This window comes from Mobula hypostoma, chromosome 26 (genome assembly GCF_963921235.1).
Source record: "Mobula hypostoma chromosome 26, sMobHyp1.1, whole genome shotgun sequence".
Classification (NCBI taxonomy): Eukaryota; Metazoa; Chordata; class Chondrichthyes; order Myliobatiformes; family Myliobatidae; genus Mobula; species Mobula hypostoma.
In genome coordinates this window covers 13,205,274-13,277,362 of record NC_086122.1, presented here as the reverse complement: position 1 = coordinate 13,277,362, position 72,089 = coordinate 13,205,274, and the positions used below count along the sequence as shown (strand labels likewise).

Here is a 72,089-nt window from a genome sequence, read left to right as displayed (position 1 = left end):
TCCAGATTATTTAAACTTTGTGAGTCCAAAGGGAGTTCAAACCCACTCATACGACCCCATGGGGTTATGAAGGCTGTTAGTGGCCTGCTTTCCTTCACCATGAACCCTTGAAGGTATGCTTTCTCCTGGTCAAGTAATGAGAACCAAGCATTACCCCCTAAGCTGACAATAATGTCTTGCATTCATGGAATGAGCTGATGGTCAGGAATAGTTTTCCTATTCAGTTCTCTATCGTTAATACAGAGACAGAGACATTTTTCTTTCTGACACACATGACTGGCGAGGCATAAGATGAATTAGGTTTCTCGATCCACCCTTGGACAACTAAGTCATACAAGTAGCCCTTCATTTCTTTCTAAAGGGATTTTGGAACTTAATTATAAGAGCCGACAACCTGTTCATCATCTTTGAGAGAAATGCTCAGCTGCAAACCTCTGATACTTCCAATGTCATTGTCTGATTTTGAAAAGGAATGACATTCTTCTCATGGATTCTGATTCAGAAGATCTGCTGCTGTTATATATTTAGGTGGCTCACATTGACTGGGAGATTCCATAAATCCAAGATGAGTTCACCCTTATTTGGAGTTGAGTAACTGGGTTGAATATGGCACCTTCTTGCACAGTGACAGGGGACACGGACTTAACTGGTTGCAATGTCCCAAACACTGTCTTCTCAGCAAGCATGATGCCATGGTCTGTTCACATGTGCAAATCAGTAACAATGCTTGGACATGCACCCCTCCAGGGCATTATGAGTGTTTTGCACAGTTCAAGGCCTTCTGCCCACTGTAGATTCACTTCTGGTTCAAAGAACATTTTTTTGTCTTCTCTCACAAATAGAGACTGAACATAACATTGTTCTAATGCATCGTTGTATGTTCTGGTATGTTAACTTCCTCCTTTGTTGTCTTTACTTGATATTCACAGGGATTTTCAATGCTAATCAGATTGATGAATGCCTTGATTTTACTTCTCTTAATGCTAGGGAAGATCTTATTGTTTCATACAAAGGTCCTCCCCGCCTGTACTTAAGTCTTCTTTTGTCTCTCTCCTTTACAATCTCTTCAATCATGTTGAATCCACTGATGGGATGGGTTAGAGTTCTGCCTTTCAGAACCAGAGCCAGTGTGATCAACTCTTTTGCACCAGGTGAAGCGAACCCATCCTGCGTGTGGCATGCTTGTGCCATTGGCTGCCATCAGCTGTAATGCCTTGGGTGACTCTACCATCTCCAAAACATCCCTCAGTTTAACTCCAGGTAAGTGCCTAGTTTTCCACTGCTTCTCTATAATGCATATCTGTGAACCTGTGTTCCATGTTGTTTCATTTCGATGTCCCTGTAAGTCACATTCTACGAGGCGCTATCCTCCCACCAGTGAAGTTATAGATGAATGTTGATTGACTTGGCGTGGTGCAACTAAAACACTGGTGGATGGCTGTCCCTTGATATTTGTTCTTGATCCTGCATGGATTCCAATGGTCTGCCTGACATTTTTTAATCAGTACTGTACATCTGGAGCACCTTGTATTTGCCCCCTGTCTATCACAGCTGCCACTTTGGTGGGATGCTTCTGGAATACTTGTTACTTCTGGTCCTGCTGAAGCAACCCAGCTTGGTTTAGGGTCTCTCTGGACTGTCTTATTCCTCGTGCTTTACATCCCACTAAGTAGTGCTTGCTGCTACCACAGTTGTATCAGTGGGTGCAAAGTTCCTCATATCCTCTCTATTGACAGTGGAAATACTTTCTAGTTGATGGTGACTGAAGCTACTGAGGCAGGCCAGGTTATGGACATATTGGGACTGGATACTATGGTGCAATTCCATGCTGCTGTGGTAAAAATGAATAAATGCGTGGAGCATGACTGCAAAGCTTCAGACAGCAATACATATGACATGGTTGCATACTGTAGAAATGGGGGAGTATGTCGTTGTGGGGCTGGGTATGATTGAGGTAGAGTCAATTCAACTAACTGGTTTTGCTTTCTGTTTGTGTTCAATACTTGGCCCTTTCTGGAGTTCAGACCTGACAATACTTTGCCCCATGGACTGCTCAGGCCTCTTTGTACGCTACTCTGGTGGCTTCTGGTAACTTGGTGCTAGGTTCTGCACTAAGAAGTTGCGCTCATCTCCTGTTTTTTTATTTAAAAATGAAAAGTATTGTTGATGCACGGGTATGGGCTGTTGAAGCTGTCCCTTGACCTGTGCAATGTCTTCTCTTAAGTGTTTTCAATTGTTACACTAGGTCTATATGAGTCCTTTCCATCTGACGTTTTTAATCAACAGGATGTTCCTCTAACTTTGCAAAGTTAACAGCTGACTCAGCTGGCTTCCATTTATTCTTTTTCTCTGCTTCATTTGCACATGCTATGATTAGCTTCTCTCATAGTACCTCATCTGAGGTTTTGGAATCTAAAAGGTATGGCTGAAGGTCCTTTTGAATACAATCACTTTGTATACCAGTGAGTACAGTATGTAAAAACTTACCCCGCACTCAGGCTGGATCACATTTCAGACCAGGCTCTGCTTCTTGTGAGGCAAACAGTACTTTCTGCTTCAGATCAAGAACATGTATTAAGAAACTTTGTGGTATCTCTGCACAGACCATAGTTTGTGCAGCTTCAGAGCTGTGTGTTAGACATGGTTATAAGCAGTAATGAGATTGTATTGGCTCCCTTCCTGTTTACCCTGTATACTTCGGACTTCTGACATAGCAATAAGTCATGTCATCTTCAAAAATTCTCTGATGACTCAGGATTAGTTGGGTGTATAAAAGGAGGACGGGAGGATGAATATAGACCATTGGTGGAGGACTTTGTCAAATGGTGCAAGCTGAATCATCTGCAGCTCAATATCAGTAAGACAAAGGAGATGGTGATGGACTTTAGGGAGACTAAGCCTATACTGTTCCCTGCTACTATTGATGGTGAGGATGTGGATGTGGTGAGGACCTACAAGTCCCTGGGGGTTGCACCCGGATGACAGACTTGAGTGGAGTACAAATGCAGAGGCTGTGTACAAGAAGGGCCAGAGTCACCTTTACTTCCTAAGGAGACTGGCATCCTTTGGAGTATGCAGGCCTCTCCTTCACAATTTCTACCAGTCTGTTGTCACCAGTACAATCTTCTATGTGGTGGTGTGCTGGGGCAATGGCATCAACACGGGTGATGCCAACAGGCTCAATAAACTAACTAAAGAGGCTGGTTCTGTTATAGGAGTGAAACTGGACATACTGGAGGCTGTAGTAGAACAAAGGACCCCCCCGGAAAAGCCTGGAAATTCTGGACAACGTTTCTCACCCTCGGCATGCCACTTTGGCTGAACAGAGAAGCACTTTTAGTAACAGACTAAGACAGCTGCATTACTCAAAGAGCATCATTTGAGGTCATTCTTACCCTCAGCCGTTAGGTTCTATAAAGAGTCAACCTATGACAGGGGAAGTGATGACCTCCTCCTGTTTGATTGTTTCAGGTAACATTTCTGTTGTCTTACTTACTTCTCTTCTAATATTTGTATGTCTGTGTACTTGTAATACACTTGTAATTTTCTTTGGGATCAATAAAGTATCTATCTATCTAATGCACTGGACTTCTGCTATCAACTGCTTATACAGTTCAGTTGCCCCATTTTCCTGTTAATGTGAGTGGAGGATCTGTCTAAGGGTGGGTAAGTTCCAGTCTGATTTATTCTCAAGATAACTGTGCAACCGGAGCCCAGCCATAATTGCCTTGATCACTGCATCAGATTTCTTCTCCTCGGGATAGCCTTTAGTTAGGGCATCTTCTACCTGGCAAACAACATTAGAAAGCAACAACTTGTCATTTTGACTGGGCTCACCAAACTGACCAGATATTCTAAAGTCTTGCACCATCGCTGGTGGCACAATTTCCTTCTGAACTAATCGCTGTGGATCGCCGGAATTCACCCTGTTAGGAGCTGACCTTTGTATTGAACTGTGGATTACTGTCGTTCTCCTGTCTTCTTCCTGTGTTTCATCAGCCACAGCAGTTGAAGCAACCATCAACTTGTTTAACTTGTCTCACATCTGTAGAAGTTCAGACATGCCAGTATCCGCCAGATTTCCCAGCTCCTCTCTTTCCAGATGGTCACTTATTAGGAATATGAGAGACAAACGCGTTTTCTTAGCTATGTCCTCTCCTGAGAGCTGAAGGCAGCTACTGAGTTATACCAGCTTGTCTTTAGGTAATTCATACACTTTCTCACTAATTTCTTCTTGGAGATTCCTAAGCACATCCATTTTCTTTTCTCCTTGGCGATAGTGGTGACCGTACACTTACCTGCTGCTGACTGGATTCTGCAGCCGCGAGCGTTCACTGTGTCTCAAGTGTACACACTGCTCCATCAGCTCTCTGCCTCACCCTCACCTCAGTCAACTGCCTCACTCTGCTGCTGCTCTAGACAATTAAGAAAAGGCTGGGTGTGGCCTGGATAAACTCAATCTGGCAAGGATCTGGTCCATCTACACACACCAATCCTAGAGGTATCTCCAAAATTCTGTGGTACCCAATGCAAAGAGTAGATGTCAAATGAAATGTACTGTTTACACCTCAGTAACTTTATGGTGAGTGAGGAATGCGGTGTGTATCCCCATCCCACAGGCATGAGCAATCAATCACATGCTGAAGATTGAACGCAAGCCTTTACAAATCAGTGGCAGATTCAGTGCTCAATACTACAGAAGAATACCTTGCACACAGATTCTTAGAATATTCAACTAAACACATTTACATGTTTTTAAAGTAATATCCTTTTTTTCTCAACATGAAATGATATTGACATTAAATACATTATTTTAACCCATTGTAAATGTATTTAAACAATTATTTATTAACTAGATTGATTAGATTTCAACCGTGTCATACCATTGCAAGCAACAAACCTAAGGAGGTGTTTTGGTAAGTTATCGCAAGGGCTAGAACCCTGAGAGATCATGTGACCTGACTGTGCACACAGGACCATGGGACACATGGGTCAGGCTGATGGGGTCAAGGGTGATTTTGAGCAGAATCTTTGGTTTACAGTTCTAATCCAGTTACGTGTGGGAAGAACAGGTAATATGAGTGGGGAATGTGTGTGTGGAGATGCTTGCAAATTGTGCGATCCCCACTCAACAAAATCCAGGTTAACGATCTCAGCAATTTTTTTCCTACACAGAGAAGCAATATTTTTTGAGGGGCTGTTGAAATATGATAGAGTGGTGAAATTATTCTGATGGATATCTCAAGGAATCAAAAATAGACTGATCTACCAACTCCTGTGACGTTAAGTCCTAGTTTGACTATAGTACATGAAAGCCACATTTGAAATTTGTCTTGGAGAAGGAGGGTGAATCAAAGTCACTCTTCTGTCATTACAAATCTGGTAAATGTTTTGCCGCGCTCCTCTAAGATAGGACAGAATGCACCACCTTTGCAACCTGAGCTCACGTTCTTGCCCCACGGATCAATCTTATCAATGACATGAGTGATGAAGGTTTTACCACTTCACTGAAATTGCTTTGCTGACTGCCACAAATCCAGCACAGCAGCTGTCACAGTGGCTTGTCATAAGGAGCTTTTATCTTTATGATCACTGCATTCGATAAAGCTTCAAGTGAAGTATTTAAAATTAATCCATCTCTGCAATTAAGAAATGGCTCCCACATTCATTAGTGAGAGGGGTTTGGGTAGGAGGAGACTATTCGGCCCATTGAACGTATTTTACTCTTCGATTACATTGTGTCAGATCTGTACTATTTACTAGCCTTCGATCCATATTCCTGATACTGTTAGTTTTAAAACTCTGTCAATCTCAATTCAAGTGAGTTCAGCTAAGCATGCCAAGTCTGAGGATTGGACCTCAACCCATCTAGTTCTGTAGAGCTTCACAGCAATGAACTCATTTCTAAGCCACTGGGCAGCTCACATTGTCATCGTTTAAGTGACACTTTTTTTTTCAGATAATTCAGGTCATACTCTACCCAGGTGAGGATAGATATGGCTGTTGTACTGATGCAGAATGTCACATCTTCCATTTTACACAGATTGGAGAATCTTACATTCACTGGCTGGACAAGCGGACACAACTGATCTGTGCTGAAACAGCTAAGCTCTTGCAAATGTCAATGCCTGCTTCCAAATATTTCTCTGACAGCCGCTAGGGGGCACTGTGCTTACCAAACCCAGGCAACAGGTCATAGGTAACCTCTCCGTGTGCCCAGCTGTCAGGGTTAACTGATTGTAAGTCTTCCCACAATGGGACTCAGTCTCCGAGCTCTTGCTTCGCGGCTTGTTGCAAAATTCTCTGAACTGGAACCCGATTCTTGTGATGGTGGTGTTGGAATGAGATGGTGGGGAGATGCTTGAAAGGGAATTTGGGGCAGTGTGAATAAAAAGAACTGCTGAAGACACAGTAGAAGTATATTGCTGAAAGCCTTTTGTATGTTACCAATTTCGCCGCACCAGAGGGAATCCAGGTTAAAAAATGTTTGTGATGTATAGTATGTACTGTGTAATGAGAATAGAACAAATGGTGAATAACAATGAGATTCCAAGTTACTGGTAGCAATTAATGTGTGTTAAGACATTTAATCACATGAATTGAACAGGCCAGCTACACTATCTAGCCTATTCCAACTTTGATTTTATTTATTATAAATTGTATCCGGCTATCCATGCTTAAAATTACCTCGGTGCCATTCTAATGCTAGTTATTGGCATATTCATTTACAATAACCTGCAGAACTGATACCTTATTTCCACAAACATACAAATTTCAAATCATATAATTTGCCCTGTTCTGGGTTGAGCAGAGGAATACAGAGGTTTCATTCATTTATATTATCGCTTTAGAATAGCACAACAGATATAAGAATCTTATTCAAAAGGCAGAACAGTTATTAGTTACACAAAGAGCCTTAAACTGGACATACTGAAAGTTCCTGACTATTTATGTGAATGTTACCCTGTTCAAATAGCAGATTCATCATGTGACTTTGCTGTCCAATGAGATAGGAGCACAAAAATACTTTGATACTGAGAAGATAGTATGATTCATGCTTTACCACACAACAGGAGTAAATTGCTTGCATCTAATAGACACATTTATTGAACAGATATTAACTTAATTCAGTAGCCACTTTTCAGAATCTTCGTAAATCTCTTGCAGATTTCAATGTGAAATTAACATGCAGTTTGATACCGGACTTGAGTTCAAAGAAAGTTTTGTTTCGTTGTCGGATTTAATCAAAACTAACATATGAGGAAATGATAACCAACTGAAAAGATTATGAGATAGCTTCAGTTTCTCATCTGCAGTTTAGTCAAATTCTGTCCATAATTTTGCTGATATTGTTCTTGTCTTTCCTCAACGTTGTGCCTTGTTTCAGCTTACAATCACTGTAAATTGATACTGCATTTATTTCCCACACTCAGAGTTCTCCTGCAGTAGCTACTGCAGATCATTTACTGTGATGTTCTGCTTGGAATTACACTACATTGTACAGATGTACCATAACAGGAAGACTGCCCCATTTTGTATCGTTAGTGTAGCCCTTGTAGGAATCACCAATTTAGGATACATATCATTAATAATGGCTTATAACCTGCTTCTCGCAAAAAAAAAAGATCTGCCTACTAAAAAACAATGAGATTTTGTGGCCAAACAACACTCCAGTTGCTTACTTCATCCTTTGTGGCCAGCTATGCTTGGCCTTGCGAGAGTGTGAGAAATGAAATTAATGGATCTCCTTGCCCATCATCTATCATGTATTTTATTTTTTCCATCTACGCCATTACTTGACACATCACATGCCAACTGCAAATCAAGCATGACTCTGTAATGAATGACGAGGTCTTCAGTTGCTAATAGTTTAATGCATTTATCATATGCACTTTGCTCTCCCTTGCTGCATTTGCATTTACATCCTTTGTCAACAAGTGAAGCAATTGTCCGTGTGCAGATGCAAGATGGGGAAGATTCAAGATCATTTATCGTCATTCTTCAATATATGACTGTGAAAGAGAACAAAATGATTGTTGCTCTGGATTCGTTGCAGCATAAAAACACAATAAGCATAAGGAACACAATAAATATAAATATAAAAGTTAATCATATAAAACACAATGTAGAAGTATTGTTAGTTACATAGACTGATTGTACATAAAGTGACTCTAGGTGATGTGTATGTAGTGGTCGTGGGAGGTGGTGGAGTGGGTTAATGGGTGAAAGTGTTGATCAGCCTGACGGCTTGGGGAAAGTAACTATTTTTGAGCCTAGATCTCCTTGCATGAATTTTACATAAATTGCACAATAGCCCGAACATCCTCAGCTCTCTCCATGGTCAGGAACATACATAAACACCTCTACTTTTGCCTCCAATGGCTGTTGGCCACTGAAATCATCTTCAATCTATGGTACACTGATTGGAGTGCAAGAAATCATTTCTTATTGCATTTCTGTTACATCCTGAATATTTAAGATAAAATTTGATTAGATTGGTGTTACTCGTCACATGTACATTGAAACATGAGTGAAATGGGTCATTTGTGTCAAATCAAATCAATGAAGATTATGATGAAGGATCACGGCCTGAAACATTGATTATTTACTCTTCCCCATAGATGCTGCCTGGCCTGCTGAGTTCCCCCAGCATTTTGTGTGTGGTACAATGAAGATTATGCTGGTCAGCCTGCCAGTAATCCCACACTTCTGGCACCAAAACAGCATGCCCACAAATCACTTACCATACTCGCATGTGTTTGGACTGTGGAAGGAAACTGATCCACCCAGAGAAAACCTTCATGGTCATGAGGAAAATGTATGAACTCCTTACAGACAGTGGAGGAAAATGAATCTTGATCTTACATCTGGCATTGTAATAGCATTCAATGGTTCTATTTAATATCACAGAATGTATACAGAACACAACCTGAAATTCTTACTCTTCACAGACAACCATGAAACAGAAAAAAACCCCAAAGAATAAATGACAGTGTCAGAATCCCAAAAGCCCCCCATGGCCTTGCCCACGTATAAATAGCAGCAAAAGCATCAACCCTTCTCCCCACTTGCTCCAGCGACAACGCCAACCTCCTCCCCCACCGTGGAAGCCCCCAAAGAGACCTCTGGTGCCATCTTTTCTAGCTCCTAGAAAACAGCAAGACAAAAAGCAATCAAAATGGTCAGAGTGTTGCTATACCGAGGTTGTGATTAGGGTTGTGCCAGAGGTTCAAGAAACAAACGGTGAGGAAAAGTAGCTGTTCATGAACTCAGTGATGAGGGACTTCAGTCTCCTGTACATCCCACTTGATTATAGCTGCAAGAAGATGGCATGGCCAAGCAGGTGGGGATCTTTAATAAAGATGTTGACTTCTTGAGACAGTACCTTATGCAGAGTCTATTGATGTTGGGGTGGGATGTGCTCATGATTTATTGGGCTGAGACCACTATTCTTTGTAACATCTTAAGTTTCTGCACGGTCGAATTACAGTGCCAAGCTATAATGCAACCCGCCAGGATGCTTTCAACGTCTGAAGCAGTTTGTTAGAATGTTCAGTGACAAGCTGAACTTCCATTAAACTTCTAATAAAGTAAAGATGCTGGTGTGGCTTCCCTGTGGCTGCATCTACGTGCTGGACCCAGGACGTGTCATCCAATAAGTTAGCAGCTAGGAATTTAAAGCTGCTGTCCCTCTCTACTGCTGATTCCCCAATGTAGCCTGGTTCATGTTCACCCTCCTTCTCCTCCACAAAGTCTACAATCAGTTTGATAGCTTTACAGACATTCTGGGAGACGACTCAGTTGCAGCACCATTCGACCAAGACCTCAACAGTGCTCCAAGTGGTGCCTGGGTCAGAAGCATATAACATGTTGAGGAATTTTATCGTGCCAAACTAGGCCAAAGACAACGGGCTTGATGAAAATGAAATATAATCTGTTTTGAATCTGTTAGAAATAGGAAAGAAATTCAAAGACAGTGTGAAACTATTTGTAAGCACATCGATTCATTAAGTTGAATTAAATTTATTATCGAAGTTGGCATTCATTTTCTTACAGATATTTACAGGAAAAATAAGAAATACAATAGAATCCATTAAAAATATACGTAATAGTTGACAGCTAATGTGCAAAAGAGGGCAAACTGTGTAAATAAAAAAAATACTAAGAATAATAGTTATAAGAGTCCTTGAAGTGAGTCTGTTGGTCTTAGAATCAGTTCAGTGTTGTTGTAGTTAATGTCGGATCAGGAGCCTGATATTTGTAGGGTAGTAATAAACTGTTTCTGAAGCTGGTGATGGGGACCTAAAGTTTCTGCACCTTCTGCGTGATGGTAGTAGTGAGAAGACAGCATGGCCTAAATGGTGGGGGAATTTGATGATGGATGACCCAGCACTCCATGTAAAAGTAATCAATGGTGGGGAGGACTTTTGCCTGTGATGACCAGGACTATATCCACCACCTTCTGTAACAGCTTCATCTCTCATATGACTATTTCAATATGCATCATTTTTAATGCATCACTTGCATGTAATCAAGTCAGCGAGGACTGTGCTAGGCAGCACACAGCTGAATGTGCCATTGCAGAGCAACTCCATTGAAAGAGAAGGGTGTAATGCAAGCATTCGGTTGTCAGTCCAGATCAGCCCAGAAGACTTTGAAGAGTCAAGTTGAGAAACAATTGGACGGTTGGAGTGGTAGAGTGTACTTGTGAACTGGCCACACAAATATCAATTTTGTCTCAGACAAACTACACTCTACCACATTTATTATAAAAACACATTAAATCAGGTTATGGATTATCATTATCTACTACCCATCTTGCAGTCTTATCTGGGGATTTAGCAGAAAAAAGAATGACACATAATTGAACGCTGACACAAGTAACAGTATCTGACCATCAGTATGCAATAGGAGCTCTACACATCACTCAGTTACCCTTCGGAGTAAAATTTTCACCTAAGGATTGCTAGGCCATGACAAATAAAATCTTGTATGTGGTGGATTTTTGCATCACAGGCTCAGTAGCAGAAGGCTTCTGACTTCAGAGCAAATGCTCAAAAAGTTAGCGCCAGGGGTTTCTGCAGACCCAGTTCATCCAAGAAACAGTTTATTCTTCTTTTCTCACGTCTCTCTTTTATTTTCAAGGTTGTTAGGGACCTGTCGGAGTTTGCGAACTACAGCTGCAACTCAAACTATGTTTCTCCATGAGCAGTTAGTCCTCAGACTTGCCATTATGGCTTGTGTTTTTTGTTATCTCCCCGAGCGGCCTGGAAGATGTGCGCCTTCGGGGTGCAGTCTTGTGGAGGACCCAGTTCCTCGCTGATGAGATGGGAGAGTGAATCATTGAGACAGCAGGCGGTATGCGCTGCTCTCAGGAGAATGCGCCTGCATTCTCACGATCAGCGCTCTCTTTTTGATGGCGAGTGGGAGCCTGTGAGTCCTCAAGTTGGGGGACTCGGAGAAGCATCAGAACAACGAGCTGGCTGGTCTCCCGCTCTCGTTGTTTCAGGAGAGATCTCTCTCTCTCTTCCTCGCTGGTGAGAGAGAGCCTGTCTGAGATACCCAAGTGTTGGGTTATGGACTGTAGTTTTTGATGTACTCTAGATTATGAACTCTTTGTGGGCTTTGCTATTGCTTGCATGGTGGGGGGGGGTGTCAGGGCTTTTGTGGGTGTAAATAGGGGGAAGGGGAGGGGGAGGGTCGATGCTTTTACTGCTGCTTGTCCGTGGAGAGGCTTTGGGGTTCAGATATTTCTATCATTCATTCTTTGTTTTTTTTGTTGTTTTGTGGACGTCTGCATCAGTTAGAATTTCAGGTTTCAGGTTATATACTGCACACATTTTCTGATATTAAAATAAGCCTTTGAACTAATGAACAATGAGCTCTTTTGATTGAATTGTATTCTTCCTTGTAAAAATAGTGTATAATTTCTGTTAATGTTATGTTTATCTGATGCTATGTGTTTGCGATGCTGCTGCAAGTAAGTTTTTCATTGCACCTGTTCACACATGTGCTTGTACAGATGACAATAAACTTACTTTTACTTAGGCATTGTACCTACCACGATATTTTGAGTCTGCGTAATGTGGCCTTCTTCTTCAACCTCCAGCATTCTGAGGACTTTTAAGGATGTGTCCGTCATCTGCTATGAGACTGACTGGCTCTCAAACTCAATCATGCAATTACTGTACTACAGGCATCCCAGCACCACATGTGGCTCTCTTCTTTTCAAATGAGTCACTTGTGGCCAGTGATAATTTGCCCCCACATCAATTTTCCTCTCGTATAATGGACTCTTATCAGTATCAACAGAAGACTTTGACAAATGTAATTTTATTTGAGGGATTACAAGAAAAAGAAGAGAGCAACACAAACAAAAAGAAAATCAATTTTGATTTTAAATTACTTGGAGAATCTTAATGGTATTTCCTGTAGTTGTTTATTGGCTAGGGATTGGCTAGTGTAATGGGTTAGCAGATTGGAATTAATAACTATTTCACCTTCCATAGAGCATCTGTTCTTAAGCTGGTATAAGCTACAATTTGATGGGAATTACTTTACTTCAATTATTTTTAAGAGCAAACGATCTTGTCCTCCCAAGGAACATCACTTGAACATTAGGTTGAATGAAGCAAGTTCCTAAATATATTTTATAACATTATTTCTGATAATAAATCTTTAATGTAAGACAGCAGAAACCAAATATAAATTGCACTGAGGGAAAGTGCCAGGTAATAAAATGATATCAGTTCAAGTAGAATTTTTAGGCTCCAAAATCTTACATAAATTATGTATACACCTTCTAAATTTATAATGATGATTTTCCAAGGAATAATTTGATAAAATAGTGGTATATATTAATCTACTTCAGTAGGATGCCCTGCTGAAAATGAAAATATATCACCCAATAAAGAAAAGAAATCACATTGCAGCTGATAATGGCCGGCTTCACTTAATCTGTTACTCAGAATATGAAGAACACCAATTTTTTAATTTTAACGATGAGTAATGTGAATCTTCTTTTTGCTTAAAACATCTTGATCACATGAAAGTTTACTACTTTTGAGCTTTTCCTCAGATGGGTATATTTTGGATGGGTACAAGGGGATGTAATTTTCAATGGAAGTACATGTTTCAGTCATTTAGGAAAGAGTTTTCCGCTTTTCAAAGAACTGTTTTGAAATATGATCAGGAGAGAATGCCCAGATGAAAATCTTCTCAATCTAATGACAACTAATCTGAACTATGTTTGTGACAGCATATGGGAATGGGAGGAGGAGTGTATCAATGTGCACTGGCAATCTAAGTGCCGAGGAAAGACAGACTCTGATGTAGAGAGGGTGACCAGAGTTTATTTTTCTGATTTCCAGCAGAACGTCAACATCACGGGACATAACATTCTCAAAACTAGGGCTCCACAATCAGGAGTAACCGGGTGTCTGCTTAAATAATACAGGTAACTTGGACTTCCCGAATCTATCAAAATAAATTGAACAAGTTTAAATAGGAGACCACATTACAAAGAGCCGGTTATTCAGGAAAAACACAAGGAACTCCTAACAATTAACGACTCTCATTAAACAACAATTAACCAATTCATGTGTTCTAAAACCCTCAAAGGCTAACACCCTCTGACTCCCCTCAAAGTCCCAAAGAGCTCATTACACAGGAGTGGGCCATTCGGCCCCCTCAAGTCAGACCTGTGATTTAATATTATCATGATTGATCTGCTCCTATTCCTGCTTCTTGTAGCTCTCAATTCTCTCACCTTCCTAAAAGCTTTCTGCCTCTTTTTCATGAGAAGTTCCAATTCATCTCAGCTTTAAACGTCGAGCTCCTTACCTTACACAGTAACTAAATGTGGTAAATTGGTAAAATGTTTTTTATTGTTACAAGTACCGAGGTACAATAAAAATTCTGTCTTTCATACTGTCCATACAGAGCAATTCATTAAAACAATGCATTGAACTAGTACGGATAAAACAATAATTGAGTGGAGAATAAAGTGTAACATACAGGGAAGGTGCAATGCAGGTAGACAGCAAGGTGAAGATCACAACAAAGTAGATTGTAAGGTCAAAAGTTCAGCTTATTGTTCTGGGGAATATCTTTTAACAGCGTGATTAAAACTGCTTTTCAACCCAATGGTACCTGATTTCAGGCTTTCAAATCTTCTGCCTATGTTCCCATGATCCAGTTTCACTCACTACCCTCAACTCTACCCTATCAAGCCCCATGAGGAAGTTAGAGCCTTTAATAGGATCACCCTTCATTCTTCTAAAGCCCAAAGATCATAGAATGACTTTCTTTCACCCCTTGTGAAACAAGCCATACCCCATACCAAACATCGGATTGATTGCCTTTGGAGCACTGTGTACTCTTTTGTACTCCACACTGCAGGAAGGCTGTGGTAGCCAAAGAGAGAGTGAAGAAGAGATTCACCAGGATATTATCTGTAATGGAGGACATAGTTATTAGAAGGGATTGGTTATGTTGCATTTAATCTCATGTGAGTATAGTAGCCTAGTGGGTTGGTAGATATGCTTATAGTGGTTTATAAGATACAGAGATAGGATAGATAGTCTTATTTACTGAGGCAGAAGAGTCTAAAAATAGAAGGGATTAGATTTCATGTGAGAGCAGAGGAAGTTAAAGGAAATCGGGGATCTGGTTTTCACACATATTTAGTGAATGTCAGGAATGAGTTGTCAAAAGAGGTGGTAGATGTGAATACAATGATTACATTTAAAAGGCATGCAGATGGAACTGAAAGGAAAGATGCAGAAAGATAAGGCATGCAGATGGAATTCATGTGGGAAGATGGGACTGGCATAGATAGGTATCATGGTCAACGCAGACATGGTAGGCCAAAAGGGCCCAGTTTCATGAGGTAGCTGAGCTACTGTGATTTTGATACATTTGTTATTTAATCGGAGGTGCCGTAGCAAAAAAATCTTCTCTGTCTCCCTCTCAGCTAGTGAGCAAGAGAGATGTGGAAGCAAGGACTATGGATAATGACTAAGTGGGATGTCGATTAAGTACATTTGAGGAGTAGGGAAAGAGACAATGGAAAATTGACATCAAAATGAAGAACGACAGGAATGAGTGACAGGTAGGCTGAAAGCTCTGCTCAGAAAAGAGGAAGGAATGCCTAATAGGGCAGGGTTGGATGAGTAGAGTGTGAAGGCTGGAATATATGACACAGTATTAGTGCATGGGCAATGAGGAGCATAGAATTGAATGATTTAAAACAAAAGATAAAAAGTATATGTACTGATGGAATTGACATGTCCTTGAGGGAAGACGTGTCCAGCTAGTAGTAGTAAGACTGATGCAGTTCTGCAGAAGATGGAGTTTGTGTGAAACAATCTCAGGTAGACAGCAGTAAGAATAATCAAAGAATTCAACCTTGACAAAGGGACTCAGGCAGGTACATTGCTGAGGCTGTAGCACATCAACTCAGCGACAGATTTACCTCAGAAATGAGCATAATATGGAAGCTGCAGACCATCGGGCCTAGTCTGATGATGTAATGGGTGAGTAATTCAGACACAGCTCTATTCACTCCACGTCTCTCCACTACTAATATCAAACACACTAGGGTTGTAACATTTTACTGGAACTGTAAAATGATCAAGTAAAGTGGTGAGGTAGAGAAGGAAGACAAAATATGTATACTCACATGTAAATATGAAAGGAAATATGGGTAAAATTACTCAGAATTTGGTGATGGGAAGTAAAGCAGGTCTCCTGTCCCATGATCCTCTCATATCCCTTTTGCCAATCACCTGTCCAGCTCTTGGCTCCATCCCTCCCCTCCTGTCGTCTCCTATCATTTCGGATCTTCTCCCCCCCCCACCCCACTTTCAAATCTCTTACTAGCTCTTCTTTCAGTTAGTCCTGACGAAGGGTCTCGGCCCGAAACGTCGACTGTACCTCTTCCTAGAGATGCTGCCTGGTCTGCTGCATTCACCAGCAACTTTGGTGTGGGTTGCTAAAATGAATTAAATCTCAAAAGAACACTAAAAATATTACAGAATATGTGAAAAATAGAGCTGTTCTGTACTTTTTTTTGCTTTTAATAATTTCGGATATTGAATGTAACCTCACTTCCTTTGCAGCTGGAAGTGCAGATAATGTCAGGTGAATCTCTTCCATCTGAACTACATTATGAAAAGCACATGCGGCTGAGCTGGTGGCTGTATGTATCCAATCAAGTGCCTTAGCAACCAGGTCTAGGTGGGAATATTTTATTTATATTTCTTTATTTCGCGATACAGTGCAGAACAAGCCTTCTGGCCCAATGAGCTGAACCACCCAGCAAGCCACCGTTTTAACACTAGTCTAATCACGGGACAATTTACAATGACTAGTTAACCTACTGATCAGTACGTCTTTAGACTGTGGGAGGACACATGCACGAACACGGGGAGCATGTAAAAACTCCTTACAGATGGCACTGGAATTGAACTCTGATCTCTGGAACGCCCCAACCGGTAATAATGCTGTACTAACTGCTACACTACCATGGGCACAATGATAGTGGGTAGATGAAGAACAGGGAAGATTTAGATGGCCCTCGGGCACCCTATCAATCATAATAAATTGTGAGGGCAATGGAATATGAAAGGATGTGCAGAGAGTCTTTGTTAATGATCTCTGCCCCACTATTGACCTTGTTCTTCATGCTTTGCAAAACATAATTGTCAACGATTTCTCCTCCACGCATTGAGCTGATGGGCGGGGGATTGACTCCTGCCACTTACTACTGCCAGGGGTGATTAGGTGTCGGCAGAACAGGGAAGGATATCAGTGAGTTGCAGTACGTCTGGTAATGAGGCTGCCAAAACTGAACAGCTGTGTATGAAAAACTTTTAAAAAGCTACAGATACCGTAACTTTGCAATTAAAAAAAAACAGAAAAGTGCTCGAAAAACTTAAGGCAGGCACTAAAGTGAAGATGACACAGCTGAGGGGCATGTTTATTCAAAGCTCTGCTCTCAGAGACTTTGAGGGAAAAGAGAATGTAAGACCTCACAATTCGGAGCTGGACGAGTAGAGTTTGAACACTGGAATGTGAAGATATCGAGGGTGTCCTTTCAAGTCCCAAACTTAAGTTGTGAAATTTGTCGACGAATGGTCTTTAAGGTGAAATGTTAGCCCCACAGATACCCCCTGAAGGGCTGTGCACATTGTTTGAACTGAGAGGGTTGTTTATGAATGGTGATTCGCCAGGAATATCTGAGTGGTGTGGTGGAGTATATGGATGTTGAAAAGGAGGGATTATTAGAGGAGCGTATGATGGGAGAGATAGAGGAATAATAGCATAACACGGACTGATCTCCAGTCTCAGATCTATGCAAACAGCATCTCTCTCTCTCTCTTCAGAGGTATGGATATGTATTTGCTGTTTTCATATTACGTTTCAAACATCCGAAGTACATTTATTTATCAATGTGTGCAATATACAACCCTGAGCTTCGTCTTTCCCACAGGCAGCCACGAAAGAAGGAGAACCATGGAACCCATTCAAAGAAAATCAGCAAATTCCACATCCCACACACATAACAAAAAACAAATCACGCAAATGGCAAAGAAAAAAAAATGAGCGAGAAACACTGAATATAAGACACACCAACGCACAAGGTCATTGAAAGAGTCGAGGCGTATTCAGTTCAGCTCAATCTAGCGCAGTGTTGTTCGTTAGCTCCAGGCCACTCTGATCAAAATTGCACAAAATAGCAACAAAAATAGGAGCAGCCAGAAACCAGAGACACATCATAACGTGAACTACAGAGTCTAATCCACAAACCGCGTCAATTAAACCTTGCCCAAGAACCAGGACTCCTGCACCATCCTCTGACAGCATCGAGGGAGAAAGAGAGACCATTCCAATGTAGGGTCCTCCCTTCGGGAGCAGCAAGCAAGAGGGAGAGAGAGACCATCACATGCAGACACCTACCTCCGGGAGCAGCCAGTGAGGTGCTGGTAGACAGCGCTGAACACCTGCTTGCCTTCCAACTCTCCATTAGAATATGTCAACCATTCGTGATATTACACCTCTTGCATTGGCTCTGGTGACAATAAGAGAGGGTGCACTTTGAATAATGCAGACATTAACAGGTTAAGAACACAAATTTTATGTTTTACTTGCTTGAGATTAAACTGCTATGAGATAAACACACATTGCAAGTGCATTACGTGAATTTTGACCCCTAGAATCCTTTGCACATAGAAATCCACGAATGTTTATAAGCCTGCAAATGTTCGAGACGAGCAGGATCAAAGCTGGGAATTTTTATCGATATGACATTCTCAATATAAGTCTTTGAGCATGGAGATGGGCACTTGATCGGGAAATATCCAATCAATTTGAAGAACTTGAATAGACATATTTAAATACTTCAAAATTCTAACACATACTTCTAATATGTGTTCACTTCTGAGTACACTGGAAATATTAAATAGTTTAAAGCAGTTATTACTTTTATCGGGGTTTCTTCAGCTTGCCCAGTGATGAAGTGGAAGAAGCCCTGGTTCTTCCCAACCTCATGACAAAAGTCAGTCAGGCAGCACAGCCTGGAGCTGTCTGGGCTGTGCCTTGTTTGGAGCTGCTGCATCGTAGATTCATTCCTGATCTTAGGGCAGCACGGTCGCATACTGTCTCTCTCCCTCTCGCTTGCTGCTTCCAGAAGAAGGTCCCTGCATTGGGATGATCTCTCTTTCTCGCTCTCTCCCACCAGGAGTTTCCCCAGTGTGCTTCAGCTTCCTCCCATTTCTCAAAGATGCGCTGGTGTATTAGTTTGTTGCCATTAAAAATACAGTTCTCCTGAGGTGAGGTTGGGAGAGTTGATGGCCGTGTGAGGTGGAACATAGCAGGAGAATGGAACTGATGGAAGCGTTCGGAGGGCCATATCTGACTCAACAGACGAAACGGCCTGCTTCCAGGCCATAAGGAACAAAGACAGCAGAGAAGCAGATCTAGATGCTCTCAAAGTATTTGAGAACGTTGAATCCATCCATAAGAATTCCCCTGAAAGGCAGAGATGAGAGTGCATAACAAGAAACTATTCTGGGAGATGCAAACTTTTGTTTGCATGCAATCCTTCTTCCTTGCCTCATTAGTACAGGACATTTTCACTAGCTATTATTTGGATGAAGTATTTACAATATAATAGCATTAGCTTTCTTCCTCAAATGCCTTAAGTTTTTCTCAAAGTTAAAAGTTGAAGATTGGTTCTATTTGCACATCAGACCATCAAAGCATACAGTGAAATGCGTAATTTGCACCAATCGACTCTCCACATTATGAGGACTGTGACAAGTGTTCCATGTTTCCAGTGGCCAGCATAGCTTGCTCCCAATGTATTACTCCTACATGTCTATGGAATGTGGGAGGAAATCCGCATGGTCATGGAAAGAAAGGAGAAACTCCTTCTCACAGATAGTGACAAGTATGGAATCCCCGATAACTGATCACTGGCATTGTCAAGTGCTGTGTTAACTGCAAGGCTGCCACATCTTGCCTGTGAAAAGTCCTCGACAAGGTAGATTGCCAGATCAAGAGTTCATCTTTCATATATGAGAAGCCCTGTCAAGAGTCTAATAACAGCAGGACAGAAGCTGTCCTTTATCCTAGTGAATTAATTAGTTCACCAAATGAGTAATGAACTACGATGAATGGCAACATAGAAACATAGAAAATAGGTGCAGGAGTAGGCCATTCAGCCCTTTGAGCCTGCACCGCCATTCAGTATGTTCATGGCTGATTATCCAACTCAGAACCCTGTACCTGCCTTCTCTCCATACCCCCTGATCCCTTTAGCCACAAGGGCCATATCTAACTCCCTCTTAAATATAGCCAATGAACTGGCCTCAACTGTTTCCTGTGGCAGAGAATTCCACAGATTCACCACTCTCTGTGTGAAGAAGTTTTTCCTCATCTCGGTCCTAAAAGGCTTCCCCTTTATCCTCAAACTGTGACCCCTCGTTCTGGACTTCCCCAACATCGGAAACAATCTTCCTGTATCTAGCCTGTCCATTCCCTTTAGAATTTTATACGTTTCAATAAGATCCCCCCTCAATCTTCTAAATTCAAGCGAGTGGGATTCCAGCACATGATTGGGTTGCATACACAAATAATATTATTTTCTCTGGAACGATCACACACACACACACACACACCCACCCAGAAGGCATTTGAACAAGAACTGGGTGAGAGTTGAGTTCAATCAAGCTATGACCTCGGTTATCGATGAATGAAAATTTCACAATGATGTAATTTCATAAGCGTGGCGCAGTGATATTGTGGTTAACACAACTCTATACAGTGCCAGGGATCAACGACTGGAGTTCCACTCCCGATGCTGCCTGTAAGGAGTTTCTAAGTTTTCTCGGTGAGCATGTAGATTTCCTCTGGATACTCAGTTTCCTCCCAAATTCCAAAGACGTAGGGGTTAGGGTTAGTAAGTGTGGGAAAGCTACATTGGCACCAGAAACATAGGACACTTGTGGGCTTCCCTCAACACATCCGCAGACTGTGTTGTTTATTGACGCAAATGATGTATTTCCCTGTATGCTTCATTGTTCTGACATGCCTGTGACAAATAAAACCAATCTTTCACTTCCAATCTTGAGAAAGTGTCAAGGCATATGGGGAAGAAAGCTAATGCTGTTTGTTACGTACCCCGTAACTGGGTTGCCAAACCAGCAGAAATGGATCACTCAGTTGGAGTCTGGAGTACTAGAACTAAGAAAGTTTTATTAAAGAAACAAGCAACACAGTAATCGAAAGGATAATAAACGCAACAGTTCAGCGATGATAAAAACACGTGCACAGAATTAAGATAACAGCATCAATCAAGCTCTATCGTTCTCTAGGGGTAAATGACCAAATTTCAAAGTGACTCAAAGTTCAGTCCAGTTTAGTAGTTCAGTTCGCAGTAATCATTGCCATGGCGATGGACAACGTGCGGGGAGAGAGAGAGAGAACAGGAACAACTATTCATACATGGCTTCACTCACAGACCGGCGATTTTGGGCGGGTCCTTGGTGATGTCACCTGAGGTCACCGACTGTGACCCCTCCTCCAGATGCGGTCAATCCTCTGCAGTGAACCCGGCACCCAGGCAAGGGCGGACACACACCGGGTTCCCGCTGATCGTACCTTTCCACCCTGGCCGTTGTCTGATACTTCTCACCGACTCGTGAGAGGCGTACCGCTTCCAGGGTCTCGTTACCTCGGGTGTCGTGTGTGTGTCGCCTTAGCAAACCGGTCCCTTTTTATCCCCCTGCTGGGGTATCGCCTGTCCATCACTTCAAACAGTTCAGGGTTCAAAGGGGGAGCCGCTCCAGACAGCTCTCTCTCTCCCACGTCCCTTCATTACACATCTCCAGACGCTGCTCCATTGCTCCTTGTCTCTCTTTCCCCTGAGGGCAGGTGGCAGACCACTTGCTGATGTCACTGATACTAACCCAGGCCAGCAAACATCTTAATTTTATGTGTATTCTCGTCACATGTTATATTATAAGTTCTTCATCCAAATAATAACTAGTAAAAATGTCCTGTACTACTAAGGAAAGGAAGAAGGCTTCCCAACTACAGGATTTACTTCCTGTTACATCAGGTAACCTTTGTACTTCATGTTAATTTAGAAGCAAATCTATTTCCATTTGCAATGATCCACAATGATTTGTGGAAGAGAGAAGTCACAGATATAAGTCACCTAAGGTAACGTATTAATGTAAGGTTTAGCTGCTCCTTCTGAATGGGAGTGGATGGTGCACTATGTAGCCCAATTGAAGCTGATGTCGGTTTCTCTGAACTTCCAAGGAGACAATAAGGTTAATGGCTTCACATCCACCACATAGTACATCTAGAACGAGCACGTTTGTGTTAAACCAGTCCTTCTTGCGTGCCAGGGGCCTGAATGATGAATGAGACTGTTCCACATGTTTCCGTACAGTACACAATTAGCAATTTCACTATGCCGCTGACAACCCGAAGGAAATGTTCATAGGACACACTCCCCTTAACATCCTGCCACATTACTGTAATGCAAATGTTTGTGGACATGTGCAGGTTTTCTTAGACACGTACCAGATCCTTTTGTTCCCTTAATAAGTTATTCCATAATCAATTATATTACTCCATTCAAAATAAGTAATTGCTGCCTTGCTCCTGTTGGTCAGAGAGAAGAAGTGATTTAAAATTATTCTCAGTACAGACAAACACAAGAGATTCTGCAGATGCTGGAAGTCTGATGAACCACACACACACAAAATGGTGGAGGAACTCAGCAAGTCAGGCAGCATCTACATTCATAGAGTCATAGAAAAGTACAGCACAGATGCAGGCCCTTCAGCCCATCAAGTCCATACTACTATTTAAACTGCCTATTTCCATCAGCCTGCATTGGGGCCATAGCCTTCCATATCCCTACCATCCACGTGCCTATCCAAACTTCTCTTAGACATTGAAATCGAGCTTGTATGCTTTACTTGTGCTGGCAGCTTGTTCCACACTCTCGCGATCCTCGGAGTGAAGAAGTTTCCCCTCATGTTCCCCTTACACTTTTCACCTTTCACTCTTAACCCATGATCTCTGATTGTAGTTCTGCCCATCATCAGTGGAAAAAGCCTGCTTGCATTTACCCTATCTATACCCCTCATAATCTATGGAGGGGAATAAACAATCTCAATGCTTTGGGCCGAGAGAGGCTGAGTCCTGATGAAAGGTCTCAGTCCAAAACATTGACTGTTTATCCTCCTCCTGAGATACTGCTTGACTTGTATAGCTCATCCACCCATTTTGTGTGTGTTTCTCTATACCATAGGTTCCCAACCTTTTTTATGCCATGGACCTATGCCATTAAGCAAGGGGCCCATAGACACCATGTTGGAAAGCCCTGCTCTATATGAATGTGATTAGAATGTGGAAGTCTTTTAAGTATCAATTTGAAAATGGAATAAAATAGGTTTTTAGAAAAAAAGATAGTTAAAAATATTACAAGGTATGGGGAGTGAGGAAGAGAAGATTCATGCAGCTGGAGGTCTTGTTTCTTGAACTTGACTTGCATCATTATTTACCATATGCCTTGTGCTGACTGAGCAGAGGTTACTGTTCATATTTTAGATTATGAGAACACTCAGTCCTCTTTTATTGTCATTTAGAAATGAATACATGCATTAAGAAATGATACAATGTTTCGCTGGAGTGATATCACAGAAAACAGGACAGACCAAAGACTAACACTGACAGAACCACATAATTATAACATATAGTTACAGCAGTGGAAAGCAATACCATAATTTGATGAAGAACAGAACATGGGCACAGTAAAAAGAAGTCTCAAAGTCCTGAGTCGATCGACTCCTGAGTCCCCGATAGCAGGTGGCAAAAGGGAGAAACTCCCCGCCATAAACCTCCAGGCACCGTCAACTTGCCGATGCCTTGGAAGCAGCCGACCACAGCCGACACTGAGTCCATCCGTCCGAAAACTCCGAGCTTCTGACCAGCCTCTCCGATACAGCCTCCCGAGCGCTATCCTCTGCTGAGCGCCTTCGACCTCTCCCCAGCCGCTGAAACACTCAAAGCCGAGGATTTCGGGGCCTTCTGCTCCGGAGATTCCGGTTACCACACAGTAGCAGCGGCAGCGAAGCGGACATTTCAGAAGTTTTCCAGATGTTCCTCCGTGCTCTCACGTCTGTCTCCATCAAATCAGAATTGTGCACGGTCACCTACTTGACAGATTAACAGATATCATCACTGAAGAGGCCGCGCGCGCTGCCATCTTCTCCCCCCTCCCAGGAGGTTTTACCCTTCTGCAAAAGGAGGAAATGGAAAACTATTTACAGCTTGATTATTCCACATGGGAAGTAAAAAAGCACATAATAAGAAGGAAACACTGGCCTTCTCAATTTGTTATTTTCTTCCTAGTTTGTGAAGAGCTAAGGATCACCATTAACCTTTCAATTATCACAATAAGGGCGATTGCAGTTAAAAATGAAAATGTGGAGTGCTGGAGGCCTTCAGTAGCTTTGATGACTTGAAATGTTCTTCTGTTTCTCAATCGGCAAATGCTGTCCAGCCTGTTGTGTGTTTTTGGCATTTTTAACCTTCATTTCAGATTTCTGGTATCTTCAATGTTTGTTTCTGAGTGAGCCTGTCACAGTCCACTTTCCATCACCATTATGTCAATGGTTCTTGGACAAGATTTAGGTTGAAATTGATGCGCATACCAGCATCAATGAACTGGACACGTGCAAATTTTTTATTTTACTAAACAGTGATGTGCGGGGTTTATAGAATTTGGCAAAAGTATAAAATGGGCAATGGGAACTGAATCCATATTTACTGAAATTCAATAATCCTATATCATTATGAATCTGACTTGCTTGGTCATTGCAGACAAGGCAAACGTGGAGTTTTAACACCTTATCTTTTATCTCCTCTTTTGCTAAGTATTCCTTGCAGATCAAACAGTACTACATGTTACTTCTTCAAATTTCCTGTGCTGTGCCTCCTGCTCGCAATACGGAGGCCTTGGCCAAACACAGATTAGCTAATCATTTTCCTGGACTGCATACCTATATTTCAAGTTATTCACCACTCTGATTCTCAGACCCACTCCTAATCTGACCTCTGTCACCATGGGCTGCTCTGAAAATGCTTGAGGAACCACAGGTGATCTTTCACTTTGGCATGGGACAGCATTCTGAATTTAATGCTAGGTTCAACATGTCATGATTCTAAAGACTGTTCATGTATTTACAAGGCAGGAGCAACTGCTATTGTTTCCGCTTTTGAGACTTCCATCTCCTTCTGATTCACCTTTTGTTTCTTTCCTTGTCCTGACTGTCAAATTGAGCATCGCACGATCATTGTGTATTACACAATCATAGAAACCATAGAAAAACTACAGCACAGAAACAGGCCTTTTGGCCCTTCTTGGCTGTGCCGAACCATTTTCTGCCTAGTCCCACTGACCTGCACGCAGACCATATCCCTCCATACTCCTCCCATCCATGTTGTGCATTATACAATCATTATTTTGTCATTTTACTTAATTCACTTTAACACAGAGATTCTCTTTTCTTTTCCTCCTGTCAATCCTTTTGTGACTCTGTATTTATTTAAAACTACTAAATGTCTAACCGTTACCCTTTTCTAATGAAGGCTTATGGAAAAGTTATTTCTGTTTCTGTTCACAGGTCCAAACTAATCTGACCATTAGAAATAACTTGATTAAAAGACAGCTGAAAGAATATTCTTGAGGAAAATAAATTTCCTGATCAGTTGCATCAGAGCTGATGCACGAAGCTGATGTGTAATGTAACAGTTGGTGACTGTCTTGGATGTTTCTCTTGCGATCACAAGACCTTGTTGGGCATTGATAATGTGAGATGCTGCAGACCTGTTTCCCTTGTTTGGTGATGTGACATGCAGCAGGGCAGCGGTATGGCCTTGGTTGTGGTGTGGACTAGGCCTCAAGCCGTGTGCTTGCCTGCTGCTGCAGTCCATGGGAGGAGACGCTGGAGGTAGTGCAGTGTGGTGTCTGTGCTCGGTTGGGGGCTGGCCTCTCCTGTCAGTGCTGACCTCGATTGGTGGAATGACATGCTGGATTGCATGTGTATGTTTGTCTGCACACTGCCGAGAACTGCACTATAAAATTGGAGGACATGCCAGTCAGGGACTTGGGCTGTATACAGTACCTATATTTTCATTCGCTATTTTGAATGAGCTGTGTATGTTTTGCACACTGATCCCAGAGGAATGCTGTTTCGTTGGGCTGTATTCACATGTGGTTAAAGGATAATTAAACTTGAACTTGATTTGATTTGATGGATGAGCTGAATTCTTATTCATTTTTAAAGCTAAAGCACTTAGACCGTAAGACCCTAAAATATAGGAGCAGAGGTAGGCCATTTGGCCCATCGAGTCTGCTCTGCCATTCAATCATGGGCCGATCCAATTCTTCCAGTCATCCCCACTCCCCTGATTTCACCCCATACCCTTTGATGCCCTGGCTAATCAAGAACCTATCTATCTCTGCCCTAAATACACCTAATGACTTTACCTCCACAGCCGCTTGTGGCAATAAATTCCACAGATTTACCACCCTCTGACTAAAGTAATTTCCCCGCATCTCATTTCTAAAAAGGTGTCCTTCAATCCTGAAGTCGTGCCCTCTTGTCCTAGACTCCCTTACCAGAATCCCTACTTAAGGAAATTACGTTTAGGTAGGAACCTTTTAACTATTGAACATTCCACATTTTTTCAAAGCAAATTCAGAAAATCTAATCACAATGAAGACAAAAAAAGTTGTGCGCATACTTTATGACCAATGCAGAACAGACAGATAAACAATTGGATAAGCCATTGAAGAGTTATAGAATAATAGAGCAAAGATACAGGTCCTTCAGTCTAAATCATCCTTTCCAATCAAGATGCCCATCCAAGGTGCTCCCATTTCCCCACATTGGTCCATTTCCTGCTAAACCATTTCCATCCATGTACCTTTCCAAATGTCTTTTAAGTGTTGTTATTGTACCCACCTCAAACAACTCCTCTGGCAGCTTGTTCTGTGTGAAGAATTTGCCCTCAGGTCACTTTTAACTTTTTTGCCTCTTGACTTAGACTTAAATTCTCTAACCTTGATTCTCTTTCCCTGTGCGCATTCACTCTATTTGTGCCCCTCATGATTTTATACACCTTTCTAATAACACCCTTCTGTTTTCCATAGTCCAATGCATAACATTCTAGCCTCTCCAGATTCTCCTTATAACTCAGGCTCTCGAATCCTGGCAGCATACATGTAGTTCTTCTTTGCATACTCCCCAAACCAAAGGCATTTTTCTTATGAGAGGGTGATCAAGCGGTACACAATACTCAAGGTGCATCCTCACCAACATCTTGCTCACCTGCAACAGAAATTCTCAGTTCCTATACTCAGTACCTGAATGATGAAAGCCAGCGTGCCAAATGCCTACTTCATCACCCCGTCTACCTGTGACGCCACTCTCAGGAAATTAGTTTCAATGATGTTTTTAAGGGATGAATGTTGGCACAGACACAAAGTATACTCAACTAAATGTCCCAGGAATAGTTCAGATATCCTTCATTCATACTCAGAATATGTGACTGAGCCAACACCTATTGTCCATTTCCAAGGGCTCTTGAGAAGATAATGGTGTGCCACCATCCTAAATTGCTGCACACTCCCTCTATATCCTCGGGTGAGAGGCTGCAGAGTTGTGATCCATGGGTATATTTCCAGTTTAGGATGGTATGTGACTTTGTGGAGAACCTACAGTGGTGAGACTCCCATGTGCCAGCAGCCAGTGCGGCTAAGGTCACAGTTTTGGAAAGTGCTGTTAACGAGGCCTTACCAAGCAGTGGATCCCGCTGATGGTATATGTTATATTTCAGGAACATTTAGAAATGCTGAAGAAGAATAAACATTTTTGGAACATGTAATCTCTTTTGCAGAGCAAACCAAGATGGTTCATGTATATGTAGCATCAATCAATGGGATGCTTCTAATTTCTCCAAGATAAAACTGCCACAGATCTACTTAACTAAATCAAAATGCATGTATCTCAATGGTGATAAAATAATCAGGTCAATGACATTTGTTGATTTACCTCCCAAAGCAATTTCAAAGTCAAAGTTAATTTATTATTGAAGTACATATATGCCACCATATAATAACTTGAGAATCATTTTCTTGCAGGCATTTACAGGAAAATAAATAAATTTAATATAATTCATGAAAAAACTATACATAATTAAAGACTGACAAACAAACAATGAGCAAAATAAGATAAAGTGTTCAAATAAAAAAGTACTGTGAATATGAGTTGTAGAGTTTTTAAAAGTAAGTCTATAGGCTGTTCAGAGTTAAGATGAGTGAAGTTATCCACATGGGTTCCACCATCCATGATAGTTGCAGGGTGATAATTTTTCCTAAACTTGGTGATGTGGGACTTAAGCCTCTTGTACCTCCTGCCTGATTGTGGTAGTGAGAAGAGAGCATGACCTGGATTGTGGGAGTCCTTGATGCTGCTTTCTCGTGGTGGAGCTCCTTGCAAATGAGTTCAATAGTGGTGAGGCCTTTACCTGTGATTGACTGGGTTGCATCCAATGCTTTGTGTGGATTTTTCTGTTCCTGGGCATTGGTGTTTTCATATCAGACCATGATGCAATCAGTTGAAATACTCTTCGCTGTGCATCTATAGAAATTGGTCAACATTTGCCATTCACATGATTATCGCACATACGTCTTCCAATACCTTGGCATTTCTCGTTATACCACCTACTTTTTCACTGTTTCTTGATGCCCCTCTTAGCATTTTATCGGCCTTATTTTTGTTTTCTCAGTCCACCTCCTGTGTTATTTCCCTTTTAAATGCTTTTAAACTGCATCATTCAGCATGTGGAATACTTCACACAAAAAATATTAATTGACTCATGTTCCTCTTGGTAAATTCTGCATGGCATGCTGAGCGTTTCCATTGTTTTGTGACTGGATGAATCTCAGCACCTGCAATATTTTATTTTGCTGTGGTCCTTTTAGTTTTGATTGCAATGCAGATTTGTTCATTGAACTGTGGTACTTACTGGCAAATGAGAGAATGGTAATGTTACGCCAATACAGGCAGCTGGTTAGGGATGAACAGTATGAGATTTGAGGATTGATGGATGCTATCACAGCCTTTCTGTGGGAAGACAAGAAGCATTTGGTGAACCTTTCCCTGGCAACTGTAATGGTTGGGTAGAATCCATTATCAACTGATTTTCTCATGCATTTTGGAGAAAGGTTCTTATTTATGTCATATTAATACGAATTTAACAAATAAAACTACGTCAGATTTGTAAACACAGGAGATTTCACAGATGCTGGAAATCCAAATTAACAAACACAAAATGCTGAAGGAATTCAGTAGGTCAGGCAGCATCTATGGAAATAAACAGACAGTCAATCCTTGCTCTGGACATGCTTGATTTAAAGTAATGAAAAAATTACCAAGTAACAATCAGGTTGTCCTGAACATCTAACCAATATCCCTTGGAAAATTCCTCAGCTTTCAAAACACTACCTACTCTTCTTGTGGCTTCAAAATATCAGCATGCTTATTTCTAAGCTACATCCTGAAGTGATGTAACTGGACGTTTATCATTATGAGTACAACAAAGATAGGCAATAAATGTAATTTTATAACTACCCCTGCTTATCAACTTTCTCCAGATAATGAATTACAAATTCACAACCACTTGTTCCACCATATTGATTGATTGCTGCTGTTGGAGCTCTTCGTGAAGTGAAGGGAGATGCCTTTTAGGCATTACCCAGTTTCATTTATTTCACAGAGTTTTTTTTTCTGTGAACAGTGAATATTTGAGGATTAAATTCCTTAGAACTGCAGCCAATATCAATCAACTATATCTTTCACATTGGTGAATCATAAGCTTAGCTTATGATGATATTGACCCACTGAAACTCCTGTAGGTCGGCAAATCATTATTATCGTGAACATTGCTTATGATTCACCAACTATAGAGTAAACAAAGCACTTTCCTCATATCTAATCTGCATTAAAATCTAAATCACTTTGCATGAGCTTTATCCTGTAAGGTAGCAAAGAGCTCTCATCCAGGTACATCTTTTGCAACCTATTACTTTAATCCTCTGCATGTAAATTCCCAATTCTTTCAGATTAGGAACACTGATTTTGTTTTATTACGATGTATTAATGTAAGGTAATGCATAATGGCATAGAGGCTTTTATATGCATTACTGAATGTAAGCCATTTAAACTTAAAGAAGGTCACCTACCAGGGCTGTATGGTGTTAAATATGATTCTACCAGAAAGGTTAATTTCCTTTTCAATGTCATGCTCTTTCACTGTGTCTCAAGATAGTCAGTCAAATCTACATATAGATGAAATAAAAACGTTAGAGAATTTTAACTCATGGACGGTGGATCATTATTTTAATACCATGCAATCAGTTTTATGGAGCATAGTTATCCTCAAAATGGGATTGAAGTTCAAGCTCTGGCTGAACAACTTCTCACAAAATATTGGCCAATTGCACCTAAATGATCTAAAAATAATTTCCCCCTCTGCTGGGAGATCTGAAATGCCTAATGGCCCAGAGTGCCCTGCTTATTTATTTTCTCATCCTCTATTTTCAAACAATCTGATCAACAAATTGTTGCACATCTATGGTAAGAACAGCCTGTACATCAGGGTGAGAGGGGATCTGGGCTCAGTATCAGTAACCCAAGAGACTGAAGGATGAAGAAAGAAATGTGCTGAGGAGAGAAAATGGTGAACGAGGTCAAATTGTGTTAGAGAAATAAAGAAGGATAAAATTTAGATAGAGAGAAAGAGGCAGAGGTATAAACAGAGAGAGAGAGAAACCGCTACAGAAAGCTAAAATAATTTAAATGTTACTTATTATTCAGGAACAATTTATTACCTTCAGGAATGAAACTGCATTAAACAGTAAACTGCAGCAGTAGGGCCACAACTCTTAGCTGTCTCTTCCTGAACACAAATTATTGTATTATTTTCACATTATAAGTAATGGTTCAAAACCCTAAATTTATTTCCCTTGTAAATTCATGAGCATTACTTTTATAATATAATTCTATATTTGTACTTTGAAATACTTCAAATCACATAACCACTCGATTTAGTCAGATAAAGTTAATACTTCTGCTTATGGTAAATTATGCTACTAATCTATGAAACATCATTCTAATTAGCTTTCTTTACTGTTTCAGTCAAATTTGCCATTTTGTACCAGAACTGTACTGGAATCAAGATTTCTGCCAGAATTTTGAGCATTTTTTGAAGTATAGAGAAAAGACTTTCATATAGTAACAATGATTAAACATTAGGGTATAGCCCTTACAATTTACATTTTGGAAGGGAAGTCATATGTATAAAATAATGCAAATATTATCTCTGTAAGGACAACTTGTTGAAATGAGTGAAGTTTTTTTTTTCCCCTCAGTGTGATAGGTAGGGAAGTCATGACCTTGAAAACCTGAAAACTCTTCCAAGAAGTATTAACATCTATCAGACTTTTAAAATTATCATTAGAACAATGTTGAGAGTTGAAAAAGAAAATGGTACCACAGGATTGAAGTGTATCAAAAGCAACAATCAACTTCAAAATACAGTTCATGGATATCTTGGGAAATCAGCTAGTTAGTCTGACTAATGCTGTTGAGAACCTACGAGAATACGTAAAGTTGTAGGAAATTATTGTGTATTTGAAGAGGCACACAATAATTGAATTCAATCAATATAAATTTGTAAGAGGTAGGTTCTATTTAAACAGCTAGGTTGGGAAATTTTCATAAGAGCTAAGAATTAGAGGGTTAAAGTAAAAATAATAAATGTTCCCTGTTTAGTGCACAACACTAATACGGGGTCCTGATTTAAGGAATAATAGTTGGAAATTATAGAAGGCTACGTAAGGATTATTGATGCAGCATGGAGTTAGGATTTAATTTTTTCCCACAATGAATGGTTGAAATCAAAACCCTTAAGTTGTTTTAAAGATAACTGGACAATTAATTGTAAATGAGAAATGCTGAAAGGAAAGGAGCATTTGATTAAATTTATTAGAGAGAAAAGCTTTGAAATAAAATGCCCTTCTCTGCAGCATATTTTTAGCTTCAGAGCACCAGATAAAGCCTGGAAAGGATAATGCAGGCTTTAGAAGTCTTGGAAAAGCTGAAGACTGGCATAGGCAAATATTGAATTAAGAACAACAGGAATTCTGCAGATGCTGGAAATTCAAGCAACATACATCAAAGTTGCTGGTGAACGCAGCAGGCCAGGCAGCATCTGTAGGAAGAGGCGCAATGGACGTTTCAGGCCGAGGCCCTTCGTCAGGACTAACAGGGCCTCGGCCTGAAACGTCCATTGCGCCTCTTCCTACAGATGCTGCCTGGCCTGCAGCGTTCACCAGCAACTTTGATGTATGTTTATTGAATTAAGAAGTTTTGTTTTAATGGATGCTTTCAAAGTTCAATGTTCAAAGTACATATATGTCACTATATACAACCCTGCAGAAATTTACATTGAGTAACACCTGTCAGGCAAAAATGCTGACATGCAACTCACCATCAAGACATATTTCGATTATAATAATTTTTATTCATTTTGCAACTTATTTGGACCTTAGAACATTAAACGTTATCATGTTGAGCCAAACATGTTTGTCGAAAGGAGAATTACTCTAGATACCTCTAATAAAATGGGCCTCCTCTATATCAGCAGGAACAACTGTAGAATAGGAAAACGATCAGCAGAGCACCCATGCTCTGTCCACAGTTACTATCCCAAATGCTTGACTGCATGCTATTTCTGCTTCCCTTTCCCTTCCCTCAGTGACCGGTCTGTCTTCAGCCTTCTCCACTTCCAGGGAGAAGCCTAATTTAAACTGGAATAGCAACACCTTATATTATTCCTGAATGGTCTACACTGAATTTTCCAATTTCATCTAACTTTACCTTCTGTGTTCCCCATCTTTCTCCTTCTGATTGACATCTGGTCCTCTCATTTAGGTTCCTTTTCCCATAACACCCTGTTGCACACCTCCTAATTTGTTTTCATCTCCCTATCTCCCAGGCCCCTCCCAATATCATCTGTTTTGTTTATCAGATTCCCACACTTTGTGTCCCGGCATGTCACCCTCTAGCCTCTCTCTCCACCTTCATCTCCTCCCTTCCCCTCCACCTACCTGCCCCGTCTCCCTTCTTCCCCCTCATTATACCTGCTTTTTCCCTCTCCATTCCCAACCCAAACAGTTCTTTCCCACCCCTTCACAGATTTTGCACAAGATTATTAGTTCCCCTAAGAGTTTTGAATCTATTAAGTTTATTTGATTCACATATCAAATATATCTGGAGTTCAATGTCATCAAACTCTATAAAGACAATATAACCAATATTTAACTTAGATTTAAAACTCTTATGTTATGTCTTTAACTTCAAAACATTAAATTAATTCAAAGGAAGACACAGGAGTCCCAAATGTGGGTCCAGCTTCATGATTACTTTAAGCAAGGCACATACGTATCACATGGTAGTATGATGATGCATGCAATTCACATACTTTTACATATAACCCTTAATTAATTATTCAAATGAACAAGCATGCTTAATCAAACTATATACTGTATACACACACACACAAAGAATATATATATGTGCACACAATTACTCAAATATTACTAAAACATTAAATACACTATACTCCTCCCTGCTGAGTTATCAACTCAAACTCAATAGAGAATGCATCTCAACTATGTACACAGTATACTATATAATACAACTACGATATATAGGCATCCACAGCATATTAAATTTTACATTGTCCCATTCAGGCCTAAAGATTTAGTCACTGTGGAGGATTTTTTACTCTTATGTGATAACAACTTTCCTGACAAAGGGGATCACACTGCTTGGCAGGTGAGTCTTGTGGTTGTGAAACAATCACAGGTTCTGGTACCTCCTCTGTGGTGGTTGTAAAAATTGATCCTGAGACTGCAGGAACTGGCACAGACAGCTCTAGACACCTTGCATCTTCCTTTTTCTTCTTCGAGCTTGTGCAACTTCATCTTGGGAAGGTGTATTTTGTTCATTGAAGTATTCTCTTGTTAATCCTTCTATATCTCCTTCTGGTTTCCTCATCCACAACATTATCTGCCAAACCCTCTGTTTTCGTGTCTCCATTGACTCCTTTATTTCTGCCCTTCCATTTATCCAGCTGGGCTTTGGCCTTTGCATCTACTTTTACAAGCAACTTTTTGTGTTCCACTTGAAGTTGACGCGGGTAACCATAATGCATGCTGAATAGATTTTTGTTCTTTATACTCACAAAAGCTGAATGCTTTCCTGAAGCTCCTTGAACACTCTGCCAGCTTAAAACCCAGCCAGAGTTTGTAAGTAACTACCTGATTAACATATCAGAAGCTTTCTCTGATATGTTGCCTACAAAAAACTGTTGTAGTAGGACCAATACATTTGTCACTTTCACCCTTGGACTGAGCAGCATGGTCCTTCCTTGGTCCAATATGCATTCCATTCAGAGCTACAGAGCTGGTACCAAGTCCTGTTTGTCTTCTGTTGGACAAAAGTTGACGGTGTTCAGCATGGACCCCATTGTGGTATCATTGAGTATCTTTCTTAGTTTACTTTCAGTTGGCTCTATGTAACATAAAAATAGTGGATGGATCCCCAATCAAGTTGCAGCTGACTCAGGCAAACATATCTCCACAATGCTAGTCCTTCTGTTTTTACCACATACAAGCTCAATGTGGCTTGTTGGTTGTTGTATTTCACTGTTATGAATGTCATTCCCAAAGGGGTATCTCTTCTCTAGTATAAGTTCTTAATTGGATCTCTACAGGCTTCAGTTTAATATTTTTGAAATGCCACTCAAACTCATTTTATGGAATGACTGTAACAGCTGAACCAGTGTCCAATTCTGTTTTCATTAATCTGTCGTTCATTTCTGGTGCAAGCTATATTGCTTATCTATCGCTAGTTTTCACATTATAAATCTGAGCACTACACAGTCCTATGTCACTTTCATCATTCTTACATTTGTCATCAACAGCATACAGATTTTCTCCTTTTTTGAAACTGCAACTTGTTTTTTTTTAGCTTTTTCTCTTCCCTGTACGGTCCATATATTTTGTGTTCTTTGTATGTATCCTACTTTGTGGCATTCTTTGCAAGTTTCATCTTTAAACCTGCATTGGTCTGGTGTATGTGATCCCCTGCTACAACAGTAACACTGTTCAGCTAGGCCATTTTCTGTTTAGGTGTTGCAATTTTGTTGACCTTCAATTTCATTCCAGACTGCAACTCAATTGCGTGTCTATGGTTTCCATTGAAATAGCAATTATAACTGCTCTTTTAAATGAAAGTAGTGCTTCAGTTAGGAGACATCTTTGAATGCTTTCTTGCACGATTTCACAAACTAAGCAATCTCTTCATGTTTCTTTAAACCCATTGCCAAATTGACAATGCTCACAGTCACTTCAATTCAGCGAAATCTGCAGAAATGAACTCCCCTTAAGTAGTAAGTAGGTTGCTTCTACTTACGCAACCTAAAGAGTTCTGTAATCAACAATGGCTTTGGTTCTAAATGTTCCTGCATTACTTTGACAATATCAACAAACCACATTTCTGTAATCAAACTTTGAAGCAAACTGTTTGCCTTTAAATCCAATGAATTCAGCAAAATTTGTACTTTTTTTCTCAGTTGGCTATTTCATTTGCTTAAAATATTGTTCCATTTTCTCAGCATATAAAATCCAGTTATCGTTTGTGTAATCAAGCATATCTATCTTTCTGATGAAGTCAGTCATTTCTGTTCTTTTTTTATGACTATTATCACCCAGTACTCACTATTTATGAACCCGTGAATACTTCAGTCTTCTGACTTTTTAAAATAAACCTCTTCTCTTCCAAGGTATACATGCTCGGCTGAGTTTTGTTTCAATCGCTGTCCATTGCTGTGCTTTTTTTAACTTCAAACATCTTACTGCACTTCAACAGGTCAATTACCATCTCATGTTTGATTTAAAAATACCTTGTTGCCAATTTTATGTTTTATAACTTCAAAACATTAAACTATTTTAAAGGAAGACATAGGAGTCCAAAATGCAGGTCTAACTTTGGGCTTACTTTATGTGAGGTCTGCACATGTCACGTGGCAACATGTCGACATATGCAATTCATGTACCTTACATATAATCTGTAATTAATTATTTAAAAAAACATGAATGCTTATACAAACAATGTGTGTGCATATATATATAGGATTACTCAAATATTACTTACATATTAAATACACAACAACTTATAACTCTTCCATTTAAAAGAAACATTTTAGCTTGAGACCTCCTAACAAATTAAAAGTAAACATGAAGCATTCAGGGGAGAGTGTCATTTCTCAGCTCTAAAAAAATCCAAGGCTTTGAGTATACCCAACTTTTTTCTCAAACCTGCAAAGTCCCTTCTGCAAAACAGGGTCTAATATTAATTTAAGATGTATTTTAAATCATCACTAGGACACACATAAAAGCTTGTACTCAGTGTCTGGAAGGCTGTACTGGCTTTACAAAGTTGCAGCATATCTGTATGTTAGGTGTTATATCCTCCAGAGTTAATCTTGATTTAACATAGCTTGTTATCAATGTTACTTTAATTAAATCTTCAACTGCTAACAACTTAAAAGTTACTAAGGCTCTAAAAGCTAGTAGGAGTCACTGTGATTATATGCTGTTCTTCTCAGTTTTATTTGCAGCTTTTCACTATTTATTCTGAATTGCTAATTTTTGTACGCTATTACAATTTGTAACTTTTATGCCAATATGGTTTTTGATAGATTCATTGGTAGAGCCTTGTAATTTCTTAATTTAAGCAAAACAAGTGTAGGCGTAATATTTAAATTTATAAATGGAATTACGTGACAGCTGTGATAAGTCAGATGTGGGATAGTATTAGACATGAACTGGAACTAGAGTATATTTATTGTGGAACTGATCTACAAGCAATGCAATCTGAAAATGTTAAAATTTCATTTTGATTTTAGATTATTCCCATTTTCAAAGATGCTCTTCACAATAAGTTATAGACAAAGCAACTTTAAAATAGCATTGTGAACTCCCAAAGATTTATGATAACTACAGATCCTCCTGACAAGCCTTTTTTTTTTGCAGGTGAAATACTTACATCTATGTGTGCAAATGCACACACATGCAAGGATAAATCTACATAAACTGAACACCAGTCAATGCCCATGGAACCATAGGACCATAGAACACTGCGGCATAGAAAACAGGCCATTCAGCCCTTCTAGTCTGTGCCGACCATTACCAATCCATTCAAATGTACAATACATTCACTCCCTAGATCAGAAGTGCAGTGTGGATGCTGTGGAAGCTGCTGTAAGGCAAAGGTTAAAGACAACATCCAGGCGAGGGTGACTGTGGCGGTGTGTTATCAAAGCTAGACAAGGGAGACCTCAGAATTGAGATAGTTGGAGCCAATCTTACTCACTGTAGACAGTTAGGTGAGAGTGACTGTGGCAGCGTGTAATCATCCTAAAAGAACATAGTTCCCTTTACACAGAACGGAGTGCCAGAGACCATCGAGATAGGAATAATAGCAGGATGTGAAATACACCCAACAACTAAGGGATAATTACTATACTAACTTTAAAGTGTCAATGGCTGTCATCTTGTTTCTATTGACTTTTAACATCTCCATTGTGAAAGGCAATTGATCTTGCAAGTAAGGAATTCAGATATATGTTATTTACCAAATGGAGAATATCTGTACAGAATTAGCAGTTAAGCTAATTCTGTATAGGAATAGCAGTTTTCAGTTCAGACTTCAGAACAGTGTGGGTGACAGGGGCCATGTTGTTCTCCCTGTGCACAACTAAAATAAAAATATGTTTGAGTAAATAAAAATATGTTTTAGTCATAAGAGTGTGTGTCTTCTGGGCCCAGATATTTTATTTATTTTATTTTATTATCAGTGACAACAACGTTGCTGACAACTCTGAGATGAACTTTAGGAACTAGCAGCATCTCCAAAGCTTGGTAGATTTTTTATCCTATGAAGGAGCTGCAGGCATGCGGGATTATCATAACTTTTTCATATGGCTTCAAGTCACATACTAGGCCAATAGAAATACCGTCTGAATGGAAATACGTGATCATGTAAATTTCCTCTGGCTCCTGCAATTTCCTCCCACATTCCAAAGATGCAACGGTCAAGGTTATTGATTCTTGGCCATGCTATATTGGCACTGGATGCATTGCAACACTTGGAGGCTGCCCAGCACAATCCCTGCTGATTTGATTCGATGCAAACAATGCAGTACATTGCATGTTTTGATAATTCAGTGTACATGCGACAAAGAAAGCTAATCTTAAAATCTTAAGCCTTATGTACGCATCATTTCATTATCAGAGTCCAAATTCTGGAATGTCTTCCCACAATCACCTGTACCATATGCTTAGAATTCAGATGCATTTGCCTTGTCAGCTGGCTTTGCTAGTGATAGCAATAAACTATGATTAAATTAAATAATCTATAGATATACATTCATATTGGTGAGGCCAAATTTGGAGTATTATGTGCAGTTCTGGTCACCTAACTATAGGAAGGATATCAGTAAGATTGAAAGAGTGTAGAGAAGATTTACTAGGATGTTGCTGGGTCTTCAGGAGTTGAGTTACAGGGAACAATTGAACAGGTTAGGACTTTATTCCTTGGAGAGTAGAAGAATGAGGGGAGATTTGATAGAGGTTTACAAAATTATGAGGGGTATAGACGGAGTAAATGCGAGTAGGCTCTTTCCACTTAGATTAGGAGAGATAAATATGAGAGGACATGGCTTTAGGGTGAAAGGGAAAAGATTTGGGGGAACATTAGGGGGAACTTCTTCACTCAGAGAGTGGTGGGAGTGTGGAACGAGCTGCCATCTGACGTGGTAAATGGGGGCTCACTCTTAAGTTTTAAGAATAAATTGGATAGATACATGGATGGGAGAGGTCGGGACAGTTGTGGACTGGGTGCAGGTCAATGGGACTGGCGGAATAAAGTTTCGGCACAGACTAGAAGGGCCAAATGGCCTGTTTTCTGTGTTGTATTGTTCTATACATGGTTCATATGCACCATCATATAAAATAATACGATCTGGTTTAGGTGTTGAACTTCTTATCTGTTGCAAATGCATCAAGCAAAATGGATCCTAGTTTCAGAACGTATGTTGATATAGAATGGGAAGCATTTATCTGAAAAAAGGGAACTTACTTACTTAGTTATTCAGAGATATAGTGCAGAACAGATCCTCCCAGCCATGAAGCCACACCACCCAGCAACACATCTATTTATTACTGGTCTTCCAATCACAGGACAATTTACAATTATTTAAACGGTACATCTTTGAACTATGGGAGGAAATCAGATCACCCAGAGCAAACCTATGTGATTCATGAGTAGTACATACAAACTCTTTACAGACGGCACTGGAACTGAACTCTGAACTCCAGAACTTCCTGGGCTGTAATAGGGTTGTGCTAACTGCTATACCACCATAACAGGATAAAATAAGATAGGTACAGGTTAATGCAAAACATATATTTTCCCAATTGGCGTGACTTTTGTTACCTTCATGTACATGTATTAAATGTGAGTTAATTTGTGCCCTGCAAAAAAGAAACACACACACACACACATAGGCATGATTTGTTTATAAGCTGTCCTCTCTCATATAGCAATTCAAAACTTCATAAAAGTTGGCCTCATTATTCTGAACAGAAGCAAACGATACTTTACTCTCATAGTGCCTTTAAGAACAACAATACACACTCATAATGTCTTAAATTAAGTTAAATTCTCCCATGTTACTGAACTCATCCATTATCAAAAAATGAGTTACCTTACAAAGGATGTTTTTTTACCCTACAAAGGAGCAGGTCTGCAGGCATGTGGGATTATCATAACTTTTAGATATGACTTCAAGCCACATCATAGGATATTTTTAGGAACAGAATACAGACACATCCCTCCAGAACAGAGAAGAGGAGGAATTTCTTTAGCTAGATGTGTTCGAATCTGTAGAATCCATTGCCATAGATGGCTGAATCATTGGACATAGTTAAAGAGGAAGTTGATAGGTCCCTGGTTAATAAGAGCCTCAGAGGTTGTGGAAAGATGGCAGGGGAATGGGGTTCAATTAGCCATGACAGAATGGCAGAACAGACTTGATAGACTGAATGGACTAATTATTCTCCTGTGTCTTATGGTCTTATGGTCCTATTGACCAATTTTAGGGTCTCATTGACCCCGCTTTTTGTGTCTAGATTGAGATGTAGAGAAGTCTATGGAGGTTATTTCAGAACATAGTCTTCAGGCAGTTGAAAGCTCGTCTGTCATGGATAGACCAATCCAAATCAGGGAAATGCAAGATTCCGGAAGTTTTGAGTCTCGACATTGTGAAGATCAATGGGCCAGAGGGAGTCATGATGAAGATTTGGAGCATTTTGACAATGTGGGTGAGAATTTTGAGAATGAGGTATCATTCTATTTTACTTCATTTTACCTTTCTGCATAATCTGAGGGATGATCCCTCATTTGGAAAAAGAAAAGGTATAAATTCCTCAAAAGTTAACATTATGTAATTTAGTGTTGTTCTTCAAATATTGACATCCTATTCAGCCAGGTTTTCGACATTGGATACTTCATTCCTGCAGATGCAGTTGAATTCATTTTTTCCTCAGAAATTTTGACATTTTTTTTCTCTCTCTGCTGAATCTTGATCTCCAAGACTGTCATTCACTTAACAGATTCTAAAATTCAATTTGGATCTTGTCAGGTTAGTAAATGACATTCTTTGGATTGTTTCTCCAGCAAATGTACTCAACATAAAGTAAATGAAATTGCAACCAAAGGGGGATTGGGTTGTAAGATTTTGAAGCATCACGTAGAAATATATACGTTAATGGCATTCAGAAACAGCTGAAACAAGCTGATCCAGTGATACTTGACACTAGCATTCAGGACATTCTCATGCTCTGCTGGGTGTTCAAATATATAGCGGAAGGGATTCAGGGTAACCATATCCAACACTAACATGTTATTTGCTGGATATGTACTCTGTCATTTCATCGTGGCTGATCCAATTTTCCTCTCAGCCCCAATATCCTGTCTTCTCCCCATATCTGTTCATGCCCTGATCAATCAAAAAGTCATCAAGCTTTGCCTTAAATATACATAGAGACTTGGCTTCCACAGCTGCCTGTGGCAAAGATTTCCATAGATTCGTCACTTTCTCGGTAAAGAAATTCCTACTCATCTCTTTTCTAAAAGGAAGCCCCTCAATTCTAAGGCTATGCCTCTGGTCTTAGACTCTCCCACAATAGGAAACATCCGCTCCACATCCATTATCAAGGCCTTTCACCATTTGATAGTTACAGAAATTCCTGCCATTGCTGCTCTTCCATCATCCCTACCAGTGTTCTTTTCCGGTCAATTCTGTCCAACTCTTCTCTCATGCTCCTGTAAGGGCGGTATGGTAGTGTAGTATTAGCACAACACTTTAAAGTACAGGTGACTTGGCTTCAACTCCCGCAACTGCCTGTAAGGATGTCCTCTGAGTGCTCTGGTTTCCTCCCACAGTCCAGGGAAGTACCGGTTGGTTGGTTAATTGGTCATTGTAAATCATCCCATCATTAGGCTAGGATTAAATCAGGGAATTTCTGAGCAGCATGGCTCAAAGGGCTGGAAGGGCCTATTCCACTCTGTACCGCAATAACTAAATAAAGAAATACGTTCCCTTTACGGTACTGTTATACTGGCTCATCTAACTTTCACTTCTCCTTCCCAAATCATAGGGTGAATTTGATCATATTATGATCACTGTCGCCTTATAGTTCTTTTACCTTAAGGTTGCTAATCAATGCTGGTTCATTGCACAACACTCAGTCCAGGATGGCTGATTCCCTAGCGGGCTGAACCACAAGCTGCTCTAAAAAGCCATCTCATAGGCACTCTAGAAATTCCTCCTCTTGGAATCCGGCATGACCCTTCCTTATTTTTCCAAACCACCTGCATATTGAAATCCCCCATGGCTGTTGTAACATTGCCCTTCTGGCATGCATTTTCTATCTCTTGTTTAAATTTGTAGGCTACATCCTTATTACTTTTACAACTCTCATCAGGGTCTTATTACCCTTGCAGTTCGTTAGCTCTATCCACAATAATTCAACACTTTCCGACCCTATGTTAGGTCTTCCTAAAGATTTGAGTTCATTTTTTTTCAGAGTTCAGAACAACGCTGCCCCCGCTGTCTTCCTGCCTGTCTCTCGATACAATGCGTATGCTTGGACTTTAAGCTGCCAGCCATAACCTTTTTTCAGCCATGATTCAGTGATGCTTACAACATCATACATGCCATTCTGTAACTGAGCTACAAGTTTCTCCACCTTATTCTGTGCGTACACATACAACACTCTCAGTCCTGTATTCACCCTTTTTTAAAATTTTATCTAACTTTAATATTGCACTCATCCTGTTGACTGCAATTTTGTCCTATCTGCAGCCTCCACTCAATACACGTTGCCGCCGTTTGTAAACCCGCTACCTCATCTTCAGCACTATCATCCGCCTTTCCAATGATACTTCCTGCATTGAACTATATGCAGCTCAGGACACTAGTCACACCACGTTCAACCTTTTGATTCCTAATTTTGTCTGAGTTCTTATCAACATCTGCCTCCACAACCTCTCCTACTCTTTGGAGAGAAGGAGGATGAGAAGAGACATGATAGAGGTATACAAGATATTAAAAGGAATAGATAGAGTGGATAGCCACCGCCTCTTCCCCAGGGCACCACTGCTCCATACAAGGGGACATGGCTTTAAGGTAAGGGGTGGGAAGTTCAAGGGGGACATTAGAGGAAGGTTTTTTACTCAGAGAGTGGTTGGTACGTGGAATACACTGCCTGAGTCAGTGGTGGAGGAAGATACACTACTGAAATTTAGGAGACTACTAGATAGGTATATGGAGGACTTTAAGGTGGGGGGTTATATGGGAGGCAGGGTTTGAGGGTTGGCACAACAATGTGGGCTGAAGGGCCTGTACTGTGCTGTACTATTCTGTAAGATAGCTTATGTAAATCTACAACTCTCATCCCCATCCCCCTACAAGTCTAGTTTAAACCCCACCATGCAGAATTAACAAACCTTCCCATTAGGATATTAGTCCCCCTTCAGTTCAGGTGCAAACCATCCTTTCTGTACAGATCCCACCTTGCCTGGACAAGAACCCAATGATCCAAAAGCGTTATGCCCTCTCTCGTACGCCAACCCCATAGCCACATATTAAACTGTATAGTCTTTGTAGTTCTGCCATCACCAGCACTTGACATGGGTAGCAATTCTGAGATCATAACCCTGGAGGTCCTGAACTTTAGCTTAGCATCTAATGCCCTGGACTCCTATGCAGATCTTTGTCACTCCTCCTAACCTACATAGACCATGACCTCTGGCTGTGTAACCCTCCTACATAAGTATGCTGAGAACTAGATACAAGATATCCCTGGCCCTGGCATCCAGGAGGCAACATACCAACCAGGAATCTCATTCTCGCCCACAGAACCTCCTGTCCGTTCCCCTATCTAATGAATCCCCCATCACCACAGTATGCTTCTTCTCCCTTCTTCCCTTATGAGTCCCAGAGGCAGGCTCAGTGCCAGAGACCTGACCACTGTGACTTTCCTTTGTTAGATCAATACCCCCAACAGTATCCGAAAGTGTTCAGCTGTTGTTGAAGGGGATGGCCACAGGGGTACTCTACGCTGACCCCTTTCCCCTTCTTGACTGTCACCTTTTTTCCTGTGTCCTGCATGTTGGGTGCAACTTCCTCACTATATGTCCTATCTATCACCCTTTCAGCCTCCCAAATGATCCGGAGTTCATCCAATTCCAGCTCCAGCTCCTCATCGCAGATTGTTAGAAGCCGCAGCAGGATGCAATTCTTGTGTTTGTAGTTGTTAGGGATGCTGGAGGTCTCCCTGCCTTCCCACCTCCTGCAAGAGGAGCACCCCACTATCCTACATGGTACCACTACTGTCCTAACTGAGCAGATATGAAGAAGGGAAGGAAAAAAATCCTAACCTAGTGCTTTTCTTTCTTTCGCTTTCTCTGATTGAGGCCTCCCTTCACTGCAGCCTGGAAGAACCAACACCTCAAGATTATCACTCTGACTTTGTCCACTCAGAAGACTGCCACTGCAAAGATGGGCACTATGCTTGCCCCAGCCTTCCTTTAATTTTCTCTTGTTAATCAATCACAAATGTGGATTGGTCACTGGTCAATACTTCATTATGCTACCTTTTTCTACTCAGACAGTGGACCTGATTGAAATTCCATCCTCTCAATCTCCTGATGTCCAGATTGGTCGCTGGTCAATGCTCTATTCTGCACCATTCTAGAGACCATTCATGTAAATCCATGGAGATCAGCAGGTTCTGAGATACTCAAACCACCCCATCTGGCACCTATAATCATTCGACAGTTAGAGTTACTGAGATCACATTTCCTCCTGCCTGCTGATGTTTGGTCTGAAGCTCTTGACCATGTCTACATGCTTTTACTGCATTGATTTGCAGCCACATGATTGACTAATTAGATATTTGGATTAACAATCAGCTGTAGAGATCTATCTAATAAAGTGTCCACTGAGTGAATGTGACTCAGAATCAGAAGTAGGCTTAATATCACCAGCATATGTCATGAAGTTTTGTTAACTTTGTGGCAGTACAATGCAACACATGATAATATACAAAAAATATAAGGTAATCAATTACAGTAAGTATATATATGTATAATAAATAGTTAAAATAAAAATAGTGCAAAAACAGAAATAATAAAAGTGAGGTAGTGTTCATGGGTTCAATGTCCATTCAAGAATTGGATAGCAGAGGGGAAGAAGACATTCCTGAATTGCTGAGTGTGTGCCATCAGGCTTGAATACCTCCTTCCTGATGGTAACAACAAGAAGAGGACATGTCTTGGGTGATGGGGGTTCTTAATAACGATGCCACCTTTCTGAGGTACCGCTCCTTGAAGATGTCTTGGATACTACGGAGGCTAGTACTCAAGATGGAGCTGACTAATTTTACGAATGCAATACTTGCATTGTTTCTCACTGTCACAACTGTCTTGATAATAGCACACAGCATAACGGAATTTCCAGGTCTAAGAATAAACAATATTCCTGTCCTAATGTTACTACGTGGCAATGAATTATTGAATAAACTTAATTTGAACAAATAAATTAAATAAACAAATTGCATATTTCATTCAAATTTCTAGTATGTTGACATGTCAATTATATTTTCAGTTTTATATGAAGGGAATTGATAGATTCATCAAAGCAACTCTGTTTTGAACAAATCAAATTTAGTAGAATTATACCCTGACTGGCATAATTATATCATCTGGAACTCATAAAAATATGACTTACATGAACTGAATTAATGACTGAAAGAAATTATTTTGGTTCGCCTCTTCTTTTGTTTAATCCTTTCTATTTCTGGTATTTTCGCTGAGGTGTTCACTTTGTATTGCAAGGAAGATGCACATGGAACATCCTGGCATGCAATAGGTCATGTTCAGTACAAGTTAAATGGTCTGGTGTGTGCAATGGGAATAATTTTATTTGCTGCTTCATGCTGTAAGGAAGAAGAGCAGATGACCTTAGGTTTAATTTCAGTACATTCTGCAGTTATTCTGCAGGTGCCTGGTGTCAAACCTCAAATAATGATATTTTCCTGCTGTGAATGAGACCGAGTAATTTAAGTAGAGATGGATAAAGTAAATGTGACAAGCCTCACTTGAAAGAATTGCAAAGACAGGAAGTTGGTTCAGTGATGGGGTAAAATGAAGAAAAGAATTAAAGGTTTTGGTCTTGATTATGCTTGCAACTGCATCATATAATTTTGCATCGCAAGATTATCCTCTGACTGCATATTCTCTCAGCTGTGTATAAACATGTCATAAGAACATCAGGCCATAATATAGGAGCAGAATTGGGCCATTTAGCCCATCAGGTCTTCTCCTCCATTCTATCATGGCTGATTTACTATCTCTCTCAACTCCATTCTCCGGCCTTCTCCCTGTTCCCTTTGGCACCCTGATGAATCAAGAACCTATCAACCTTCACTTTAAATATATCAGATAACTTGGCCTTTACAGCAATCTGTGGCAATAAATTCCACAGATTCACAATCTTCTGGCTAAAGAAAGTCCTCCTCATCACTGTTCAAAAGGGACGTTTTTCTATTCTGTTGTTATACCCTCTGGCACTAGACTCCCCCACCACAGGAACCATTCTCTCAACATCCACTCTCTCTAGGTCTTTCAATATTTAATTAGATCCACCCTCATTTTTCTAAACTCCATTGAATGCAAGCCCAGAGCCATCAAATGCTCCTCATACATTCACCCTTTCAGTCCCAGGATTATTCTCGTGAACCTCTTTTGGGCTGTCTCCAACACCACCACATCCTTTCTTAGCTAAGGGGCCTGGAACAGCTCAGAATACTCCACATGTGGTCTGACCAATGTTTTATAAAGACTCGTCTGAAATTATGTGCCTAAAATCCTGAAATGAGTCTGAAAGCATAACCACAAGAACAATGCCAACTCAGATTTTCAGCAATTCAGATTTCTGGATAATTGGGACCTCTACAAAAAGGACGGTTGCACTTAAATCCAAGTGGGATCAATATTCTTGCAGGCAGGTTTACTAGAGCTGTTGGGGGTGGTTTAAACTAATATGGCAGGGGAATGGGAAACAATATGATAAAACTTAAGATGAACCAGCAGGTTTACAAGTAGATGATGGATATAACATGAATGTAAGGAAGGACAATCCAATGATTGGGTGCAAATGAAGGCAGAGCAAAGAGTTAAATTGTTCCACAGAGGCAAAATTCAAAAGGATGTAGGACTGAAGATGTTATATTTAAATATGCATAGCATTTGCAATAAGGTAGACAAACTTGTGGCGCAATTAGAGATTGGTCGGTATGACGTTGTGGGCATCACTAAGTCATGCCTGGAAAAAAGGCCATAGTTGGGAGCTTAACATCAAAAGTTATACTTTGTATCGAAAGGACAGGCAGGAAGTTATAGGTGGTGGTGTGGCTATGTTGGTAAGAGATGGAATTACATCTTTAGAAAGAGATGACACAGGGTTATAGAATGTTGAATATTTGTGGGTGGAGTTAAGAAATTGCAAAGATGAAGAAAACACTATGAAAATCATATATGGGCCTCCAAATAGTAGCCAAGATGTGGGGCTGAGATTGCAAAGGGAGCTGAAAAAGGCATATAATAAGGATAATGACACAATTGTAATAGGGACTTCAATATAGAAAGGGATTTGAAAATCAGGTTGACGTTAGATCGCAAGAAAGGGAATTTGTTGAATGCCTAGGAAATAGCCTTTTAGAGCAGCCCGAGCTTGAGCCTACCTGGTGAAAGGCTATCTTAGATTGGGTGTTGTGTAATAACCCAGATCTTATTAGGGAGCTTAATGTAAAGGAACCCTTAGGTGATCACAATATGATTGAATTCATACTGCAGTTTGAGAGGGAAAAGCATAAGTAAGATGTAACAGTATTGCAATGGAATAAAGGGAGTTACAGAGGCATGAGAAAGGACCTTGCCCAGGTGGCAGATACTGATGGGAATGATGGCAGAGCAGAGATGGCTGAAGTTTCTGGGATTAGTTCACAAGGTGCAGGATAACTACAGTATGTCCCACAGAAGAAGTTGTTCTCAAATGGCAGTGCTAGGCAACTGTGGCAGACAAGTGAAGTTAAGGATTGCATAAAAGCCAAGGAAAGGGCATATTAGATAACAAAAGTGAATGGGAAGTTGGATGATTGGGAAGCTTTTAAAATCCAACAAAAGGCAACTAAAAAGATATGAGAAGGGAAAAGATGAAATATGAGGGCAAACTAGCCAATAATAAAAAAGTAGTTGTATATTAAAACCCTTTTCAGTTATTTAAAGAGTAAAATGGAGGTGAGAGTTGATATTGGACCACTTGAAAATGTGCTGGTGAGGTAGTAATGGGGGACAAAGAAATGGCAGATGAACTTAATGGTTATTTTGCATCAGTCTTCACTGTGGAAGACACCAACAGTGTGCCAGAGGTCTGTGAATGTCAGGAAGCAGGGGTGAGTGCCATTGCTATTACAAAGGAAAATGTGCAAGGCAAAGGCCTCAAGGTGGATTAGTCACCAGCAGCAGGTAGACTACATCTCAGGGTCTTGAGAAAGGTTGCTGAAGAGATAATTGATGCATTGCTCATGATCTTTCAAGAATCACTTGATTCTGGCATGGTCCCAGAGTACTGGAAGATAGCAAATATCACCCCACTTTTTAAGAAGGGAGGAAACCAATAAAAGGAAATTATAGGCCAGTTTGCCTAACCTTAGTGGTTGTAACACTGCATTTTGCATTCTGTTATTCACTTTCTTTTAGCAATACCTCAATATACCTATGCTGGGAGTGGTCTGTTTGGTTGGCATGCAAAACAAAGATTTTCACTGTACTTTGGCACATGAGACAATAATAAATTAATTGTCCATTAAAAATGGAAGGAGACATAGAGTTTGGTTTTGTAGCTGACGTCTAGAAGGAACTCAAACTTAAGTGATGATTGTCCATGAGATGGAGATAATTAAAAGGGAAAACTGACTGAACTGATACCCACAAATACCTGATGGTTCATACGCTATCTGAATCGGTTATTGCATTGTAATTGCCTCTGAAGTAGCATCTTTTGAAGGTCCACTTGCTTCAGGATGTCATCTAGATTTTGGTCCTGGCCAGACAATTGTGGAACCAGTTTCTGAAGATAAAAATATAGTCCCACTGATCGAAAAGCGGTTAGCTGTTGTTACTAGCAAATGGGCTTCTTTACAGTCAAGAAACCAACTAATTGTGACTGAGTTATTGTTGGGATATTCCCCAGGTGAATTGAACAGCTGTTCTGTGTTCCCTTAGTCTTGTATGGTGGCATGACTCCTTGGTTATGATGGTTAATTGGTGTTGTCGGGGGTTGCTGGGGCAGTGAGGCTCGAAGGGCCAGAAAAGCCTACTCTGCACTGCATATAAAATATGAATGGTTGATTGAGTAGGGTATAAAATTATTATCCAAAGAGCCTACAATGATATTCAGGACCATTATGTACATCCAGCATTAGAGTGTTATTTTATGGAACATGCAGTTTATGAATGTTGCTGTAGTTGGTTCAAGGTCCACAGTGTTAGAAAAATGATCAGTTGATGGAAAGAAAATAACCACTTGCTCTTGTCACAGGTACAAACTCTCAACAATAATGATCAGTTAGACACAGAGAAAATCAGTATTTATTGACAAATACCTTTATTGACTCAGTTAACAAGCACCTGAATTTACAAAACTAAGTATCTGTGTGCAGACTCACTAGATCTGGAGAGGAGAAGATGGTGGCGCGACGCAGCTCGCAGCGGCCACTCCGGTGGTGATGTCTGTTATCTGTCAAGCAGGGTGCCGTGCACAATCCTGATGTGATGGAGACGGATGTGAGAGCACGGAGGAACATCTGGTGAAACTTCTGAAATGCTTGCTTCACTGCTGCTGCTACTGTGTGATCCAGAATCTCTATAAGGGAAGGCCCCGAGTCCTTGGCTTTGCTTGTTGCTCGGCGGCCGGGGCAGAATCAAAGCGCTTGGCAGAAGATGGTGCTCGGTGTCGAAGGGCTGGTCGGAGGCTCAAAGTTTTTGGATGGACTCAGAGCCTGCTGCGGTCGGGTGCTTCCAATGGTGCTGCATCGGCAAGTTGTCGGCGCTTGGAGGTTCATGGCAGGGAGAGTTTCTCCCTTCTACTGTCTGCATGAGATGATGAGGCTATCGGGACTTTGCGACTTTTTTTTACCGTGCCCATGGTCTGCTCCTTATCAAATTACAGTATTGCTTTTCACCGCTGTAACTATATGTTATAATTATGTGGTTTTGTCAGTTTTAGTCTTGGTTTGTCCTGTGTTTCTGTGATATCTTTCTGGAGGAACATTGTATCATTTTTTAATGCATGCATTTCTAAATGACAATAAACGAGGACTGAGTGAACTCATAATCTAATCCAATCTAATCTTCTGACCCTCCATGACCAGTCAAAGATAAGAAAAGATAATGCCCAGGAAAAAAAAATTTATGCTGGCCAGGCGTTATTCTTAACCCAGATGCAATCTCCATATTTCTGATGTGGGTTCATCACTTCTGTGATGGTAGGTTTCCATAGAGTTGTCACCGCCTGTACTCCTAAAATCCTCCATTCTTATTGTATTCATTAATGGATCAATCTGTTATCTTTCAAGTTTGTTGGCTCAGGCTCATCTGACTAACTGTGACAGTTTTCATTGGATCTGGCCCAAGGTTACAAGCAATTTCACTTCATTGCCCATCCCTCAGACTTAGCCTCTGGTAATGTCTACCATTTTTACATAACTAAGTAAACAGATTCTTATCCGGAAATGTTCTCAGGCTTGACAGACCATTACTTGGAAACGTTAGCGAGATTAGGAAAAACTTCTTCACACAGAGAGTGGTGAATCTGTGGAATTCTCTGCCACAGGAAACAGTTGAGGTCAGTTCATTGGCTATATATAAGAGGGAGTTAGATATGGCCCTTGTGGCTATGGGGATCAGGGGGTATGGAGGGAAGGCTGGTGCAGGGTTCTGAGTTGGATGATCAGCCATGATCATACTGAATGGCGGTGCAGGCTCGAAGGGCCGAATGGCCTACTCCTGCACCTATTTTCTATGTTTCTATGTTTCTATTGTGTCCATGCTCAGTTGCTCGGATTGAGCCATCCCTGATCAAGAACTAGTTCACCAAAATAGTGGCTGCAAGAGCAGTATTACAAAATGGCAGCCTCCATTCCTGCAACCAGATAGCAAGAACAAAGACATATGTTTTCCTGTTTCCACTGCCCCTGCTTCATTCAAGTTCACTGATCCACAGATATTCTTTCTGGCCACCTCTCTGAATTGTATATTACTGCAATTGGAAGAATCAGTTATTGGAAAGAAACAGACCTGTATCCAAGCAGCATGGAAAGATATATTTAGATTGGCCTGGTTTCTCTTAATGTTTAGTTATTGCCAAACTAATAAAACTGCCCCTTATATTTTCTTCATCAAATTATTTGGATATAATCTTTTGTTCTTTGTCATGAACATAGCTATGGTGTCAACAGGAATTCTGCAGATGCTGGAAATTCAAGCAACACACATCAAAGTTGCTGGTGAACGCAGCAGGCCAGGCAGCATCTGTAGGAAGAGGTGCAGTCGACGTTTCAGGCCGAGACCCTTCGTCAGGACTAACTGAAGGAAGAGTGAGTAAGGGATTTGAAAGTTGGAGGGGGAGGGGGAGATCCAAAATGATAGGAGAAGACAGGAGGGGGAGGGATAGAGCCAAGAGCTGGACAGGTGATAGGCAAAAGGGGATACGAGAGGATCATGGGACAGGAGGTCCGGGAAGAAAGACAGGAGGGGGGGACCCAGAGGATGGGCAGGAGGTATATTCAGAGGGACAGAGGGAGAAAAAGGAGAGTGAGAGAAAGAATGTGTGCATAAAAATAAGTAACAGATGGGGTACGATGGGGAGGTGGGGCCTTAGCGGAAGTTAGAGAAGTTGATGTTCATGCCATCAGGTTGGAGGCTACCCAGACGGAATATAAGGTGTTGTTCCTCCAACCTGAGTGTGGCTTCATCTTTACAGTAGAGGAGGCCGTAGAGTTAGTCCTCCAAACGAAAGGTGTAGCTATGGGCACCCGTATGGGTCCTAGCTATGCCTGCCTTTTTGTTGGGTTTGAGGAACAATCTATGTTCCGTGCCTATTCTGGTATCTGTCCCCCACTTTTCCTTCGCTACATCGACGACTGCATTGGCACTGCTTCCTACACGCATGCAGAACTCGTTGACTTTATTAACTTTGCCTCCAACTTTCACCCTGCCCTCAAGTTTACCTGGTTCATTTACGACACCTCCCTCCCCTTTTCTAGATCTTTCTGTCTCTGTCTCTGGAGACAACTTATCCACTGATGTCTACTATAAGCCTACTGACTCTCACAGCTATCTGAACTATTCCTCTTCTCACCCTGTCTCTTGCAAAAACGCCATCCCCTTCTCACAATTCCTCCATCTCCGCCACATCTGCTCTCAGGATGAGGCTTTTCATTCTAGGACGAGGGAGATGTCTTCATTTTTTAAAGAAAGGGGCTTCCCTTCCTCCACTATCAACTCTGCTCTTAAACGCATCTCCCCCATTTCACGTACATCTGCTCTCACTCCATCCTCCCACCACCCCACTAGGAATAGGGCTCCCCTGGCCCTCACCTACCACCCCACCAGCCTCCGGGTCCAACAAATTATTCTCCGTAACTTCCGCCACCTCCAACGGGATCCCACCACTAAGCACATCTTTCCCTCCCCCCCTCTCTCTGCATTCCGCAGGGATCGCTCCCTACACAACTCCCTTGTCCATTCGTCCCCCCCATCCCTCCCCACTGATCTCCCTCCTGGCACTTATCCGTGTAAGCGGAACAAGTGCTACACATGCCCTTACACTTCCTCCCTTACCACCATTCAGGGCCCCAAACAGTCCTTCCAGGTGAGGCAACACTTCACCTGTGAGTCGACTGGGGTGATATACTGCATCCGGTGCTCCCGATGTGGCCTTTTATATATTGGTGAGACCCGACGCAGACTGGGAGACCGCTTTGCTGAACATCTACGCTCTGTCCGCCAGAGAAAGCAGGATCTCCCAGTGGCCACACATTTTAATTCTACATCCCATTCCCATTCTGACATGTCTATCCACGGCCTCCTCTACTGTAAAGATGAAGCCACACTCAGGTTGGAGGAACAACACCTTGTATTCCATCTGGGTAGCCTCCAGCCTGATGGCATGAACATCGACTTCTTTAACTTCCGCTAAGGCCCCACCTCTCCCTCGTACCCCATCTGTTACTTATTTTTATGCACACATTCTTTCTCTCACTCTCCTTTTTCTCCCTCTGTCCCTCTGAATATACCCCTTGCCCATCCTCTGGGTCCCCCCCCCTTGTCTTTCTTCCCGGACCTCCTGTCCCATGATCCTCTCGTATCCCCTTTTGCCAATCATCTGTCCAGCTCTTGGCTCTATCCCTCCCCCTCCTGTCTTCTCCTATCATTTTGGATCTCCCCCTCCCCCTCCCACTTTCAAATCCCTTACTCACTCTTCCTTCAGTTAGTCCTGACGAAGGGTCTCGGCCCGAAACGTCGACTGCACCTCTTCCTAGAGATGCTGCCTGGGCTGCTGCGTTCACCAGCAACTTTGATGTGTGTTGATAGTTATGGTGTCTTTGTGTTGCCCTTAAGGCATTTATTTGACTTTGTTGGGTCTACGCTTTAAATGATTTGTTTGTAACTATTTTCTAGTTAAAGATAAAGGTTGATAATTAAGTTACAGTATAACAAAGGTAAATTCATTGTCTATGGTATATCGCGGCATGTGATGACATCACCTTCGGTTTAGCTGCGTCTTATGTGTAACCACGGGAAGGTGTAAAGGTGGGTGCCATGCATGCAGCATGATCGTGAAGAACTCCGTTTCTACCCACAAAGAAACATTATAGAAGCAATGCCTTTTCACCATACAATGTTAATGTGGAAGAGTGAACAGTAAATGGTTAACCTTATTACGACTCTGTCTTCATTGGCTCCGGTTTAACTTGGTGTCTAGTCAGAGTTTCAACACACTGCACGAGAACACTACAGTCTTTCTTGTTTATATTTGCTGATTTTTGAGCAGGTAGCCTATGTTTTATTCATTGATGAATATCAAAATCGTAAGCTTCTGTGCATAAGCTTAACTGGACAACATGATCAGAGACAAGCATGTGCAAACACAAAGCGTTCATCATTCCACTGTGCTGAGGTGGAAGGAAGGGAGAAATATCCTCCCAGGTGCACCAGTAGCTTTATCGATACCTATGCTGCGTACACTTATAACTTCTGGTTGGGTTAGAAACTAAACCAATCAGAAGTTGAACTCATTTTATTTTTTTCTCTCTATCAGGAGTCAATTAGACAAGCCATTGCGCCACTCACTGAGAAGCAATTATTCTTATTCCTCTCTGTGACTGTGGCACATCGGGTGGCTATCTTGCTGTTTCTTGGCATTTCTTCTGTTTTTTACGAAGCCGAGTTGCTAACTCAACCCAGCATGGAGGAATGTGTGCAAGGAGCCAGCCATATTTGAACATGCGACCATCCTCTTCAAAGTGTGATTCTGATGCCACCACCAGCTGGCAAGAGAAGCAACAGGACCAACTAATATCCTGGCTGGTGTATTTTTGTTTGTCATCAAAACCGAACGCAGACTATTTGCTCTTTCTCTTCTGATTTTTTTTTTGTAGATGTTTCTGTGTATAAAATAAATGTCTTATGTAAATATGGTCTAGCAGTAGCACATTGAACAGAGCTGAAAATATGTGAAGTGCTACTTTGAATTCCACGTCGGTCACATTCTACCTTGAAAAGACTTTGCCTGGAAGCTTTTAAAATTATGGGCTATGTTCAGGATTCTGGATTCCAATACACCAAACAAATTCCAATCGTACTAATTCAGACAGTCACAATATTCTCATAAGGACATTAATTTTTTTTGAATTGTGTTCTCCATGGTTAAGATTTTTGTGCTGGCAAAGAAAATGCTTGTGGTAGATATAGAAAACTTGCTGAGGAAGAAATACCTAAACCAATACATCAATCTCTATTACTTGACCCAAGTAGGCCATAAAGGTTAAAGAGCCATAGTTTGTGTGCTGATCCTTGTCAGGACTGAACCTCATCATCTTTATTGGCTCATAAAATGCAATGTAGAATCTTGGCAGGATTTAATGGTTACATGAGGGATGTCTTTATACTGTTATATATCACATTTTAAAGACACCATTTGATTCCTTGCAGCCTTAAAAGGCCACCTAAGAAAGATGTGCAAAGTGTGTTACTTTAGAAAATCCATTGTGATCAGTACTAAGAAAGTATCCTTTTTCTTTGTTGTTTAGAAGATCTACCATTAGACGTTGAACTGAAAATCAGATTGGAGATGCTGGAAATATAAAAATAAAAAATTCCAGAATATTCTGAAGGTCAGACCACATTTGTAAGAAGAGATATGCATCTCATCCTTAAATGAGTTAATTGTTGTGACAAAAAAAAATCGACTACAAAATGTTACTATGCAGAGGGCTCTAATCCTCCTTGTACATTAATTAAAGCCGGAAATTAGCATGAAGTTACACAAGTAATTAGAAAGCAAATATAATGCTGATCTTTTTTACCCGAAGGGTGAAGTTTAACAGTTGGGGATGTCTAACTAAAACAATTCAGTGTGCTGGTAATATCACACCTGCAGGAAAGTGCTCAGTTTTAGTCTCCCTACTTGATGATGGTTATTCTTGCCATAGAGATCAAAGAAGGTTTACAGTTAATCTTTGGGATGAAGGGGTTGACTTGTGTCTTAGAGTAGTTTGGACCTATGCTCCCTGGAGATAAGTTGAGTGGAAATCATTAGAAACACGTGGGTCGGGGAAAATTCACAGATTAGATGGTGATGGGCTATTTTTTCTCATGGGGGAGCACTTGGACCGAGGTACTTATTTTCAAAGTAAGGGGTCATTCCCTTATGATGAAGGAATTCCTTCTCTCAACCAGTTGTGGTTCTCTGGAATTCTCTACCCTGGTGAGCCTTGAATACTGATGTATTGAATATTTTCAAGATTTTTTTTTAAAAATGAAGGAAATCAAACATTACAGAGACCAGGCTGGACTTTGAAGTTGAGGGCATGATCTGATTACCCAGGTTCAAAGTCTTCACCCGCTCCAATTGTTTTCATATTCCTTTATTGTTATGATAGCCTCTCCTTCAGGCATATCATCCTCATTTTTATCATCACCATCATTATCATCATCATTGGCAACATCATGCTCCTCAGACAGAATGTTTCAGAGGTTCTCATGGAAAACAGAATTATTTCAATCTACCCTGAGATTGCAGGTCAGTAAGGCATTAGACAGGATCAGTCAGTGACTCCCTGAAGGGAATTCACCACATGCATACATAGTCTTGTCCTTCTTGTTGGCAAATTGCAGTCAAAAGGACTCTACCAAGTCAAAATCTTGAAGACATCATACACCACGCATACAAAAAATAAAGAAAATATAATCCCCTCCATATGTTCATAGTGTAGAGTCTGCCTATATTTTTTGCTGCTTTTCTATTTTCTCCTCCAATCTCAATCACAAGTTCAAGTTGAATTATCAGTCAACCATGGGCATGAATACAGTTAAATGAAAGAGTGTCCGCTGGGGCCAAGGAGCAAAACACAGTACAGACGGTTACATGCAGCACAAAGAGTTAGGATAGCACATACAGGCACAGAATAATATTAGCTCAAGTCCCTGGGTGGCATGGCCTGAAGACTGGGCTGTTGTCCTGGTGCCACGTTTCTGCAAGAACAAGCAGTTCCCCATCTCACTTTGGGTCAGCTGCAGAAGAAGACGATCCGGCCTGTCTCATTTCTTTAGTTCCTTTATTTAAAACTACAGTACAGTGCACAATAGGTCCTTCCAGCAACCCCTGATTTAACCCTAGCCTAACCAGACTAAGTCCGGTTTGGTCACTGGCTGCTCGACCATGGTTTTTCGGTCGGGCGCCGGACGCTCGGAGAGATTTGACGGGGGGGTGTGCGCCTGGCGCTCGGCCGGGGGCCGTGGTCGAGTGGTTGGCGACTTCGTCGGCTCCCCCACCGGACTGGTGAGGAGGGCGTGAGGGCACCCAGCAGGACTGAAAAAAAACGGACCTGACAAAGGGCGGATGAACTCCTTGTGAGCCAACGTCCATCTTCCGTGGAAGAGATTAAAGCCTCACCACGTATCTACGAATCGTATGCTATGCACCTAGTTAGAAGAGATTTGATGAACTTGGGCGCTGCACCGTGTGCCTGGACCTGCCCAAGGCCTCCGCCTAAGGAAGGGTCGAGTTCGAAGAAGCAGCGCGAATGGAGGCCGACACGGCCTCGGGCTCGAGTTCGGCGGAGGCGGCGTCGGGCGGTGCCAAGGCAGCCAGCAAGAATGAACTGGAGGAGAGGCTGTACTCGGTGCTGTCGCAAGATCGAAAAAGATGGAGGTGCATAGCCGCCAACCCTGGATTCGGGATGGCACCCACTGACTGACTGACTGACTAATCACAGGACGACTTATCATGACCAATTAACGTACTAGTGGGCACATCTTTGGACTGTGGTATGAAACCAGACAAGCCGGAGGAAACACATCCATTCCCAGGGAAGGAGGTACAGACTCCGTACAGGTGACGTTGGAGTTGAACTCTGAACTCCGATCTCCCAAGCTGTTGTAGGATCATGCTAACCGCTCCTGCAGGGGCCAGCCCCTGACCCGACTCAGATTTCAGCATGTCTGCCGTGCTTCCGTTCACTCCCGCTCCACCTCCAGTGCCTCATCCCCTGGGTGGCTGTAGCAGGCAGCACCGCAGCATGAGGGCCTGGACTGTGTAACCACTGAGGACACACAGCTCCCCTGTCATTGTTCTCGCCAATGAACCAATAAACTGGACTTGCAGCATTTTGTACTACCAATGTTTAGCAGGATCTTACAATCACAAGACCCTGCCTATATTCTCTTTGAATCTGAGTGAGAATCTGGAATCAACACTTGATTCACCAGTCGGTGGAGTTTATTTCCGCTCCCCGGAGTATATGGCTGGGGATCAGGGTCATTAGTGGCTATACAAGGAAAAACAATGTCAACTCTATCAGTAATGCTTCCCTCCCCTAATGCTCTCAAGGACGTTTAAGAATGCTTTGAGCCATGCAACACAACATCGGCTACAAAAGCTATCACCCTTCCAGGTGATTAGCCACTGCCTGTAACAGCAGCAGACATGAGAAGGACTCGCGTCCTCAGAGAGGCGAGGCAGCTGGATCAGACAACTTCCCAGGCCCAGCACTCGGGGGAAATGTGCACACCAGCTCTCTGAATCTTCATGGACATCTTCAACACTACACTCATCCAGGCTGCTGTCCCCACATATTTCAAATCAGCCGCAAACCAAAGAACCAAAGAACTCTACACCTTCAGAACTAAATGACTACTGCCCGGTGGCACTGACGCCAATCGTGGTGAAGTAATCTGAATGGCTGGTAATGGCACATATCAAAGACTCCATTCCTGCCACATGGACGCTCACCGACAGAACCGCTCTACGACAGATGCCATAGTATCTGCCATGCACCTGGCCTTGACACATCTACAAAACAATGCTGCTCATGTCAGAATGATGTTTGCTGCTTCTGGATTTCAGATTGGCATTCGACACTATTGTCCCACAGACCTTGGTGAACAAGCTCCTACTCCTTGGTCAAACTATACCACTGTGCAACTGGGTGTTGGACTTCTTAATGAATAGACATCAGATAGTCAGGATGCACAACCCCTCCTCCATCCCCATCATCCTCAGAGCGGTGTGCTGAGCTCAACACTCTGCTCACTCGTGACTGCATTGCCAAACACTAGGGCAATCACGTTGACAAGTTCACCGATGACTTGGCAGTGGTGGGGATCATCACCAACAATGATAGACGGCACATCAGAAAAAAGTAGAAGACCTCGAGGCCTAGTGCTAGGCAAATGACCTTGCTCTTAATGTCAACAAGGGAAAGGAGATGGTCCTGCACCTCAGGAGAACTTGCACTACACACATGCGCCTTTACATTGGTGGCACTGCAGTGGAAACTGCAAGCAGTTTCAAACTCCTGGGAGTGCACATCCCGCATAGTTACAAGATACATCCTCCATAGTCAAGAAAGGTCACTGATGCCTCCACTTTCTGAGGGGGCTGGAGAGAGCGGGACTTGCACATCCATACTCAAGTCATTCTACAGATGCGCAGTAGAGACAATCCTAACAAGCTGCATCATTGCTTGGTACAGAAACTGCACTGCATTGGACAGGAAGGCTCTGCAACACATAGGCAAAACTGTGCAATGGCAATGCATTGCTGGCTCCAGCCTAGCCACCGTCAAGTACGTATATACAGGAAGGCAGTTGAAAAGTGCTAACAACGTCAAGAAGGATCCCATGCAACCTGCTTATGAACTGCTTCTCCCAATACCATCAGGTTGAAGACTACGTAGCATCTTTACCAGGACCATCAGTCTCAAAAACAGTTACTTTTCCCAAGCAGTAAAACTGATCAACACCTCTACCGAGTAACTCCACCACTACTTTATTATTTCTTATCAGTCACCTTATGTACAGCCTGGCATCACTTTATGGACATACAATCAATCTATGTACATAAGCTATTTTTTGTATTTATATTTATTGTGTGTTTTTTATTACTATTGTGTTCTATATCTTTTGTGCTTTTTTCTGTGCTGCATCCGATATGGAGTAACAATTACTTTGTTTTCTTTATACATGTGCACACTAAATAACATTAAACAATCTTGAAACTTTATTGTCTTGGAATAGTTCAAAGTAATATTTTTGTCTCTGCACCAGACAGATGAGAATTTGACCCATTCTAAAGATAGACATTAATGACTTAAGTTACCACTCTTCAGGAGAACTATAGCTGTGGAGGTCCCACCTTTCAGATAGACATTAAACCAACAACTTAAAAACAAAAGGAGTATCCTGGACATTTATCCTTTAACCATCAATGCTGTGATATGGATTATCTGGTTGAAGACTGAAGATCAAATGAAAGCCTGGGTCTATGGAAATAGAGAAGTCAAAGCCCAATATTCGTGAATCCACAAGTCCGCTGGAGGACGGTATGTAATTCTGGCACCAGAAAGTGCAGCGACACACTTGTGAGCTACCTCCGTCACCTCTTTAGGTTGTGTTGGTTGTGAATGCAAACAATACATTTCACTCCATGTTTCAATGTCCACGTGATATATAAATGAATCTGAACCTAGTCATTATCTCCTTGTGTTTTGTAGGATCCGGTGATCAATTAGCTGCTGTGCTTTCTATATTAAAACTGATGTCTGGATTTAAAGTACATTGAGACCTTCTGAACATCTGAAAGCTAAAGCTAAATTCTAAAGCTTAGCTTTATTATACTTAACTTTATTATATTCTGCTCAGTTCTGGTCACCTCACTATAGGAAGGATGTGGAAATCAGAAAGGGTGCAAAGGAGATTTACAAGGATTTTGCCTGGATTGAGGAGCATGTTTTATGAGAATAGGTTGAGTGAACTCGGCCTATTTTCCTTGGAGTGATGGAGGATGAGAGGTGACCTGATAGAGGTGTAAAAGATGATGAGAGGCATTGATTGTGTTGATAGTCAGAGTCTTTTTCCCAGGGCTAAAATGGCTAGTATGAGAGGACACAGTTTTAAGGTGCTTGGAAGTAGTTACAGAAGAGATCTCAGGGGTGAGCTTTTTCACGCAGAGTGGTGAGTGCGTGGAACGGGCTGCGGGTGATGGTGGTGGAGGGAGATACGATAGGGTCTTTTAAGAGACTCCTGGACAGGTACATGGAGCTCAGAAAAATAGAGGGCAATGGGTAACCCGAGGTAATTTCTAAGGTAAGGACATGTTCGGCACAGCTTTGTGGGCTGAAGGACCTATATTGTGCTGTAAGTTTTCTATGTTTCTATTAGCTAAATTACAAAGCTAAGTTCTGCTTATCTTAAGAGCATTCTGTACAATTTAGAACCCACTTACCAGATCCTCTCCTACCATTAATGATAAGAAGCCCAAGTTTCTTGCGTATGGTCCCAAAATCAACTCCAGTCACCTTCATAAATTATGTCACTCTCTTGTGACTTTACAATCTTTCTGAAATTACGTAGCCAAAACAAAAATCCTTGTTGGTCAGTCTTAATGACTGGCTTATGTTAATTTCTCTTCTGATAAAAGGTTTGTTCATAATCTTGCTGTAACTATGTTTAGGTCTCAGACACAGCTAGGAATGGAAGAATACAAGAAACAGAAAAAAGTAGGATATACAGCCTCTCGAGCTCGCTTCGCATTTAGTAAGACTCACAAGTTTATTTTTAATGAGATCACTTCTTATTTGAACTCTAGGGAATATGTGTCCATTCTTATCCAATCAAGGAGAGTAATCCATTCAGTGTGGGAGTAAATCCAATAACTCATTATAGACATGCTCACAGCAGAAAGTATTTTTTCTTTGAGTAAGGATCATAGATGTGATGGGATTAACCAATGCCTAAGTAGATATAACTAAATTTCCTTGAATTCCAGCATCTGCAGAATTCCTGTTGTTTCCTTAACCTTGTACACTTTTGCAATAATATTTATTTCGATAGAGGTAAAGTTTGCAGAAGACCTTTACTGGGTGTTCTGTCCCTTTTAGTTAGTCTAAACATTTGGAACAGTTAATTACTTGACAGAAACTGGGATGTAGGTGGAGGCAGACCTGTAATTACTCAGCTAAAGATAAAGGTAGAAGATCGGCAACTAAGTAAATAAACAGGAAACAATTACTGAGGGATAAGATTAAAATGATTGATTTTTCACAAAAAATAAATGCTCTACATTTTCCTTAAACACGAGGAATTCTGTAGATGCTGGAAATTCAAGCAACACACATCAAAGTTGCTGGTGAACGCAGCAGCCCAGGCAGCATCTCTAGGAAGAGGTACAGTCGACGTTTCAGGCCGAGACCCTTCGTCAGGACTAACTGAAGGAAGAGCCAGTAAGAGATTTGAAAGTGGGAGGGCGAGGGCGAGATCCAAAATGATAGGAGAAGACAGGAGGGGGAGGGATGAAGCCAAGAGCTGGACAGGAAGATAAGTTTATGGGGGGAAGATAAACACCGTGCTCAAATATGGTCGTTGTAAAGATGGCTTCATCATATTAGGACATGAACATTTTATCTGCCCATATTTAGTCATTTGGTTCATCTAGTTGTCAACCATTGTTGATGTGTAACTATGTCACACAATTTATCTTCCCCCTATAAATAGCAGCAACAACTCCAGTTTCTGCAGTCAGACTCAGCAATATCACTCCTGAGTGCTAGAAATCAACACCATGAGAGTTCCAGGTTGGTTGGTGTTCATGATGGTGCAGAAGATAATCTGTGTTCTCCCAGACCTTCATCAATGTTTTGGAATAGAGAATGGCAGCCCATACACCTGTGTCGAGGATGGATTGCAGGTTCTGAGATATGATCGTACAGGTACTGAACAGTACCACTCCACTCAAAATCCACTATCCAATTCATTGGAGAGTGTTTACTTTGAAAAGCAGCAGCTGGTGAGCTTCTCCGACGTTATGTGCATCGAGTCAAGGTGACGAGAGTGGTGAAGAGGCTTTACCAGATGCCTCTGTGAAGAACAAAATTTAAAGACAAACTATAAGCAACATCAGTGAAGAAATGAAGAATTTATCAAGTGCCTTTCAATGACTTGGCATAGTTTATATTAACATTCATAGTAACCATTTGTAAATACTTTTAAAAGGAAATTATATTCTTACTAATAAAAGCATTTAACCGTGCTTGAGTTGTCGTAATGTGTGAATTAAAATCCATTCCCATTCTGATATGTCACACATTTTAATTCCACATCCCATTCCCATTCTGATATGTCTATCCATGGCCTCCTCTACTGTAAAGATGAAGCCACACTCAGGTTGGAGGAACAACACCTTATATTGTGTCTGGCTAGCCTCCAACCTGATGGCATGAACATTGACTTCTCTAACTTCTGCTAATGCCCCACCTCCCCCTCGTACCCCATCCGTTATTTATTTATATACACACATTCTTTCTCTCTCTCTCCTTTTTCTCCCTCTGTCCCTCTGACTATACCCCTTGCCCCCTCTCCCCCTTTTCTTTCTCCCTGGACCTCCCGTCCCATGATCCTCTCATATCCCTTTTGCCTATCACCTGTCCAGCTCTTGGCTCCATCCCTCCCCCTCCTGTCTTCTCCTATCATTTTGGATCTCTCCCTCCCCCTCCCCCTCCCACTTCCTCTTCTTTCAGTTAGTCCTGACGAAGGGTCTCGGCCCGAAACGCCGACTGTACCTCTTCCTAGAGATGCTGCCTGGCCTGCTGCATTTACCAGCAACTTTGATGTGTGTTGCTCTACATTTTTCTTCTAGGAATCGTGCTTGTTCGCAAGTAGTTATCAGAGCAAAAGTGTATTATCAGGAAATTTGGTACAATATAAATTCAGAATACTTCCACCACCTTCATGTGTGACTGAGTCAGTCAGTATGTGGACTCAAAATATGTGGACATCAAGTGTCGTGTGCTGAGGCTGTACTTGTCTTTGGCGTTGCAGAAAATATGCCTGGCCCCTCTACGATGCAAAGCCCCAGACAGCTGGATGTTGCCTGACTACCTGGCCTTTGGTGAAGAGTTCTTCCTTGTAAACACCTTTGACCACAAGTCCATTAGGAAGCGAGCGGTCAGCGTGTTATGTCCACCAGACATTATGGAACAGAGGCACTCTGGATTCTGTGGGTTCGTTTCCTGAGCAAATGGTCCAAACCACAGCGTAGAATGCTTCATCATCAGATCCGACTAACAAGCACAAACTCCTTGTTTGGCTGGCAGAGCGAGGTCCCCTGACAGTTAAATAATTTCTCTACAGGCAATGTGGCACCCACAATGCACACTTTCAATGGTACGGTCACTGGTCTCCCCCCTCTTTGCAGAGTGAGGATGTAGAGGCGCTGCAAGTGTCCATGTCCCAGTTCATCTCCAGCAGCTGCGTAACAGAGGACTCTCTGATCCAAGAGCTGCCGACACACAGAAAGACAGACATCGAGAGCTGGGAGAAGGTCACTGACTTGATGAAGGACACTCTTAGGTATGCCCGCCACTTCCATCACAAAAGGATATCTATAAGGCAATGCTGCAGACAAGCACAGTACAAGCTGCAGGACTACACGTTGAGGGATGCACTGAAACCGTGTAGCCAACACTAAGACACTGTGGGGAACTTCCATAATCTGGACAGATGGAGGAGCATATTTGGATGGTGAAGTCCCTCGAACAGCAAAAGGAGCATCACCTCAGGGAGCCTAATGAGGGGCAATGATGTTATGTTTACTTGTGTTTTCTTTAAAATTTACACTACTGAAAGTAACAATCATGTGTGTTTTTCAATCATTTGACTTTGCACTGTTTCTTCCTTTAAGATAAAAATATATACAAAGTCTATTTTTGAGATAAAAAAAACAATTACTCCACACCTGATATCCAAATACGAAATCAGTGTCAGCATTGGCCTATCTAAAATGCCACTCTTTGTCTGAGAAATCAGGGACTGTCTCCTCATCCCAGATGGCGAGCAGCATAACATGTGAGAAAAGGCAAACAAAGAGGATGTCAGAGTGCAAAGTGCAAAGGAGTATGGAAAAGTCAGGGCCGGGATTAGAACGGGAATTTAGAAAAAAAGGGTAGGACAAGGAGAATTATCGAAAAAGGAAAATCAAAGAAAATCTAGGGATATTTTAGTCATAGTCATAGTCATACTTTATTGATCCCTGGGAAATTGGTTTTCATTACAGTTGCACCATAAATAAAAAATAGTAATAAAACCATAAAGTTAAATAGTAATATGTAAATTATGCCGGGAAATAAGTCCAGGACCAGCCTATTGTCTCAGGGTGTCTGACCCTCCAAGGGAGGAGTTGTAAAGTTTGATGGCCACAGGCAGGAATGACTTCCTATGACGCTCTGTGTTGCATCTCGGTGGAATGATTCTCTGGCTGAATGTACTCCTGTGCCCACCCCATACATTATGTAGTGGATGGGAGACATTGTCCAAGATGGCATGCAACTTGGACAGCATCCTCTTTTCAGACACCACCGTCAGAGAGTCCAGTTCCATCCCCACAACATCACTGGTCTTACGAATGAGTTTGTTGATTCTGTTGGTGTCTGCTGCTCTCAGCCTGCTTCCCCAGCACACAACAGCAAACATGATAGCACTGGCCACCACAGACTCGCCGAACATCCTTAGCATCGTCCGGCAGATGTTAAGGGACCTCAGTCTCCTCAGGAAATAGGGACGGCTCTGACCCTTCTTGTAGACAGCCTCAGTGTTCTTTGACCAGTCCAGTTTATTGTCAATTCATATCCCTAGGTATTTGTAATCCTCCACCATGTCCACACTGACCCCCTGGATGGAAATAGGGGTCACTGGTACCTTAGCTCTCCTCAGGTCTACCACTAGTTCCTTAGTCTTTTTCACATTAATCTGCAGATAATTCTGCTCACACCATGTGACAAAGTTTCCTACCGTAGCCCTGTACTCAGCCTCATCTCCCTTGCTGATGCATCCAACTATGGCAGAGTCATCAGAAAACTTCTGAAGATGACAAGACGCTGTGTAGTAGTTGAAGTCCGAGGTGTAAATGGTGAAGAGAAAGGGAGACAAAACAGTCCCCTGTGGAGCCCCAGTGCTGATGATCACTCTGTTGGACACACAGTGTTACAAGCACACGTACTGTGGTCTGCCAGTCAGGTAATCAAGAATCCATGACACCAGGGAGGCATCCACCTGCATCGCTGTCAGCTTCTCCCCCAGCAGAGCAGGGCGGATGGTGTTGAACGCACTGGAGAAGTCAAAAAACATGATCCTCACAGTGCTCGCTGGCTTGTCTAGGTGGGCGTAGACACGGTTCAGCAGGTAGACGATGGCATCCTCAACTCTCCTAGTCGGGGCTGGTAGGCGAACTGGAGGGGATCTAAGTGTGGGCTGACTATAGGCCGGAGGAGCTCCAGAACAAGCCTCTCCAGGGTCTTCATGATGTGGGAGGTCAATGCCACCGGTCTGTAGTCATTGAGGCTGCTGGGGCGCAGCGTCTTTGGCACAGGGGCGAGGCAGGTCGTCTTCCACAGCACAGGAACCCTCCGGAGCCTCAGGCTCAGGTTGAATACATAGCAAAGTACTCCACATAGCTGAGGGGCACAGGCTTTGAGCACCCTGGTACTGACACCTCCGGTCCTGGATTGAGACGTTTCAGCTGTCTTCTCACCTGTTCAGCTGTGAAGCCCACCATGGTGGTTTCGTGTGGGGAAGGGGTATAGTCATGAGGGACTGAGGAGGGGTAGGAGGGGAGAGTGGAATATGTGTTGGTTGGGGCTGACAACAGGTGGCTCATGTGGGGGCTGGGCAGGGGCCACAATGTCAAATCTGTTAAAGAACAGGTTAAGTTTGTTGGCCCTATCCACACTGCCTTCAGCTCCTCTGTTGCTAGTTTGCTGGAACCCAGTGATGGTCCTCATCCCCCTCCAGACCTCTCTCATGTTGTTCTACTGGAGTTTCTACTCAAGCTTCCTCCTGTGGCTGTCTTTTGCCTCCCCGATCCTGGCTTTCAGGTCCCTGTGTATTGCCCTCAGCTCCTCCCTATTTCCATCTCTAAACACCCTCTTATTAGCATTCAGGATGTCCTTAATGTCCTTTGTTACCCATGGCTTGTTATTTGAATTAGAAAGGACAGTCCTTGTCGGAACATTGCAGTCCACACAGAAGTTGATGTAATCAGTGATGCACTCTGTGAGCCCATCAATATCCTCTCCATGTGCCTCACAGAATGCCTGCCAGTCTGTCACCTCAAAACAACCCTGGAGCGCCTCATAAGCCTCCTCTGACCATTTTCTCACTGTAATCGAGGTTGCAGGTTTACTCTTCACCAGAGGCACGTAGCAGGGTTTTAAATGCACCAGGTTGTGTTCTGACCTACCTTTACAAAAATATACATATCAAAAGGTATGTAAAGAAAGACTCAAAGTATGCAAAGTGGGCCATCTTGAGGATGTTACCCATGGTAGTGTTGTTTGCTAGTGCTATGCTCTTCTGGGAAAATAAGAGGCAAAGCCAAAATAACAAGATGCTGGAGAAACTCAGTAGGTCAGGCTGCATCCACTCAGAGAAAATGACTGTCAAGGTTTCAGTTTGTGACTCTTCATCTGGATTGCACATTAGAGGGGAGATATCCTTGTCTTTCAGTGCAGATGAAGGATCTCAACCCAAAACATCAACTGTCCATTTCCCTTCAGAGAGGCTGCCTGACCCATTGTGCTCCTCCAGCAGTACCTTGTTACTCCAGGTTTTGGAATCTGGGGTCTCTTGTGTCTCCAAAGAGTAGGGCCACTGGTAACCAAAATTGTGACCAGTATCTGGATCAGACAATGCGGGTAAGAATACTTTGCAGCTGTCTACACAAATCAGCAGCTTCAGGTAAATATTGTGATTCAGGATGAAGAATGTGAAATATTTGAGAGAATTAATGTGAGAACAGGGAGGGTGGAGGTGGTAGTATTAGTAGGTTTAGTTTCCTTCGAAGTGAATAAATCACCAGACACAGATGAAATACAGCCCAGGAAGTCAGAAGAAATAAAGGAGAATTGTAAAGGATCTGTTCTTTATTGTTAATCCTTTCTGTATGTATGAATAGCAGCACAGCCAAGAGGACTACTTACCATCACAGAATTGTTATAGCACAGAATAGTCATAGTCATACTTTATTGATCCTGGGGGAAATTGGTTTTCGTTACAGTTGCATCATAAATAATAAATAGTAATAAAACCATAAGTAGTTAAATAGTAATATGTAAATTATGCCAGGAAATAAGTCCAGGACCAGCCTATTGGCTCAGGGTGTCTGACCCTCCAAGGGTGGAGTTGTAAAGTTTGATGGCCACAGGCAAGAATAACTTCCTATGACGCTCTGTGTTGCATCTCGGTGGAATGCGTCTCTGGCAGAATGTACTCCTGTGCCCACCCAGTACATTATGTAGTGGGTGGGAGACATTGTCCAAGATGGCATGCAACTTGGACAGCAACACACATCAAAGTTGCTAGTGAACACAGAAGTCCAGGCAGCATCTCTAGGAAGAGGTACAGTCGACGTTTCAGGCCGAGATCCTTCGTCAGGACTAACTGAAGGAAGAGTTAGTAAGAGATTTGAAAGTGGGAGGGGGAGGGGGAGATACAAAATGATAGGAGAAGACAGGAGGGTCTCCCCCTCCCCCTCCCACTTTCAAATCTCTTACTAACTCTTCCTTCAGTTAGTCCTGATGAAGGGCCTCGGCCTGAAACGTCGACTGTACCTCTTCCTAGAGATGCTGCCTAGCCTGCTGCGTTCACCAGCAACTTTGATGTGTGTTGCTTGAATTTCCAGCATCTGCAGAATTTCTGTTGTTTGAAATTGGACAGCATCCTCTTTTCAGACACCACCGTCAGAGAGTCCAGTTCCATCCCCACAACATCACTGGCCTTACGAATGAGTTTGTTGATTCTGTTGGTGTCTGCTACCCCCAGCCTGCTGCCCCAGCACACAACAGCAAACATGATAGCTTTGGCCACCACAGACTCGTAGAACATCCTCAGCATCGTCCGGCAGATGTTAAAGGTCCTTAGTCTCCTCAGGAAATAGAGATGGCTCTGACCCTTCTTGTAGACAGCCTCAGTGTTCTTTGACCTGTCCAGTTTATTGTCAATTCATATCCCCAGGTATTTGTAATCCTTCACCATGTCCACACCGACCCTCTGGATGGATACAGGGGTCACCGGTACCTTAGCTCTTCTCAGGTCTACCACCAGCTCCTTAGTCTTTTTCACATTAAGCGACAGATATTTCTGCTCACACCATGTGACAAAGTTTCCTACCGTAGCCCTGTACTCAGCCTCATCTCCCTTGCTGATGCATCCAACTATGGCAGAGTCATCTGAAAACTTCTGAAGATGACAAGACTTTGTGCTGTAGTTGAAGTCCGAGGTGCAAAAGGCTACCATTCTGTCAATCAGATCTGAACTGTTTGAAATAAAAGCAACCTATCTCACCTCACTTTCCTGTTCTCTGTCCATGGTGCTGAAAACTCAGCTGTCATACATTTACCTTGCTCCCTTTTGATTACTATAATTGAAACTGTTTCCACAATTACTCCTGGTAGTGTATTCCAGATCTTAGTCACTTGTACTAATTACATCATTCTATTTCATTGAGTTATTGATCCTTCCACCAATGGAGTCAATCTCTCTCTATCCATTTTTTATTATACTCTCCATGTTTTTAAACTCCTCTTTCATATTTCTTCGCTACCTCTGGGGTTCTGAGTAGAACAACCTCATCAACAGCTCAGTCCAAAGATCTAAATTTTCTCTTTCTTGGATTTTTTTATTACATCTCTTCTGCACCGTAAACCTTCACATTTGTTCTAAAACACACCCAGAATTAGAGATAACACCCACTTTACCAATGTTTTATAAAAGTACATCATGTCTTCATTGCTCTTGTTCTCTTTTTTTCACTTTATAAAATCCAGGATTCCAAATGATTTATTCAAATATTTTCTCAAACTGATCATCCACTTTTAAGGAGTTATGCGCAAAATCTTTACATTCTGTACACCTTTTAGAATTATTCCCTCTAATTTACATTGTGTTTTCTCATTCTCCTTACAAAAGTACAACAATCTACATTACTGAGCATTAAATTTCACTTGCCACCTCTCTGTACACATATCTGCAAAATCTATCAAAGTTCAAAATGCCTCATAGTCTGCTGATGGGTAGATCTATGGCATTCAAGACTATTGATCCAGAACTATATAAGAATCCAGGCACAACCTATGGAAGACTATTTTAAGAATGAAAAAAAATTCTGATTGAAGTTAGAGATTGGGAATTGGATGCGTATCAGCTCTGACAGGGTTGGCAGGCTATTACTTCCTACTAGGTGAAACCTAACATCATGAATAGCTGTGATGCTTCATTCCCAGATGAGCCAAACACTGTTTATGCATGCTTTGAAAGGGAGAATAAAACTACACCTATGCGAATCGCTGCACCTTCTGGTGACCCTGTGATCGTGTCTCAGAGGCCACCATCAGAACATCTTTCATCAGGGTGAACCCTCATGAGGTGTCAGGTCCTGATGGTGTACTTTGCAGGGTACTGAAAATGTGAGCCAACCAACTGTTGGGAGTGTTTAAGGTCATCTTTGATTTCGCACTGCTGCAGTCAGAGATTAACACCTGCTTCAAAAAGCTGACAACCATACCAGTGTCCATGAAGAGCAGGGTGAGCTGCCACAATGACTATCACCCAGTTGCACTCACATCTACAGTGATGAAAGGTTGCTTATGGCCAAAATCAACCCCTGCTTAAGCAAGGTTCTGGATGCACTACAGCTTGACTACCACCACAATGGGTCTACAGAGGATGCAATTTCACTGTCTCTCTGCTCGGATCACCTGGACAATTGTAATACCTACATTAGGCGGCTGGTTATCATATACAGCTCAACACTCAACATCATCAAAACCTCAGTAGCAATGAACAAGCTCCAAAACCTGGGCTTTTGTACATCAGTCTGCAATTGGATTCTTGACTTTATCATTGGATGACTACACTCACTGCAGAATGGAAATAACTTTTCTTCTTCCCTGAGAATCAACAGTGACGCACCTCAAGGATATATCCTTAGCCCCCTGCTCTACTCTCTCAACATCCATGACTGAGTGGCTATGCACCACTGAAATGACACAATGACACAACTGTTGTTGGCAGAAATACAGGTGTTGACCAGAAGGTCTACAGGAGTGAGATAGATCAGCTAGTTGAGAGGTGTCAAAACAACAACCTGGCACTCAACATCAGTAAGACCAAGAAAATGATTGTGGACTTAAAAGAAGGAGATTTCAAGAGAACACATACCAGTCTGCATTGTGGGATCATCAGTGGGTAGAGCGAGCAGCTTTAAGTTCCTAGGTGTCAACATCTCCAAAGGCCTATCCTGTGCCCAACATATTAATGCGATTGTAAGAAGATACAACAGCGGCTGTATTTCAGTAGGAGTTTGAGGGGACTTGGGATGTCACCATGACTTGCTCAAATTTCTACAGATCTACCATGGAGAACATTATAACAGGTTGCATCACTGTCTGGTATGTGGGAGGGTGTGCAGGGTGAGGGTGGTGGGAAGCTACTGCACGGGATCAAAATAAGCTGCAGAAAGCTGTAAACTCAGCCAGCTCCATCATGGGGAGAAACCTCCATAGCATTCGGGACATCTTCAAAAGGCGATGTCACAAAAAGGTGGCCCCTGTTATTAAGGAGCCATATCACCCAGTCTGTGTCCTATATTTATTTCATTTTTGAAAACTTTTTTATTAATTATTATTAAAGATCAACAAAAAAAAATACATTAAGGTAATCAAGTCAACATGTCAGTATGTACATTGAAGAATTAAATTACCAAATAACTGCTTAACAAAGCTAAACAATATATCAATAATAATAAGAAAAAATAAAGTGTTAAGAATGTATTTTTAAGGAAAAAGAGAAGGAAAAAAAAGAACCCCTATTAACTAAAACAAAAAAAACCTGCTAACAAAAAAAAACGTATTTTTATTGCCATCATCTAGGAGGAGGTATAGGAGCCTGAAATCACATATTCAATGTTTTAGGAATAGCTTCTTCCCCATTGAGATCAGATTTCTGTTTTCAATTCAATTTTCTTTTATTTTGACAGCCTTCCAATTGCAATACGCTTTTTGTTACTCCTGTATTTTATTAGATTTTTTTTTGGTTGTCCAAATATATTTACTTTTCCATAACTTTCCAAGAGGTTACTCCTGACAATATTATAAATATCACCACATTCTTTGCAAATAGATGCATTTCTGGTCCATCTCCTCAAATATCAATTGACTACTGGGAGTTAGCAAAGATGCTATGAATGCAGAAAACTACAGCAACACAAGTAATCTGATTGTTTGTCAATAGCAACTGGGAACCATTGAAATTCTGTCAGGGAGAGACAAGTGATCTGTTGAGCTACCTTTCTGTAGGACTGGTGTTCCCCTTGACTACTCTGGTATTCAATGGACCAATAATTGAATTTGTGTCAGCTATGCAGAAATCATGACTGGGAATATAATAAGTAAGAGAGAATTTTGTATTCTGTAGTGAAATAACTTGACCTGATGTTGTGATTGGAGTTTTTTTTTGATGTTACCACTGAGACACAGATACCCTTCCCCTTCTCTCTACCCATCTATACTATGAACTGTACTCACAACCATGTTAGGGACAATCCTCCGGCGATGAGGCACAATATCTGAGACTGCTCAGGTCACTGTATCTTGACTGGCCTGCCTCTCTGGGTCTTCTGTCAATAGCTGCTGGTGACTAACCAGGTAATTGTTCCTGATTGCAATAACCACCTTTGGTGTGAAATCTTACTTTTAAGGTGAGATCCCAGAGTTGTAAAAAGTTCTGATTGTACCTTTGCTTTGATCTAGCACTACCTATTGCACCCCATTCTGATTTTAGTAAACATCAGCTCTCAGCTCTCTCCTCCTCTGCTGCCTGTGATTCTGCACAAACTATTTGAAA

The 72,089-nt window shown here is 41.6% G+C and overlaps 1 long non-coding RNA gene across 2 annotated transcripts; it reads right to left on the bottom strand.

Moving 5' to 3' along the window:
- Positions 1 to 13,344: 13,344 nt before the first annotated feature.
- Positions 13,345 to 60,502, bottom strand: LOC134338087 (uncharacterized). Of its 2 annotated transcripts, none has more exons than XR_010016137.1 (3): positions 60,424 to 60,502; positions 17,962 to 18,073; positions 13,345 to 13,476 (listed from the first exon to the last, which is right to left on the bottom strand). It is a non-coding gene; the product is annotated as an uncharacterized LOC134338087 (long non-coding RNA). The 2 variants fall into 2 exon arrangements; XR_010016138.1 differs by lacking the exon at positions 60,424 to 60,502 and adding an exon at positions 29,837 to 29,927.
- Between the last annotated feature and the right edge of the window lie 11,587 nt (positions 60,503 to 72,089).